Raw genomic sequence first — 66,111 nt, forward strand, 5'->3', positions numbered from 1 at the left:
ATTTGGTGCTTTCAGTGCATTCATACTGCATTGTGATTGTTTGCATTTCACAAAACCAGTACACATTCAACCATGAAAGCCTACATGTAGTCATTTTCCACTTGCTCCTGAAGTTACACACAGCAACAACAAAAACAACAACAACAACGGTATCATCAATTTACTGCTTAACAACCAGCATCCAACTCTACAGTAAATCACATCTGCAACTTTTACACACAGCAACAGCATTGGCTACTCTTTGTAGTTAAAGTGTAGCCTTCTCTGGAGGGTTTTCTCTTGGTTCTGATCAACAGAGGAACAGAATGAACTGCACTTGTCGCTGGTGCTCTCGAAAACTTGAAAAAGAAAATTCAGAAAATATAAACTGAAGGGAGGAAATCTTTATTCGCACCACTCTCTACTGCTGCTATTGTTCTTCTGATTCCAGTCCTAATGTAGATGTTTAACAGGAGGCTCTCTCTTTATTTGGAAATCTGGTCATAATATTCTTGTAAATGTAGGAGAGGTGTTAGCGATGTGATTGGATTTACCTATATTGCTATATCCTTTATTGTAAATATTTAAACTAAAATATTTTTAAATTGGTATGAAAGGCTCATACATTATTTACAAAAACAGAGAGGGGAGATACAGGATCTTCCGTTAAGTATACGTGTACCAGACTCCTCCAAAAAAAAATTAAAAAGAAGCCCCACATGTGAACACAGAGCCACTGGCAGCCTCCAGGTTACTGCCTATGTTTTTTTGGTGCAAGGAGTGAACAAACCCTCGGTCACAGACTCCAGAGTCAGGCCGTCTTACCCCGTCCCATCTTCAAACGCGGGAGTATGGTGTGCCAGACGCTGACTCTTTATCAGAGGCTGGGGGTGCCTTCCGCTTCACTCCTGTTTTATACATGGTTGTGGTATGACAGAGAAACCAATTGCACTTATTTTTCATTGTTGATGTTCTTTTTTTCCATGTGTGTTTTTTACTGCAGCAACCACTGCTGATTGGTCAGAGAGAATAATGTCTTGTTTATTTTAGCTGCCTTTTTCTTCTTCCATCGTAAACTGACTGTAGTTCCCCTTCAAATGTGTTATAAGAGCTCTTATAATTCATCCATGAGCCCCCCCTCGCATCCCCTCCCCCACTCTGCTGCATTCGTCTGCCCTTGCCCTCTCTCCTTCATCTCCCTCAATCCTGTTAGTATGTTTTACTTTCTTAACTAAACTCTAAAGTCTTTCTCTCACACTCATCTTTACATGATATTACTCTTCTGGCTACTTTTTCAATAATGATACAAAAAGGAAAAAAATCTTTTAATAAATAACACATTTTTGAAAGCTGAACTGTCTTGTATTTTGTCCTCATGTTGTGATTTTATTTTATATTGGCATATTTTTGTTTTAAGGTTTTTTTAAGCTATAATATGATGCAACGCCGTGTTTCGGAGAGCAGTTCTCACGAAACAGATGTGCGACTCGATGGGGTGCAGATTTAGAGACTGTACATTTCGGAGTGTGCGTGCGTGTGTGGGTGGGTGATGAAGGGAAGGAGGGGTGGCAGACTACAGCCTCAGTAATCTGACTGGCAATAGCAGGGGGGCTGGCTGATCCTCCAACCAGCTGCTACTACAGAGTGCAAACACTCACGTAGTCAGGGGCGGATTTAGTGATTTCGGGGCTTCAGGCGAACTCTGTCTTTGCTTTATTTTCACCCTTTCTCCAACTAGGACTGTTGGCAATGGCAGTGTTATAAGTACTCTAAACCTTTCTTTTTAAGTAAAACTATTAACACCACATGGTAAAAATACTGTTGAAGTCCAGACCTAAAATGTTCACTCAAAGGGGAAGAGTGAAAGAGAGGTATTACCAGCACAACATGCATAATGTACTTAAATTGAGCTTTTAATTCTTACATAATGCTAGAGTTTAAATCATATTTTATGTGTTATATTTTGTGAATAAAATCTGAATCTCCAACATAACCAGTAACATTTATTTGTCAGGTATATATTATATGGTGCAATGTTTTCCTCTGAAGTAAAAGTACACAGTAAGTAAGTAGTATACAGTTGAATGTTTTTTTTTAGTTTTTTGGGGGTACAATGGGTTAGAATGGTAACATTGTTCAATATTTTTCATATCTGAACATAATAAATCTGTACCTATTTCGGGGAGTTGCCTACCTTGAGTTCATGTGTAAATCTTAATACATGTGTGTGTGGGTTGATTGTTTATTTCTGGAGACCACAGTGAGTAAATACCTGTACAGCAGGTAGAGAAGAGTCTGTGTCGCCTTCCTGGTATCAAAACATGATTCAAACAAGGGATATCAGGATGATTTGAAGAAAATCAAAAATTATCTGATGCTGATCACTCACCACGCCTGCTTTAAGAAAACTACAAAACAGAACTGTGCTACCAGTGATGTAATAAAAATACAATAAATTATCTTATATCTTTGCAATATGGTTTGGAAAAAAACAAAAATTTGCTGATTACTAAAAACTCAAAAACACACTCAGCAAAGGCAGAGACAATACAATGTTGAGTAGTATTAGTGATAAAATAATTAATAACAGAGCTACAATAAAAACAAATTAAAAAAGAAAATGAGCAAACTATTCTGATAATCAAAAATCATTTTTTTTAAAGTAATAATTTCAATTTCTGGTTCCAGCTTCTCTATTGTGAGGATTTGTTTTTCCCTGTTTTCTATCATAATCTGAAAATCTTGGATTTAGGAATTATGGTCAGACAAAAGAAGATTTTTGTACATGTAATCCAGGGCTCAAATCTCACTAATTCTGACATTTTATAAACTAAAAGATTAAGGAATTTATCCTAAAGAAATTGTCAGACTAATCATTAATTATAACAATTTTTAGTTGCAGATGTAATTTCATATATTTAATTATAATTCAGCTCAAATTCAATGCTGAAACCATTTTCTCTCCACTCCAGCATCACATCCATGGATACTGCCTGCACATGGGCACGAGAGTGGCAAATTTTAAGAGGGTGTGGTTTGATTTCTCCCTGCTCAGACAGGATGAAATCAGCCATGCCACACACACACACACACACACACACACACACACACACACACACACACACACACACACACACACACACACACACACACACACACACACACACACACACACTCACTCACACACACAGTCACACACGCAAACTTAACCAGAGTCATAAACAGAGATACACATGCGTGTGCCACTCCCCCACCGCACGCTCTGACACACTGACTGGCTGATTTTGTGATGGGCCTGTCTCTGACACACTGACTGTGCTACATTTCAACAACAGAGACCGCCCTCCCTCCCTCCCTCCTCCCTGCTGCCTCCCTTCCCTTTCGGCCCCCCCTTGTATCCATGCAGTTTTAGCAGAGAAGCCCTTGCCCTCCAACCCCCCCCTCCTGCCGCTACTCCCCCCTTTATCCTCTGGAAGATGGAAAATAAGGGGCCAGAGGAAAAGGACGGGAAGAGGATGTGTGGAGGGCACACTGAGGAGACCTGACCTCACTTCAGTTTTGGGGACTATCGAGGACATTTGTTGTTTTTCCCACTTGTTTTTTATTATCATTTCTCCTCCCGTTCATTTTTTGTTTTTCATTTTACCTCTGGTTTTAAAAGTTTGACCCCCACACTACAATACAACCAATTCAGCATTCTGTATTTTGTAATCATTTTTCATTACAACAAATATCCAGCAGATGGTTGAAGAAAAACATTTAAGTGTTGAGTTGTTTTCACTTCTCTGATAATCAAACAAGCTTGTGTTGGATTAATAGAGCATGTGTGTCCGTGCATCAATAGGATTGCACATAATGAACTTACTGCCCCTCTTATCCCTTGTTGTGTAGGTTTAAATTGTGGTCCCACATCCCTTTATTGGTTTGAACAAGTTAATGATTCAAGGGTGTCTGTCCGTTTCTTCCGCATGTGAGACAGCATTATGCAGGGAATGACACAATGAGGTGCTTATTCACTTATTCTAAAATCCCCTCCCCCATAATTCATCCGCTGCACTCCAGTAAAACTCACGTGAGGTGAAGCCACTCTTGTGACTTTACAACTGCACACACACGCTTCCATGGACACACAAACATAAAGGCATGGTAGGAGCACACTCACACATGCTCTTACTCACCCAAAGTCCTCGGGGGTTTTTAGTGCCGACTAGTCCCAAAACAGCCTTGATGCTCATTAAAATTGCACAGGGGCCAGCCCTGCAATGGAAATCAGAGCTACTTCGCAGTCATTTCTGCCTTGCTGGAGCTTACAGAGATGACGGGCCTTGGTGAGTGTGTGTATGTGTGTGTGTATGTGAGGTTGAAGAAGCTGCTATGCCCACCATCTGTGGACCCCATCACCATGATGTCACCAATAGGGGACACAGTAAAGACAGGGATAGCAGGACTACATTTTCAAGGACGCACGTGTATCTCATGACATTGTGTGTGATATTTGGGGCACAGCCCAGCTACAGGCAAATAACATCCTCATCAGTTTCTTTGGCCTGGATGTGTTCTTGGGAGCCTCGCTCATGATGATGCCATCTTACACACCTTCTTAATTATTCAAGGTAGAGGCTGGACGAATAAATCAGGAGTGCACTAAGAATTAGAGTTAGGTTGAGGCTAAGGTTAGGGTTAGGGTCAGAGATAGGCCGTAAGGTTAGGGTTATGCGCACAAAAATAAAACACAACATGTACAAATCTCATGAGACTTTCACAGATCATCCCTCTGGCTGATCCAACCTTGCACCAATTATTATTCAAACACAGATAGAGAAAGGGAAACACCACATAGAATATTGTGAGAAAAGGAAAAAGAAAGGTGTGTAAAAAAGGCAGAGTTTGCAAACAAACAGGGATTATGAATGAGAAAAAAAAAGTAAGAGATAAAAGCTTACACTCTTACCAGACGACTTGTGATTTAAAACATGCACGTGCACCCGCACTGAGGTCCGAGCAACCCATGTGTGAAGTAAAGACAGCAGAGTCCCCTGAGATAGTATCTTGCAAGATGATTTACTGCCCCTGTCAGATACAATGAAATAAAACTGGGTCAGCATGATGAAATACACCATAAACACACGTTTGATGAATCAAAAAGATATGTGAAAGAACGTAGGGAATATCTTAACTAAAGTAATAAATTATACAGTTATGTAATATTTACAGCATACCAATAATGCACATTAATACACAACTGACAACATGTTGTGATTTATTATGTTAAGAACATTGTGGGAGATGAAAGGAAACATTTGTGGTAAATCCCAACAATGAGTACATTGCCAATATTGGACTAGGATTAGCTGCAGACTAAATACTTGGCATTCCAGTAATATAATAGAATAATTCATACAGCTCTCGCTCTGCACGACCCCATGATGCTGTATTACATTTGTTTAAGGCATCGTGTTTGCCAGTGTGAGGAAGAGCATATGTGTGTGACCATGTGAGCGTGCTTTTGTTTTGTTTTGTTTTTCTGTGTGTAGCTGTATCGAAATATCTGTGGTATTGTCATATTATGTGCTGAGGTGTCATTACATAATAGAGTTGGCTGGTGAGTGAGAAGGGGGTGGGGGTTGTGGGGGTTGCGGGGGTTGCGGGGGACAGACAGCACATGTGAGGTGCCAACGAGGAATTCAGGTTGATCACGGGTGATGATGGTGGTCGCTGGGTGAGCATGATAGAGTGAGAATTGTTTACTTGCAGACTGATCATTTCATTACAACCTTTACATTCTGTAAATGTCAGACAGACATTTAAGCAGATTGTTTGACTAAAATTTAGGGCAAAATCACAGTATGAATTACCTGAGTGACAGACCAGTTTTATGAGTCGATCTTGAAATTACTTTTACATACAGTGCTGAGATTAATCAATCAACTGAAAATAAATGTACACTAATTTTGATGATTGTTTTAATTGCTTTAATTAATCCAGCAAAAACGTCACTCTCAGATTCAACCCCCCTATTTTTTCCCTTTTGGATCATTTTAAATGGTACATATTTTTGTGTTTTGGACTATTGGTGAAACATAAAAATCTGAAGACATAACAAAGGCTGCGACAAGCAATTATTTTCTGTTTTTATCTATTAATTATTTTCTTGATTAAATGTTTAATTGTTTGCTCTACAGAATGTCAGCAGATAGCAAACAAATGCATTTTTACAAGTTCCCAGAGCACATGGTGAAGACCTAAAATGTCTCTGAGCAACAGTCCAAATCCCAAACACTTTCAGTTTACTATCATAGAAGACAAACAATAAAAGAAGAATAATACACATTTTGGAGGTTATGCCTAATAAAATCACTAAAACCATTAATTAATTATCAAAATAGCTCAAGACTAATTTTAGGTCAATCAACTAATCAATTAATGGACTATTTTCTTGTTACTAAGTTTGTAGTCCATTTTTTTATATAATGAAAATAGATCATGTAGGTGTGTGTTAGTGTGTGTGTGTGTGTGTGTGTGTGTGTGTGTGTGTGTGTGTGTGTGTGTGTGTGTGTGTGTGTGTGTGTGTGTGTGTGTGTGTGTGTGTGTGTGTGTGTGTGTGTGTGTGTGTGTGTGTGTGTGTGTGTGTGTAATGTTTGTTCTATTTTCTTGTGGTGTTTTGGTTCTGCACTCACACCAGAAAGGTCACTGAGTGAACTTTATTCAAAATACTGTTTCTACACACACCCTACAGACCCTTGTGGTGGTGGAAAAAGCTCACAATTCAGCTTTCAAAAAATCAACAAAACAAACGTAAGTCTCAAATTTCCTCCTATTATTTTGTGGTGTAAATGAGAGGTTTTGTGTTAGCTATGGACATCATTTTAGATACCAAACTCTCATCACACTAAGCTGATTAAACTGTCAGGGTATATGTTTGGTACTGCAAGCTTTAATTGACCTATGACCATACCATCCAGGGTACCCTAATATCCTGCAGCATATCCCAACCCTGTATGGTCATGCGCAAAGTTTACGCTGTGAGTAAAACCATTGTAAAGAGAGGAGGAGATCTGGCAGACTGGTGTAGCCTCAGGCTCACTACTGCATTCATGCTCACACTACTACAACTGAACTCAGTTGACCCACATCAAGCAAACACAGAGAAAAAAATGAGGGGGCGGGACTATAGTGGAAGGAAACTGAGATCACCTGCTAAAGTATTTACCAGGGCAATGAGTTCATGACTAGTTTCAGTGGTTAGTTAGGCAATAGTTAAACAATGTTTCACTCTAGACTGAGTACTGACAAAATGATATAAGGGATAAGTTGTAGTTTTAACATGTAAAGCAAGACCTCAGTCATTATTTTGGGGGGAAGCAACTGGAAAGAAAAAGTAATCAGACGTATCTTGCATCTTATCTTTTCTGGTTAATGAGCTGCTGAGGTTTTTAATCTGAACATAAATAATTAAATATATCATTTTGTAATACAGTCCAAACAACGACTGTTTACTGACAACTTTTAACACACACAAAAGATTAGTGTGATTAATTTGACATTATCATTAATTAGATGCAAATAATAAGAAAAAATCATTATTGATTCATATAAACTCATTATGCTGTGCCATAGAGGCATGACAATGCCACATTTGATAATACAACATGAACAGCTTTGGCTGTCTATGATCAAATTCATTAATTAATCAAAGCTGTGGACTAGGAGGTCCAGCAATGACCCTGAAAAATGGAAATATGATGCATCAAATGCCTTTCGTTGAGATTTCATATGGACCAATGTTGCCTCGGACAAACATTGCCCTTTTTTTCTATTTCAATCAAACGCATAGAAGACTTCAAATGTATATTTAACTGTATTTGTACAATTGAAATGACACCACTTATCTTTCAAGGAATGTGTAATGTGTTATTGTTTTTACACTTGAGCATGGAAGTACATTATTGACTTTGGATAGTTTTGTAAGTGTGATTAGTCTTCTGGGATTCTTTCCTCTCCTGCACAATTAATATAACTTTGTTCACTGTGTAACATTTGATCTTAACCTCTGTACAAATAAACTAAACTAAACAAGTTTATAAAAATGAACTTTTAAAAGCGATTTAAAGGAAGTCAGTGGGGTCACAAGACGAGTTTCAATAGGAAGTTTGTTCTGCATTTTTGGGGCCCTCACAGCAAAAGCAAAGTCTCCTTAAGTTTTAAGCTTATATACAGTCTATGGTTTTAAGTCTAGGTCAGGGGACTGTAAGCAGAGTTTTGTTGTAACATCTGAGGTTGCGTAAATAGGGGGACAAAAGCTCTAAAATGTATGCTGGAGCCAGTCCATGTTGTGCTTTAAAAGTAATGATTATAACCTTAATGTCAGTTCTGAAATGAGCTGGAAGCCGATTGCAAAAAGGTTAAAAAGTGGGTGATTTGATCTCTTTTGTTTTTATGCAGTTAACTATCTGCTAGCAGCATTCTGTACAACCTGAAGGCATGAGGGCACTTTACTGTTCAGGCATGTGAAAAGTGAATTATAGTATTAAATTCTTAAGAAAATGGAAACATGAATAAGTCAGAGAATGATAGAAATTATCAGATTTTTTATTAAAACAATTTCGATTTGATAAAAATAGGTCTGAACTACCCTATTGACATCATAATCAAGAGTTACATTGGAATCAAAGATAATTCCTACATTTCTGGTTCTAGGCCCAACAGAGGAGGACAGGTTAACACACATATAATTAAATAATTAAGACTATTTTTAATTTTTCGACACTGAGTTGGAGGAAGTTATTAGACATCAAACATATCTGCTGCACAGTTCTGACTGCTGGTGGAACCTGGTTTAACACACACATAAAGTATTGTGTCATTTGAATAGTAATGAAAAGAAATCTGAAGTTCACTTGTCAGGAAGGTGATAATTCTACTTTATGTTTATTATTGAGGTCATAGTGGGTCATGGTGGTGTACTAGGGTGCATTATATTGAATGGTGTTCCTAATATTTTGTCCACTCTATCATAATGAAGAGGCCAGTGAGTGTATACATTTTTTAATATAATGTATTTTGAAGGAGTTAGACATGTGTCCACTGTAGTAGACACCATGCATCAATGGTATAAAAAGTGATTCAGTGGAAATCAATATAGATTAATATCTTAGTAAAACAAGTTTTGTTTTTGGGGTTTTCTTAACATTTACTAAGATCAAATGCTATGAATACACATAGTAACGTTAAATAACTAAAGCAATAGAGAGGACATATGAAAAACATGTTATTCTATATTTCGAAACTCATTGTATTCACTTAACCCTTACATACTGTTCATATTCTGACTCCTGATAAGTCTCTACACCAGTCATTAATAAATGTTCAATTAATCTTATGGAAAAAAAGACATTCACAATCACAATTTTATGGCCCAGGAGAACATTTTACAGAATATGATACACACACCAACATGTTTGAATGCTGATTTTTAAAAATGTGTTTAATAAACACAGATTAAACTTGTACATTTGCATATGTAAAAATGTGTATTAGCCGCACAAAAAAAACATTTTATTTCCATTTTTGTATACTGTGGGTCACATTAGGAAAAGTCTGGTTAAAAGAAATGTTTTAAGGTGTTTTTACATCATACCTCCTTCCACCGTTGCAGTTCCTGTCTTTGCAGCCAGGGGGAAACAACGAGCAGAAACGTCTGACTGCAGAGAAGAAGCACAGAGTTTACTTCCTCTTCCGGTGCGCGGTGGAGAAACGTCGTGTGAACGGCGCGACTAGAAGAGAAAAGTTTCATAGAGGTAACACAAAACTAAGAGGTTTGAGTGTTTCATGCTTCTCTAACTTGGATTATTTCGGTGCGACTTCTGCAACGTAAGCGATCTGACATCGGATAAAAAGATAATCTGCAGGTTTGTAAGATTAAAGGAGCATTTATTCGCTGTTTTTGCTGCCTCACTTAGATGTGAGCTAACGACGGTTAGCATCCAACCCGGGAGTTTTGGCGGATGTGATTGCTTTTTTTTTTACCTTGTACGTTGACTCCTGTTAGCAAATGTGTTTATCGGTGTAACATAAAATCAGTCATTTGACAAACACCGGCAGGTTTTGGACTGACTGTGTGTGTGTGAGTGTGTGTGAGAGAGAGTAAGTAGCTGGTTTGTTTTTGTGCGGCTGAAGCTAACGGCTTGAATGACTGACAGGGTTGTTGTGCACATGTTGGTGATATCAGTCTGTCTAACTCTAATACAGCTGTGGTGCTTTGGGCAATAATGCTGGTTTTGTCCCATATCTGTCGGTTTTTGGGCATCAATTATGTTAAATTTTGAGGCTCTAGTGTTAAAAATGTTTTAAATCACTATTTAAAGCACTACTCAAAGTAGCTGGACTAAACTTTGGTTTTAGTTACCAATAAGGACATTCTTTATATGGATTAAACATTATGTCTTGCACTGGTGATAATAAATGTACACAGGGGAAACGCTGTGATAGTGATTATGTGGTTCATTAGACAGATTTATCTAACAACAATTAAAGTACATACCAGACTGTGGTCACTCAACACAATCAAGCTAAAGGCTTATTTTCATTTGCGGTTCTCTAAGGGGAAAGGTCAAGTCAAGCAAGACAAGGTTCAAGAACTTGCATTATCAGTACACCAACAGACAAACAAGGACAAAAAAATAATAATCACATACAAAGTACTAATGTGTTGATGAACATGTAATAAACTGAGTGCTTTTCCTGCAGATCGGAGGATGTCTCTTCCTAAGCGGGAAGTGGAGGAGTTGAGGCCATGGGTGGAGCGCACTGTGAAGAAGGTGCTGGGTTTCTCGGAACCCACTGTGGTTACCGCAGCTTTGCACTGTGTTGGAAAGGGACTTGACAAAAGGAAGACCATAGGTAACATTGTTTTGCAAAGTTGAACCATCGTGTGTTGTATCCATGCATCAAGATTTGATGTAAAAATGTATTGATTGTCTTGCCTTGCTTGTGAGTTGCTTTGTATAAAAGCGACTGCAAAATGGTAAAATGTAAGATTTAGACTAGCCTAGATTAACTCAGGAGAAAATGTTTTTCATATCAGAAGGTCGGTAGCTCACGTTGCCACCTGCAAATGTGTAACACTTACTTTTCCACATTTCATTTTATCAGCAGAAACACTGTGAAACAGAAATTATACATCATCTTCTCTAAAAGTTTGCAGTGACTATTTGTTTTCTAAATTTTAGCTATGATTTTAATGCTGTAGGCACACCACAGACTTGACTGAATAGATCTGGGACACTTATGTGTGTCAACACATAATATAATTTAATGATCCTTCTTACATGATTTTAGTTATCAGGTTAGATGTGACTGGGGGAAATATCTGCACAAGAGCAAAGGGCTCTTCATATTTTATTCATGCTGCAAGTAATAGAAGTAATAGGTGATGGTTTTTTGTCTTCTGTACATCTCTGAACACAAATGTCAGGCACTGATTTCCAAAATTACATCACTCATGTTATTGCAGATGTCAGGTTGGTGTGAAACATGTAAATCTTACTGACAGTGATCATGTTATTTCTGTTCATGTAAAAGCTCCCTGTAATGAGGTTAAAGGATTATTTTATTATGGTGGTGATCAATGGAGTATTGGAGTAACTGACACTCGTTTCCCTTCAGACCAGCTGCGTCCCTTCCTTGATGAGTCAGCTGGAGGTTTTGTGGAGCGCCTTTTTGAAGCACTGGAGGAGAGCCGCAGTGCCCGTGGCAACAAAGGAGCTGGAGAAAAGAACCGCAAGAGAGAACTTAAGGTAAACAACCACCTACACAACTTGACCTTTATTATGTGTTATCAATTTAGAGCTTATTCATTAATTGACCATGGATTACAGTGACTAAATATACACACACTCACACTAAAGTGTATCACGTAAAGCCAAGAATACAATGTCTTTTAATGCATGCATTTAATTACCCAGATTACTCTACAGAACAAGTTTACAAACTTTGAGGAGATTGACAAATGAAAATCATATTATATAATGATCATTTAATTATATTATACTAAGTCTAAATACACATGTTTGTCATAATAATGGTGTGTGATATTAATTAGTGTTTTCTGTTTTTGCTGGTTGGTCTCAGGATGTGTTCGGTGATGAGGCTGAAACAGTTGCAGTGCAAGAGGCTCTGGATCCAGGAGATGGGACAGCTCCAAAGCGGAAACGGGTCCCTCGATTTGAGGAGGTGGAGGAGCCTGAGGTCATACCTGGACCTCCAGAGAGCCCTGGCATGCTCACCAAAATGCAGGTACTAGATAAACACCTACTCATGAGTGCAGTACCCGTATACTGTGCATGTACTTCGTCAATAAGAATTAAGACTGCAACCAACTGGATTATTTTGAGGTGTTAACTATGCATTTACTAACCAGTTTTCTGTATTATTAGATCAAACAGATGATGGAAGCAGCCACAAAACAGATAGAAGAGAGGAAGAAACAGCTGAGCTTTTCTTCCCCAGTCCCTGCTGCACCAGTAATAATCATTTCTTTTTAAACTTTGGGATTGTTCATACTGAATACCGAATGATTTCAGACAATCCACTCAAATGACACCTCTCTTATTTCTTCCTGACTTTAGCGGTCACAGTCTCAGATGGAAGCCCCTCCAGTGTCACGGCTTCTTGGCACTACCGCTTCTGCAGCTGCAGGTGGTGGTTCATCTATCGCCCCCTCCCAGGCTGCCAGCTTCATGAATGATGCTATCGAGAAGGCTCGGAAAGCTGCTGAGCTACAGGCTCGCATCCAGTCTCAATTATCCATGAAACCGGGGATCCTCGGAGCCCTGGGGAACACTGGGCCTCACAACCTAGTGGCACTAGCTAACCTGCACGCCATGGGAATTGCTCCACCGTGAGTGATGTCTTTTTTAAACATACACAGGGGGAAAAAAGCATGAGGGTTATGCTGTTTGTTCATGTAGCAGTGTGAAACTGTATGGCTTTTTATGTTTGTGCCACTATAGGAAAGTGGAAATCAAGGAGGTGAATAAGCCTACGCCTCTTATTCTGGATGACAAGGGAAGAACTGTGGATGCTAGTGGCAAAGAAGTGGAACTCACACACCGCATGCCCACACTAAAAGGTATGTATTCGGTGGTCTAATACACGCACACACACACACACACACACACACTCTCTTATTTCCTTGTTTTTGTGTTAACCATTTTATTTTCCTCTCTCTGTACAGCTAACATTCGAGCAGTAAAGAGAGAGCAGTTCCGGCAGCAACTAAAGGAGAAGCCAGGGGAGGACTTGGAGTCCACTTCTTACTTTGACCAGCGGCTGTCTTTAGCAGCAGCTCAGCGGGCTCGCAAGAGCTTCAAGTTCCATGAACAGGGGCGATTTGAGAAGATTGCTCAAAGAATTAGAACTAAGGTTGGATATAATTTCAATGTGGTTGTTGGATGCTTCATAACTTTGATTCTGTCCCTCCTGCATTTAATTTAATTTTTTTTTTTACCTTAATCAGGCCCAGTTGGATAGGTTACAGTGTGAGATTGCCCAGGCAGCTAAGAAGACAGGAATCCAGGCATCCACCAAGCTGGCCCTGATTGCTCCCAAGAAGGAGATTGGAGAAGGGGAGGTGCCCAGCATTGAGTGGTGGGATTCCTACATCCTGCCCACCAATGTAGACATGTGAGAAACTACACTTAACGCAGGACCTTAAACATTTGAGTAGTGTGTTGTGTTCAATAATCCGAACATCAGATCCTTTGTCTGGTTCTCACTGCTACGTTAAGATGTATAATACATAAGTCTTCATGTCACAACCGCTATATAAAAATGTGTTGGATTTTTTGGTTTTCTGATTGTACTTTGGTACAGTAAACTTACTGTTGTTATCTAACATGTTTTTTTTCTTATCCCATGAAGAAACCCAGAAACAAAATTTGAAGATTTGGTGCTCTTTGGCGTGACCAACCTGGTAGAACATCCTGCTCAGATTAGCCCTCCAGGTAAGTGTATATAAGGTCAAATACATAATATGTGAATTGTTAAAATTACTTTAGAAGTAGGTGTGTTGTAAAAAATAACATTTATATTTCTCTCCCAAAAGTATTTTTATTGGAGAATATAGGTAGACTTACAGAAAGCTACCATTACACAGAGAAACAGCCTACAGAAATGAAATATGGCCTTTAAATAAAGTGCACAGGTAGCCTCAGTTCATGTTGTTGTGTTTGATCCCAGCTGTGCATGCTTTATTAATCAGAATCAGATTTATTGGCAAAGTATGCTAACACACAGTAGGACTTTGGTTCCGCCTGTTGGTGTTTTTCAAGCATTACAGACAATATACATATTATTTACAGACATTACACAAGAAATATACAGACTATATAAAAGACTAACCATATACATTCAGTGCAAGTGTGTGTGGTATTGCAAACAACAATGTCCATAATGTATTTTGTACAATACAGGATTTGTAGATGTGAAGTAGAGTGTAATATCTATCTGAAGAAACAAGAGTAGCTATGGCATAGCAGGTCATACTGGTCTGCTATTTATGAAGGTGATGGCACAAGGAAAGAAACTGCTCCTGTGTCGGGTTATTTTTGGTATACATGGCTCTGTAGTGCCTGCTGGTGGTGAGGCGTTAATAAAGGTTTTGTCCAGGGTGTGAAGAATCTGCATTGATTTTCCCTGCCTGTTTTCTGGTTGTTGAAGAGTACAGATCCTGGAAGGTGGGCAGAGAAGCACCAATGATTTTTTCTGCTGTCCTTACTGATGGCTGTAGTCTGTTTCTATCCTGTTTTGTGGCTGCTCTGAACCAAACTGATCGATGTGTACATGACAGAGTTTATGACTGCTTTGTAGAACTGGCTCAGCAGCTCCTTTGGTAGAAAGTACTACCCCAGTTACTGCAGAAAGTACATCCTCCGCAGGGCCTTTTTGAAAATGTAGTTGATGTTGGTCTTCTACTTCAAATCTTAGGAAATGGTAGTTCCCAGAAACATTAAGGTCTCCACGGTTGACACAGGGCTATTGGATATTGAGAGCAGTGCTGAGGGGTTTCTCCTAAGTCCACAGTCATCTCAACAGTCTTGAGCTACAATTTGTTCTGTGTGCACCAGAACACCAGCTGTTCAACCTCACACCGATATGCAGACTTGTCACCATCTTGGATGAGTCTGGTGACTATAGTGTCATCTGCAAACCTCTGGGGTTTAACAGCTGGGTCCTTGGAAGTTCAGTTGTTGGTGCACCTCCAAGGTACTAGTGGGAGAGGACACATCACTGGGGAGCACCAGTGCTGACTGTATACCAGAAGTGACTTCTCTCCCAGCCACACCTGATGCTTCCAGGAAAGCTGATGATCCGCAAACAGATGGCGGGGGTTACAGTGAGCTGGAAGAGTTTGAAGTAGGGGATTTCTGGAATGTTAGTGTTGAGCACTGAGCTAACGTCCACAAATGGGAGCCTTGCATGTCATGGTGTTGCAGGATGTAGTGCAGTCCCATGTTGACTGTGTCACCCATTGACTTGTTTGCCCTGTAGGCAAACTGCACGGGTTCCAGCAGGTGTCCTGTGACGTTCTTCTGGTTGGCCAACACCAGTTATTCATTCATTCATGACCACAGATCTCAGAGCGACATCAACAGACGTCTGTTGGCATTCAGAGCTGTGATGGAGGGTTTCTTGGTGACCAGGATGATGATTGAGCATTTGAAGCAGGAGGGGACTTCACACAGCTCCAGGGATGTGTTGGAAGATCTGAGTGAGGATTTGCGCCTATTAGTCAGCAAAGCTTCTAAAACTGTATTCAGACCAAATATGCATTGCAGCGCACGTCGGCAGGGTTGTGTGCTATAGGGCGGTCAAGGCAGCTGGAAAATGAGTGATAGGGGCGTGATGAATCAGGGAAGGATATGTTGTCATAAGACGACTCAATAAGGAAGCAAACATGGGTGTCTGTGTCACTGTTTTCAGAAGTCTCTGTTTCAGCCCATCCTGACTAAAATGCAGTTCTGAGTTTTCACACTAAAAGTAGTCAGCAGCATTTTCAAAAGTCTCCATTTTAGAGGTTGAAAAACGCTGCAGTAGTGTGAACACGTTTGTGTACACCTAACAAACCTCATGGGTTTTAAAACAAAAACGTATTTGTGGTGTGATTAGGGCTTAAGTCCCTCTCAAACCTGCAGTAGAAGACACTCAGGTTGTCAGCCAGGTCTTTGTTTACCTCAACGGGGGGGGGGGGGAATTAAAAAGATGAGTAACAAAATCTGTCTTTGAAACTGAACAAATGTGTTGAGACAACAATCTCTGATTAGTAGCTCTTCCAGAGCTTTTAATTGTCTCCCAGTCTTTCTTAGCAGATAGAGATGCCTCATTTTTATGCAACTCTAGGTGTTCAAATTACTGTTGAAATCTGTCTTGCTTGTTCAAATTGTGTCTATAAAGTAACAAATATGGAATTTCATTTATTACTGCCATTTCATGGAATGGTCACTATGTTTGTGTTTTTTACCCTCAGTTGACACAGATAAGCCAGTAACACTGGGTGTATACCTAACAAAGAAAGAACAGAAGAAACTGAGACGACAGACACGCAGGGAAGGCCAAAAAGAAGTGCAAGAAAAGGTCCGTCTTGGACTGATGCCTCCACCAGAACCCAAAGGTAGTCACACACACACAAATTACTGTTATTCCAAATTATTGTATTGCAAGATTAAACAGAATGTAGCTAAAGTTTGCTTGAATTTTCTCAGTACGCATCTCCAACCTGATGAGAGTATTGGGGACGGAGGCAGTTCAGGACCCTACAAAAGTAGAGGCCCACGTCAGAGCACAGATGGCCAAGAGACAGAAGTAAGTAACATATTTAACTTCTACACTGATTGCACCATTCTGAATTTTCCCATTCAACATATTGAATAATAATCCATGGAAAAATAAAGCTTTCTTAATAGTCTTTCTAATTGTGTCCCCTTCCTGCAGGGCTCACGAGGAAGCCAATGCAGCTCGCAAGCTCACAGCAGAGCAGAGGAAAGAGAAGAAAGTCAAGAAGTTAAAAGAAGACCTCACTAATGGTGTTTCTATCGCAGTATATAGGTGTGTATTTGTAGGGAGCAGGCACATACTTCAGTTCAAATATACTGTTGTATGTTTGTATAGCAACTTTTGTGTCTAATTTAAGCCCAATACTCTCCCCTTACAGGATCCGTAACCTGCAAAATCCTGCTAAGAAGTTTAAAGTGGAGGCTAACGCCAACCAGCTGTACCTGACTGGCACAGTAGTTCTTCACAAAGACGTCAACCTTGTTGTGGTGGAGGGAGGTAAGGATAAAACTGTTAAATGATTCTCACACTTCCTGTAGCTTCTGTTGCCAATTGTAGCTTGTTAGTTCTTGCAATAAAATATAATATTTTTAGCTTTCATATACCACAGTTGATACCCTTTTTAATGATTTGAGTTGTGATAAGCATTTGCTGTTTGAAGAAAAATGTCTGTGGTCTGAAGATTGAAATGACAGTTAATAATTGGTTTTCGTTGCTTTACTGAGATTTTGATAAAAAACTAGAATTACCTAACACTAGAATCATTTTCAGCAGTGTTGTCCCAATGAGCTCAATCCCATTCTCCAAAATGTTTCACCAAACACTGTTCAACATGCTTTTATTAAATTATTTCGATGCATTTATACACCTTTCTCACCCATTATACCAAATAAAGGTGCACAAAATGGACTAATTTATACATAAACTGTATAAATTAGAAATTAGTTTTAAACCATCATCACAGTTGATGACCTAACTGATGTGAAGACTTGAAAATGTGCATTTGCTGAAGAAAGAAGGCAACTGTGCGCAATTTACAGCATATAGAGCACATTTTAGGGCCCATTCCTTCTGGACAAAAATCAAAGTGTCCCTTAAATATTAATAGCTGCTTTTTCTCTTTTTACGCCCAGGTTTAACCTGCTGGTCTGGGGAATTAAACTCCTTCACTGCCCCTTATAATTATATGGTCATCTATTTAATACTTAGTAGTTGCACCTTTACAAGCCTTGGTATTTTTATAAGGACCAGTGTGTAAGATTTAGTGGCATCTAGCGGTGAGGTTGCAGATTGCAACCAAATGAATACACTTGCCCTCCCCCTCCCTTTCGAAGCATGTAGGAGAACCTACAGTGGCTGCAAATGTGAAAGGCTCTCTTTAGAACCACTGTTGGGTTTGTCCTTTCTAGGCTACTGTAGAAACATGGCGGGCTCTCCGGAAGAGGACCTGCTACCTATGTAGATATAAAGGGCTTATTCTAAAGTTTAAAAAAAACACAACAATTCTGATTTTCAGGTGACTTTTCACTCATTAAAAATAAACATATGCATGTTATATTCCATTTTTGCCAAGTCCGTTCTGCTAGATGCCACTAAATTCTACACACTGGTCTTTTTTTTGGCTTCTCTCTTAGCCTATGATAAAATTATGGTTGGATAATCAAAGTCTGTTAAAAAGTATTTTGTATCTGAATTTCTTTCTCTCATTTTAGGCCCCAAATCCCAGAAAAAGTTCAAGAGGCTGATGATGCACAGAGTCAAATGGGAGGAACATAACTCTAAAAGAGATGGTAAGAGTGACTTGACACTTGTCTTTTGTGCTAATTTATCTTGGTGCTTATTTCATGCATACTAAACTCCTTTATAATTGTCAATTAGATCCAGATGGTGATGATGATACAAAGAGGAACAACAAGTGTTGGTTGATTTGGGAGGTGAGTATCTGCATGCTCATGTTGTTACTTGAATATATTAACATGTAGTTGAATTTTCATTTTTTTTTTGGTTTTGTCTGTGATCTCATTCAAGTCTAATAATTCCTCTCGGTTCACCAGGGCACAGCTAAGGAACGTAGCTTTGGGGAAATGAAGTTTAAGCAGTGCCCCACTGAGAGCATGGCCAGGGAACACTTCAAGAAACACGGCACAGAACACTACTGGGATCTCGCTCTCAGTCAGAGTGTGTTGGATAGCACAGACGACTGAAACCTGCCAGTAGAGCACCTACTTTCAATCAGTTCCCCCCTTCCTACATGCCCCCAGACCCACAGCTTCATAGCAGACCGGTCCTCACTGCTGACTGGCTCGCTTCAGCGGGGGACGGACAGACTTAATAAAGAGACTTGAACATAGAAAAGGAGGAACAATAAACCTGTGTGTATGAGAATGTGTGACAGACGAGGGTGTGTATGTGTTATGTGTAGGGCTGTGGTGTGTGTGTGAGTGTGTGTATGCCTGCATCAGTGTTCATCTTTCTGGTGGGAGGGTATTCTGTCAGATGTTTGATCTATTATTGAAAACAACCTGACAGATTGCACTGTGTGATGTAAATCACTTACCCATGGCTTTATGTAATGATGAAAAATAGCGTCAGATTATGATGTGACTCAAGTTTTGTAATGATATCCCTCATGTACATGAATATAACACCCAAGCAGTTAATAAAAGCCCATCCCATCAGTGAATGGCTGCACTCGAATTGTGCTAACACATTTACAGTCAACCTGAAAAGATACCTGACAAGTTACTGTGTTCATATGGAGAGCCCCCAAATCCATTATTTTTTGTTTTTGGATGAACGACAAATGTTTGACTCACTTGTAGTATACTTGTATTTCTCTGTAACGTTTAAGTCACAGCCTTAAATAAAAAGAAGTAAATTTAACAGATTTGTGTCCTTCTCTCAATTGGACTAAATGTTTTTTTTCTTGACACCTCAGTTGGCTTTACTCTGCAGAATGATTTTTGTGACGAGTTTGACATAGGTCTGTTTTCATGTTTATCTGAAGAAAGTGGAACGTTTTTTTGTTCTCATTACAAATCAGATTTTAAAGGCCGTACCTACGAGCATGACGTATCACATCACAAATAGTTTCAAGCCAATCCTGGTCCAATATTCAATTTAGACAAATGTGAAGTGGAAACTTGAAGCGTCCAGTGCACAAACACAGAGAATTAAAGTGTTGGTTTACAGAAATGAGCATGGTCTCCAAGTTAACACCAGTTTATGGAAACTACAGAGAATTATAAACTATTTATTATTACTGTGTTCTAATATTATTGCTTTTAAAGCCTGGACTGAAGAATGGTTCAGTAGATTTACGTTTTTTAAATTTGAATATATTTTGGTTTGTGTACTCTTCTGTGACAAAAAAACTGAATATCGGACTGTTGATCTTGACATTTGAGGTTGCATCTTGGGCAGTTGGAAAGATTTTTCAGACATTTTTTAGACCAAACTACTAATTGATTCTTAGAGAAAATAATTGTTAGTATCCACATATGATCTCTGTCCATTTATGTTGGTGAATGGAGGATTAAGGAAAAGGGATGTTGATAGTGTTTGATGAAGAAATTATTTGTAATTCGAGTTTTTGTATTGTTTTTGGTAGAGTGTGAAATTTGCAGCATTCACAAACCAAACGTTTTGGTTCATGACTTGTGGGAATATTCAGTTTTTTGGATGACGACTTTGTTCCTCCCTCCAGGATTTTGTTTTTTATTCTTCTGTTGAGAATAATTTTGTTTTCATTGCTTAGCCCATGAGTCATTTACATGGAAATATTTTTGTCTCACTGTGGCAGGTGTTGGAAAAGCTGAGTTTCTCATCTCTTTTTGGAAGGAAATTGTTAATTTGGTTTATATCAGAATCAGAAACAGGCGTATTGCCAAACAGGTTTGCACATACAAGGAATTTTCCTCTGTGTTGCTGATCATATATAAAAATAGAGATTTACAAACAAACAAAAAGAATATGTTGTAATTTAGTTAGTGTAAGGATTGATGGCCATGATCATGGGATGAGCCTTAATGTTTGTAATGTGGACATTTGAAGCCTCAAGTTCACAAATACTGAGAAAAATAAACTTTACAGTGAAGTAGGAGATATCTTGTAACTTTAGAAATGAACAATAATTGCATATTTATGTACTCTCTGCATGTTTTTTTGAATGAGGAAGAAGCAGTAGATGACATTTTAGGTATATCACTTAAGTTAACACATTATTGTTCCAAGCAGAATATCTTAACATGTTTTAATACAGGTCTGGACTTCAACAACAACTTTAGCCTCATTCATGGGGGGCGTGTTTCCCCACCGGAGTCGTCCTCATGACGTGAAGCTTCTTCATCTTCATCTTCATCTTCATCACCAGCCTGCGAAAAGACAACAGGGAAAGATGGCGGCCGGCTCTGGAGCCCGCAGCTCCGGCTCTGCTCTGGAGGCGTCTTTGGACCGGAGGTTTCAAGGAATATCCAACACTATGGAGTCGATACAGGGACTTTCGGGCTGGTGCATTGAAAACAAAAAGCACCACGGCCTCATCGTTCGCTACTGGATGAAGTGGCTGAAGAAATGTGAGTAGCTTTGCTAACTTGCAGGAGCTAACGCGCAAGCTAGCTCACTTTTTAGGCTGATTCAAATGCAGTTGATCGCGATCAGCTTCCTGGTGAAGTGCAAGGCAATTCCGTGCATCTCTAAACAATGTTGACTTATTCGTGAGCTGAATTTCAATCTTTAATCGGTTAAATTATTTGGAAAAGTAACGCTGGCGTTGTTACCAGTACTTAAAATGAGCCGCCACCGTCTCAGTGCTGCTAGTGAGTGTTTACAGTCGGGCCTCCCTCAACCTCACATTACTCTGGATGGACTGAATCTTTTTTAACCAATAATTGCCGTGCACCACACCTCAAATCTCAATTAATTAACTCTTTAGATAGGTGCTTTACATCGTGTTTAGTTAGAGTTAGTTAAAGCTTAATATCTGCTTTTAGTTGCTGCTTTTTGTGTGCAAGTGCTGCTCTGGATGACAACTAGTCGCCTAACATGCATGGTTGTGTTTGTTATGCAGTGGTTAAAATTTCTGCAGAGCACGTAGTTGAACAAGCTAAATGGAAAGTTGCCCCTAACAGAAATCATTTATTTTATTTTATTTTATTTTATTCGATTTTCAAGAGAGGCCTTTGCACAGGGATAAACATGCATATATAATTTAAGTATGGACAGACGCTCAAATACACACACACACACACACTCACACACACACACACACACACACACACACACACACACACACACACACACACACACACACACACACACACACACACACAAATGTCACATTAAGAAACGCTCATAAAAAAATGCATTAACTACAACCTTTTTAAAATGTTAAAGTGAAATTAGAGAATGTAACTTAACATTTTTGCAGCTCATTCAATTATATACGCTGCATAGTATTTAAATCCACTGTTTTCCCACGTTGAGTGTGAACAGCAGGTTCATCTAATGTTAAAACGTCCTGTGACCAGACACTGTAAGTACTCTGTTTAAATGTTAGCAGAGAGCAGAGGTGATTAGGCAGTTTTTGCACTTGGGCCTTATCAATAAACAACATACAAAGCTGCTCTCCTCTGATGGCAAAGGGCGACCACCACACCTTTTTGTATAAGATGTAATGGTGAGTGAGGAATTGATCACCTGTGATGAAGCTCAGTGTGATACAAGTGGAGGGAAAATATGCTTACTGTATATACAATATCAGCACAGCCAAATGCAAACGGATTTGTAGATTATTTAATGGTCTGTCAGTAGCAGAAGATAAACATGACATGTTTCTATACAAAAATCCAATTTACACCTTCAGTTTACTTGATAGGTGTCCCACATGGGTCTTAAAGTGAGCCTGGTATCCAGAGTCTAGGATATGTTTTTTCCCCCTCATTCATCATGATTATTTTTTTTTCCTAATTTAAGAGATACTGAGCTGCAATTTAATGCCACATTGTTGATGCACTTTACAGTTGCACTCTTAAAATATTTTGCTTTTTGCTTTTTCATTCAAATTGACTTGAACTCATAAAGGTTTCTTAAAACCAGAGAGTATAAATATCAGCAAAATATCAAACTGGGTGAAGATACACTTTTAAGTAAATGTGATTTTAATGTTACAATTGGATTTTTTGTCCAAGCAGAAGAAAATGGTTGAAAATGTTGATCATCTTTTTGCCTTAGCCCAAGATGAAGGCTTCAAATGGTTTATTTTGTCCCAAACAACAGTCCACAACCAGGAGATATTCAGTTTACTGTCATACAAGTCTAAAGAAACCAGAAAATATTCACATGTGAGAAACTTGAATCAGAAAAGTTGGAGTTGTTTTTGTCTTAAAAAATTACACAAAAAAATTAATTGATCATCAAAATATTTGGTGATCAGTTGGCAACTAATTAATCAATTAACTGATTGTTGCAGCTTTACTGCTGATAACTAAAAATCAAATTTGCTGTGGATAAAAAATGTTCTTGTCATAAAAGTACTTTATTTTATGATGAGAATCTCTGAAAACTTGTCATGCAAACTGAATTTGTACCAAGGCAATTTAGATGTTACAGAATTGCACATAAACACTGGGTCCCAGCCAGTGTCAACAGATTTTCTCTACATAGCTCTTGTCTATTTGAATCTTGCATGCTGCGAAATTCTGTAAATGATGATTAAAGGTTAATTTCCACTCTTTGGACTAGACATAATCAGAGGTTGGAGCAAGGTTGACAATATTTGATAAAAGCCTAACTTGCTGGAATTGAGTCACTGTGTTGTAGTGGTGTATGATCATGATCTTAAAAAAGTGGCCCTGAGTAGGTTTGAATGTTATTTTTTGAAAACTTCCCAACTATATACACATCTGCTCAGCTATCTTAACTAATTAATGATTAACATGAAAGACTGTAGTTGACCAATATGTTTTTTTTAGAAGAGTTAAATTCAAGGTAATGTAGGTGGACTCACTGATGTAACCTGAGCTGGTTTATTATCAGTTTAGTGGACAAACTTTATCTTCACGTGGTTGTTTTGTGAAATTTAAGTTAATTCATCTCGTCTGTTGCTTTGGCCTCCGTCCACTGCAAGATTCCACCTCCTCAATATGCTGCTATTATATACATCTAAAGGATTCCTTTAGTGTCCTATAGTGTAGATTTGCAGAAATGAGCATAGTCTCCAAGTAAACACCAGTTTGTGGAAACTGAGAAGGATTATAAACATGTTTAGAGGAATTATCATGTTATAAAATTACTGGTTTTAAAGCCTGGACTGAAGAATGGTTAAAAGATTTACATAGTTCATCGAGATCTCAACTGAGTTCGGGAGAAAAGAGGAGTATCCACATATTTTGTGCTCTGGCCATTTATGTTGGTGAAAGGAGGATTAAATAAAATGGATGTTGATGGTGTTTGATGAAGACATAGTTTGTAATTAGAGTTTCAGTGTTGTTTTTGGTAGAGTGAGAAATTGGAAGCATCACAAACTAAAAGTTGGAATATTACATATTTTGGTCGATGACTTTGTTCATCCCTCCAGGATTTAGTTTTTAATGATTCTCTGGAGAATAATTTTGTTTTTAACTGCTTAGTCCAGGACTTGCTTACATGGAAATATTTTTGTATTTACTCGTTAATGCAGCAGGTGTTGGAAAAGTTGAGTCAGAAACAGGTTTATTGCTTAGTAACAATCAAAAATATACACAAAAAAACAATTAATGTTAAATAATAGGAAATAGAAAATTGCATTCAAATATATATAAAATATTAGAGCCTGATGTATATATCAGTCAGCTGATATTGGCCTATCACAGATATATCGATTATATTGATTTCTTTTTTTATTATATGGATAGCATTTTATGTAGACTATATTTGATAATTTTTCTTAATTCAAGTTTAATATATACAAATTTTTTTGTTCTGTTTTCTTTATTTATAGTTATAATGATTAAATTCCCAGTTAAGTTTACTGTAATTTTATACAATGAATGTTAAACTATAAAATATCATGCTTCCATTATGTTGTCACAAGTGTTTGATAATCACATTTGAGGGATCATTGAATGTGTGAAAAAACTGTGTGTTTATGTATGTATATATATATAAGATTATTGGCTGATATATTTATGTTTTTATTTATTTACCCTTAATATTAATATCGGCATCAGCTCCAAAAACTCCAGTATCAGTTGTGCCCTATAAAACATATTCTAGTTTATTTGTTTGGATTGATGGCCGTGATCAACAAGTATATAACTAGACTGACTGAAACTGTTTATATACCATCTTAGAAATGAGGATAGAATAGCCAGTGTTTATGATAAATAATTATAATAAATGGGGGTAGTGATGTAGGTAAATATAAGATTTATTGGATTGTATTTGCTTGAGTTTTTGTTGTTGTTGTTACATAATGTTAATATTTATGTAAAACAATTAATACTATTGCTATTAAAATGAACATAAATACTAAATAGTGAAATGAACCCAAAGATTATCACATGGTCAGTTTTACAGCATTGAAATGTTAATTAGTTTATTGGTCTTATCCTAAGTTAAACAAAATTAGTAAAAAATGTTGAAAGCCAAATAAATAATCCACATTATGAAATCATCTCTGGAGGAAAATTATAGTTTTTGTAAATGTGGAGTTTCCAGGACGGTGTTTTGCAGATTTAGCTGCACAGGCAATAGTAGAAAATATATTTAATGAATCATTTGTGGTTGATTTTTTTTTTGTGTGTGTGCGAACTTGGACATTTTTGCACTGCAGATCAGTCAGGTCTTCTTTAGGCTTCATTATCGTTAAATTATGGTAGTTATAATTATCCATTAGGGATTCCCTACTTGAATCATCAGTGTCTCAAATCATCATGTAGGCATTTTTTTTTGAAATCCCTGCATCACTGCCCAGTGCCCACAGATCAACACATGATAAAGCTTGTGCTGACAAAACACGACGGACTATAAAACTGCTGTGTGCCGGCTAAACCACTGTTGTCTGATGGTGAGCTGTGCCAACTCACCAGGAGACAAGTCATCCATGCGTGTGGCCGTACGCTACAACGTAGTTAGTCTTGTCTTAAATAATAATGTAAATGTCTAAAAAGGTCTTGAACATCCTAAAATGATCCATACCAACTAGTTTTCAAAGAGGACAATTGTTTTTTGCCTTCATTTTAATACATCATGTGATGTTACCATTTATTTTGATTCAAAGTTTGGCTTTGTTATTTGTGCATGGTAATGCAGCGGAGAAAAAAAGCTTAATCTAACATTTCAGACGAGTGTCAGAAATGATCTAAAAGCCCAATGACGACATCATTCTGAGATATGTGTAGCAGAAGTTTTGTTTATGTATTTAAGTCGCTTGGGTGAGATCGTCTTATCAATGCTTAAATAATGTACAGCAGTGACATTCAGTAATAAACGCTGTGACTTTGAAAATATGACTCATGTGGAGACAATTCACTTTCAATTAGGATGATAAAAATGCAGCCTGGTAGGATGCATTATAGTTTTTTGAGTGCTTCTGTTTTAGGACAGGATAAACATGAATTTATTTCACATGTATACTGACATGTGGAAAAATGATCTCTTAAATTAGTACTCAAATGAATACTTCAGAAGATCCATTTACTGTAGTTTGTGGTTTCTGATCATAATAAAGTGTATAAAGTATATCAAATTCTTTTGAAATGTGGAAATAGTGCTCTGTTTGAGGTCTCTTCATTCATTGTACTGCTTTTATAAGTTTTGAATATAGGATACACGTTAAATTAAACTTGACTGAATCATGTATTGATTTAGTATTATGAATTCTATCCAGAGAAATCCCTTTGAAAAACCAAAAGGCAACATAGACAATACATTATTTTAGTTATTGATATCTAAACCAAAGTAGAACCATATTAAATGTATTGAATATTTTTGTTACATCAGTAGTGTAAACATACATTAAAAATAATCTCACAATCTTTATTTATTTAATCTACATAAAATAAAGCCTTCCCTAGTTTTCTCCCCCTGGCATTGCTTTGTAACATTTTCAATGACAAAACCAGATTTTAAAAAAAAACAAAAAAACATCAAAGTTGTATTTTTCAATAAAAGAAGCAATATGTTTTTTAATATATGAGAGAGGCTTGTACACAGCTGTCACAAACTAAGAACTTGATTTCAGCAAATGAGATGTGAAGCTTTGATTCTTTTAAATATTTAAATATATAAGTATATATAAATGTTTTCTCCATCAAAAGAGTCATTCAGGTTACAAACATTTTGAATTATTTCAGCGTTGCTTTACATGTGTCTAATGTCATTTAGAGGCTGAGCTCCTCGTGCTGGATGGTAGGATGGGATTATATTTCAGACGTAGTTTCTGTTCAGATATGTTTCTTATTTGAAATCTTGATTTGCAGTCAAGGTGTCATAAATGTGTTTTGTTTTTTTTGGAAGAGATTAATGCAGGTGGTTTTGTTTGTGCACGCGAGTGTGTGTGTGTTGACTTCGAATAGGGGATTGATATCTGTTATCATTCCTGGCTACTCAAAGGTTTGTAAGTACAACGTAGTTCGTACTTATTTTATTTCAAACATAATTGTCAAACTGTTTCGTAAATAATTTAGTAGAAGTGAAAAAAGTCATCCCAGGTACGACTGGATGCCGCTTGCTGCGGGTTTAACTAAATGTTGAGGAAAAAACATGGTTTTTTTTATGCTTGTTTACTTCAAAAGATGGAATACTTACTTTTTGGGCTTGATACCTATACCGATATTTGAAGGTAAAAGAACTCAGTAATAATATTCAAAAACAATTGTGTTGTAAAGGGTGGAGTGCTTATTTGTATGTTGTCTATAGATGCACAGATATTCTTAATCTGTGATAAACTTGTATTTGCCTGAACTCCCTTAGTTGTAGGTCTCTAGTTTTTACTAGACAAACTCTTGATTATCTGCTTCAACTGTTTCATGTAATAGCACATCACCACAGATTGAATTGTATTTTCACAAAGCTGCTTTTTAAAAAACCTTTGTCTCCTCCTTTTTATCTTGTGGAGTCACATATCAGATTAAACAGGAAGTTAACATGCAACTCCTTTTGTTTGACTATAGAAATGATTTGCTGCTATTACTTAAGTATAAATCTGTTTGTTTTTTAGACCAGCTGACAGACAACATCTGCTGAAATCTAACAAAGTGTGTCTTAATTGAAGGGATTTAGATCTTTATAACAGGGCAGTCATTTCTTTCTGAAAGTCATTGTAAGAAGAAGCGTTCTGCTCTCTGGCTGTAATCAAACTCTGCCTGCTGAAATCGCGATACTGAATAATCTATTTTAGGAAGCACTGCAGCACAAATCATTGTGCTCTTTTCAGTGTTGTATTACTGTTTGAAATGCACGTATGACTAAATGTTAAAGTTGGGTGACTATGGAAAGAGAAATGTACTGCTTGCCAATAAAAGTTTCATTCTTAGCTGATTTTTCCTTATGACAGTTGTTTTTGTATCTGTGTAGCTTGTAATTTTAAAGCAGTGTCTATTAATATATATATTAATTATTACCAATATTAATGTTTAAATTGTTTCTAAGTTGTGCTTATGTTTATTATAGTGAGTATTGAAGTGTGGAGGTCATCTGTCAGATTATATATAATATAATTCTCAAATATCTGCATTGCCGTCATGATTTCAGTTCTAGACAGCTGTGTGTTCTTTGTATGATCTTAAAAAACTTAACTTTAATTGTTTAAGTTTGAGTCCAAAACCATTTTTTATATTTGTGTACCCTTAATCTTATCCTATCCTCTGCTTGTTTCCCCCCCTCCCCCAGCTGACAACAATCATTGCTTGAATCTTTTCTACCTTGCCAACGATGTGATACAGAACTGCAAAAGAAAGAATGCCATTGTCTTTCGTTCATCCTTCGCAGAGGTCCTGCCGAATGCTGCTCAGCTCATCAAGTGAGTACAGAGTTTGTATAAACGTGTAGCGTTGGCCTGACATTGCTTCTGTATGTAGGTCGTTATTCAAATAAAAAAATGCTCTGTTTTCTGCTGCTATCAAGATATTGAGACGTTATTGTCATTTTGCCTTGTCAGAGACGGGAAGGTCCGTAAGTCAGTGGAAAGGATCTTTACGATTTGGCAGGAGCGCAGTGTGTATCCTGAAGAGGTCATCGCCCAGTTTAAAACCAACCTGAACAAAAAGGAAAAGGAGCGAGAGAAGCAGAAGGAAAAAGAGAAAGAAAAGGAGAGGGAGAGGGAGAAGGAGAGGGAGAGAGAGAGAGAAAAGGAGAAAGAGAAGGAAAAAGAAAAAGAGACTCCTCCTGCTAAAGGTCAGTTTGTTGCTTCACTGTTTTCATGTGAATCTGAAAGTACAATCCTGGAGTTAATCATATACATTAGATCATTTTCAGATGCAGTTGTGAGTTGTTGTTGTTTTTTTTTTTTAAGTTGATGTTTCATTTAAATCTCCAGCCCCGACCAACACCAGAGCTGCCCTCAAGTCCAAGATTGTAGCTGAGTTCACAGTACGTCTTATTTAATGTGCTTTATATTAATTTTGATTTAAAATGTATCATTGTAAAACATAACCCATGCATCTCTTTTCTCTTCGTTTCCAGCCCAATTCCCTCATCGAACAGTTGTCGAGATACAAGCGAGCAGTTGCAGAGGAGGAGTTCAGGGAGAAGCAGCTGGCAACTCTCAGAGTTGATGTCTGCAGTACAGAGGCCCTCAAGAGGCTCAAAGGTCAGATGTCATCGCACGCATGTATTATCCTATGTCATTTATGTTTTAAAGTTAACACATAGCCGTCACTTCAATATTTTTCCCCTTTTTTATGCTATTTTGAAACACAGGCTAGAAAACCGCATTAGTGGAGACAGAGCATTTTTACACACCTGTTACATGTGTTTGTGGTCAGCTTAAGGGCTAAAACGATTAGTCAATTAATATAGTAGCCAAAAATAATCTGCAACTGATTATCAGGTAAAATTATTTTTCAGAAATAAATACCAATCATTCCCTGGTTCTAGATATTTAATTACAATTATAATATAAAACAATGTGCTGCTTCTTCAGACTTTAGAAGGTTGATCAGACAAAACAAGCAATTTGATGACTTCACCTTGTCATTTTTTACTTTTCTTACATTTTATAGACCAAACAATGGTGAAAATAATTAATTAATAATAAGGATTTTTTATAATTGAGGTAATTGTTAGTTGCATTTCTTATTATCTTTGCATCGTATTGTATCTTACACAATTACTTTAGTTGAAAAATGTAGTTGACCTTGTTTCTATTTGTGAATCTGTATTGTCTTTCTGACATTGACTGCGTCTTTTACTGAAAACCTTGTATTTATGTGCTGCTCTCTGTGTTCATCGCCTCTTGTTCCAGACAAGGCTGGAGGGAACAAGTTTGCTAAGGACTTTGAGGATGGCAGTCTGAAGCTGCAGGAGTTTGTCAGCTTCCTGGAGAAGGAGTTGAAAACAGGGCCTCCTCTGCTGGAAGCTTTGGGAAACGCAGACATTTTCTATGAGATGCAGTACAAGGAGGTTAAGATCGTGGCTAATGTAAGTGTTGGATCAAATGATTTCTTCTTATTTGTGGACAGTGCTTTGGTAATGTAAGATCAGTAGATTTAGTTTTTGTGCAAAGGTTTGGAAAGGGGTTTAGCAGTTATTTCCTAATTATGGACTCATGTTATTTATTTGTCTGAAAAATAGAGACCGGCATTTAAAAACATTGTTCTATTATTTCGTTGTAACAATGACAACAGATAAGTGTCATATTTACTTCTTTTTCTCTCTCTGATTATCAGGCGTACAACGCTTTTGCCAACCGTGTGGCCAGTCTTAAAAGAAAACTGGATTCCCTCAAGTCCACTCTACCTGGACCTGAAGATTCTCCTGTCCCTTCGCCCTCTGAAGATGCCCCCTCCCCCACCGGCTCTGACTCACCCTTCCTCGGCCTGGGGGCCAGCAGAGCCCAGGTGGATCCGGAGCTGGATGGCAAGGCCATGGATGAAGGAGAAATTCCCTCTGACAACAGAGACATGGAAGACATGGACGTGTCTGATGAAGAAGACACAGTCTTAGCAGGCGGTTAGTGGTTACAACAGTTGTGTCTAGTTGGATTTGAAGGTTTCACTGTGTCTTAAATATTCCAGTTTCATTGTTGTCAATCATATTTGAAAAATGTATGACCCATTTTGAATTGTCTTCACGATCAGATGACAAGAAAGACAAGGCGTCCCCTGCCGTTGCCAAGACTACAAAGTTGGATGCTGTGTCAAAGCCTCCGACCACACCTACAAAAGCTTCTAAGTCTAATGCCGCTGCCGCTGCCACAGCCACCCCAGTGACTCCCACCTCTACCACTGCCCCGAATACATCAACCAACCCTCTGGGAGTCAATCTGGCGAAGGTGGACCTGGGAAAGATCAGCTCTATTCTCAGTTCACTCACATCTGCCATGAAGAGTACAGGTGCGTTTGGAAATTAAGGGAACATGGTGAAATGCTGATGAGGACCAGTAGTTAAAAGCAGGGATTAAAAAATGTGAAAAACATATTTTAAGTCCCAGTGAGACAAAACCTGGCCATGTTCTGACTGAATGAATAAATGATCACAGATGGTATTTTCACTTTGTAGGAGCCAGAATGAACAACGGTTGTTTTCTCATCAGTGTAGCACTAGAGTTTTGGAAAGGCCCAAACGCACAGAAAGAGTCTGAGAATGTGCACCAGACGTGTGATGAGGTGCGTCAAATTGTCTTGATGCTGCTACTCTGACCTAGTTTCGATTTTTGGAGCATCAGATAAGGACACAGCAACCAAAGCTGATTTTCTGCAGCCGAAAAAGAGAGATTGCACCAGAGAACTGAGAGCATAAGCGAGACCCAGAGAGAGAAACAGAGAAAGGACAGCGTGGCGTCGGTCGAGCAAGGAGAGTGAGCGGCAGCGAGAGTCATTCATCGCTTTCAGTGCGTTTGGGTCTTAATTTTGGCCTAATTATGTGAAATTACAACTATTACTGCTGGCATGTCTCAACATAAATCATACATGGAAGGCATATCTTTTAATTATGTGACTCTTTTTAGCTTGAAATTACTTATAAAATTAAAGTAATTAATTCCATCTATATTTATATCCTGGGCAACATACTATTTACATGCATACTTTAAATGCCACAGTTGCTTTATTGTGTTAAACATGAGCCATTTTTTATTCCTTTAATGTGTTGCAGCTCTTCTTTGGAGTTTTATATCATGAATTTTTACCATTTTATACTATTTTTGTATTGTTTTATACCAATTATAGCATGTATTGATGTATTGCTCTTAAAATGGCTCTTAAAATGGCTAACAGGTTATTTGGACAAAATCAAAAATATGAAAAGATAAGTTTCTCATTTGGAGTATTGATTGAAGACATTTTAGATCAGTCGCTTACATAAATCTCTGAGACCTGTGTTTTGTCTACAGTACAGAAAAATGCAGCTTTGACTTTTTACATGAATTTGTTGCATTTTAGTAATTTCTGAAAATTGTGCTACAGCTTTTATTCGTCGCTTTGATTTCATCCCTTTATTCTTGCCTCCGTCCCAGCAGCTAGTCCGTCACCTCGGCCATCTCCGGGGACACCCACCACCCCGTCTGCCCAATCAGTAGCTTCCAAAGCGACCCCTCCAAGTCCTGCACTGGCCAGCATCCTGTCACGTGTTGACATCACACCTGAAGGCATCCTCAATGCTTTGTCTAAAACAAACACATCCGGTAAGACACACATACACTTTGCTCGTACTCTACATTAAAAAAAGTTTTACTGATCATCTAATTTAATTGTCTCGTATGTTGTCGTCTCTTCTTCTCTGCCCCCCATCTATTTCTATCTCGTTGCAGGGTTGTCCTCTCTCCTGCAAAGTGTGACAAACACTGCCTCCGCTCCTCCCACCCGCACCTCCCCAGAGTCATCAACACTTAAAACTCCGCTCACCCCGACCACCCCAAAAACAAAACCCACACTAGGGAACAGCCTCAGACGAGACACACCTGAGAGAACCAGAGACTGGGAGAAAGACAGACAACTGTCCCCTCCTCCTCCACCTCCACCTCCTCGTCCCTCAGCTCTTTCTACTTCTCCCCCCAGCCTAGAATCCAAAATCAACAGTTTCTTGCAGGGTAATCCAGGTTTTAGTCTGGCTCTAGGTGATGTCAGTCCGGACGGCGTAGATGGGACCCCGGTGAGAGATGAGGCTGCTGGCACCCCCACCCAGGATGAGATCATGGACACACCTGGCAGTGTGCCAGAATCCCTAGGGTCATCCGGCGGTCATAACCTCTCACCTACAGCATACCGTAGTGAGCCTTGGGATGCTGTGATCACCCCGTCAGGAAGCAACAGCGACGGTGACTTTTCGAGCTCCTCCTTCAACCGGTACGGAACTGGGAAAAGGAGTGGCACAAAGTTAAAAGATGAGGAAGCGATGACTGTGAGGAAGCAGGCTGCTGTTGCCTCCTCCGCCAGTAATGAGCTGATGAAGGGTAAGAAAGATGGAATGAAGATGATGGGAAACACCAGAATGATGGGAGAAAGGAGACTCTCTGCAAGCTCTCGTAAGGCCAGCACCGGCTCAGATGATGGAGGTCTCAGCGGGAAAAGAGACGACAAGGGGAAAAGTCGCCAGTCTCCGGGTCGGGATGGGAAGGACGGCCAGTATCATCGTATTGAGACACTAGTGTCGCCCTGCACTGAAGGGGCTCCCATCCAAACTCTGGGTTACTCAAACCGGCCACTCGCAGGAGAGCGCATCAAGACGGTAGAGAGCATCCGCGTGATTGGCCGAGGCTCTCGGCGAGGGGGAGGGGCCGGCAGTCGGTCAGGCGGTGCGATGTGGTACGAAGAGGAGTACATGGAACCTCAGCCTCCCTCACCGCATTCTGGCCCCCCTCCTCTTAACCCAGAGGACATGACCCCCTCTATGCCTCCTCCTCTCCCTCATCTTCTCCTTCCACATCTTCACCCTCCTCCGTCCCATCCTCACTCACACCCGCCTCCCCAGTTACCGTTCCAAATGCCTTACCACACAGACAACATGCAGACTCCTCCTCCATCACACCTCCACCAGCATCCTCCTCCTACATCCCCTTTCTTCGGTGGCCCTCCGCCGATCCCTCGACCCCCTCCGCCTCCCGTATCGCAGCGCCCTTCCCCTCCACCTACACACTCCCCTGTGCCCTCAGCAGTCATGGTTGGGGGAGTACTGGTCCCTGTTGATCGCCCCCTATCTCTCCCTCCCCCAATCAGACCTGAAGGCGCAGAGCGAGGGGGAATGGGGCCCAGAGGAAACAAAGTGACCCCTCCTCCCCTCATGTCGTCGTTATTAGGCGAACCTCCTAAGCTCCCCCGTCCCGGCACAGTTAAAGAGCCTTTCGTCCCCCGCCATGCACCCCCCCTCCACCGCCCAGGCACCCCCGGTGTTCCTCCACCCTTACTGGGCAGAGTGAAGGAGCCTCTGAATCTACCTCTTCCATCCCCATCTCCCACATCCTCCACCCCCTCCCCTTCCACTCCTAACTCCCCTGCAGCCGACATCATGCCTGCTCGCACGCTCGCTCAGCCTGGTGCCCCTTCTCTCCAGAAACCCCCTGCCAGTCCGCCAGCTCAGCACCGCAACCAAACCTCTAACCCCGTCCCTCTCCTGAACCTGCAAAGCCCTCGCCCCCCCATCCTGTCAGTCCCCATCCCGCAGAGACCTCTGCTGCGAGGCCGAACCCCCTCTCAGCAGTTTAACAAAGATCTCCCCGTAGGGGGGTTTCGTGGCAACAAGCGGCCCGGTCCTCCATTCACAGGTGGTCCCTTCCATGCACAGAAGAGACCCTTCCTACCCCCGCGCTACTGAAGTGGTCATCTACGACATACTGAATGAGAAGCGCAAGCCACACATTTAGCTAAACCCAGCGCAGTGTGTGTGTTAGCCCTGCTGGTATGAGCCTAGATATCTTTTACTATGTTAATTAGCTTGAATTAAAACTACCTTCAGTTGTGTGTAAATAGCTGATTAAATCATGCTACAAGCCAGCCAGTCATCTTACACTGTACAGTACAGTAAGAGGTCACCAGTCACATAGTGCAGAGTTTCATGTAACCCTACATCTAACCATATTTTTCCAGCCCTCCATACAAAGGAGATAAGTTTCATTAGGAGTAACATAACACAGAATAGAAACTTCACATCTGGTCATCCTGTTTTAAACCTTCACAGTTTTCCTACTTGTGTGATTCTTGGGTTACATTTCCTGGGAGAGAGAGAGAGAGAGAGAGAGAGAGTATGGGTCTCCTGGGGTACAGAGGAAAGAAAATGTGTGCGTGTGCGTGTGTGCTGTGTGTCCTGAAAAAGCTAATTCTCATTTGAAGTGATGAGATTTGTGTTGCAGCTGAGGTTAACACTTGTTCTTCTTTCCAGATTACCTGTTGTAAATAATATTCCTCTCTTGCTAGACCTTTTCTCTCACCCATCTGTCCCTCCCACTGTATATTTCTAAGCTTGTAAATATAAAGACTTGACTGACAGCTTTTTCTCTTCAAGCTCTTCTTTCTGTAAAATGAGGACAATGACGTCTTTACTGTGATTGAGGCCTTGGATAAGCTTTAGCTCCAGAAGAATTTCGCTGCAGTATCTATTTGCAACTTTTCTGTCTTCCGTTTTGAAAAACCACCAGACAGAAGAGGAGAGTGAAGACAATTATGTATTTTTATTTCAAACATAAATGTCTGCCTGTGCGCGCTTCAAGTTAGACTGAGTAATGAAGACTCTCAGTAGTGGATAGTGGGTAAGGGAGGGTGGGGGAGTTTGAACCACGCTCATGCTAGGCTTCAACATGTACTGACTTGAATAAAATCCAGAGTTTCAATTCAACTTGGGGGGGAGGTATTTTATTTTAGTCAATATTTTTCTCTTGAATTGCGCTGTTTAGTTTATGTGCGCTGTTCAGCTAAATTTTTCTGCCATGTTTTCAGAGAAATTGTTTTCATTTACCTCCACAGCTGCTGCCATTTTCATAACGCCTTTGTTTTTTCTTTTTTTTCTGCTCTTTTTTTGTTTGCGCTGTATTTTTCTACTAGACATAATTGGCGTATTTTGCATTTGCAGCAGCACCCACAGATGGCATCAGAGGGTGAAAAGATTTGAGCTAATTAGGATTGTTTTTTTTAAATGGTTAATTTTAAAAATACTCCAGTTGTTTGCCCCTTCCTCTCCTTTTTTGTTTCTTTTGCTAATTTCATGCTTTTGCCCCTGAGCCCCTGTGCTTACCTTGGTTTTGTCCAAAAACACTTCTGCACATCTTACTCGTGGGGTTACAAAAAAGTCGGCACAACGGCAATAATCCTCATTCTTCTGCAGGGATTGCAGAGGTTTTAGTTAAATAACTTGTCCCCACGTAACGAGAGGTGCATGTCAGGTGTTGCTGCTCAAAGCCTCTTCTGTTTATCTGATCATGGAGTGTGTGTTTGTCTTCTTTGTTCATTTACAAGTTAACTTAAAAAAAAAAAAAAAAAAAGCAGTTAAAGACACAATGAGCACTTACATTGTAAAAATGTAACAACCAATATCACATTTTTCACTACAGTGTTACGATGTGTTACTGAATGTTTTACAAGTCTGTTACCACCTTCTGTAAACTGTCCATCATCTCGGCAATCACTCACTGGATCACACTGTCTGACAGAGAAAAGTTGAATTAATTGTTATACGCAGCTAACTTATCACCTGCCAAGTTAAACGTAGGTTTTCTCTTGACCTCACGACAACTTTTGTTTGACGAATTGAGTTTTGAAAATGACTGAAGATGTGACAAAGCTGATGGTCTGTGTGTATCTGATAAGTTTAACTGCTCTTGCTGTTCTCATCAATGATGCTATATCACTGGTCTTTGAGTGTCCAATCCTTTCTGGTGTGATGAACATGCACACATCCTGCAGCAAATATTTGTCACAGTGAATATATGCATACTTTTAAGATGTGGATTCTTTTTTTTTCTACATAGAGTATATCACAGTAACATGAGGAAGACTTTTTCTTTTCTTTTTTTTTAAAGAAATCACTTGAGTCTCAGTGCTTTCATGGAAATACTTGTATCCAATTTTCACACATATTCACTATTTCTGTCATTTTGTTTGTGGTTGCACCGTTGACTGTAAGCAGCAGGTGCTTTGTGTTAGTTTAACAACAGAGGCTATTTGCTGTTTTCTATAACATTTTCTTCTATAACCTTTCGCTCATTACCTCTTTGAGAAGACTGATTTTTGTTTCTTTTTCTTACTTTCAACACCTGAACACTAAAATGCACACTGTTGTTGCAGAGCCACATTCTTGACATGTAATTTAAAACTTTGTAACACCAGTGTTTCAGTTTTACACCTCGCTATTCAACATTACATGGACCACACGTGCACATTGTGACAGTGACTGGTTGATAACCCAGTTTAGCAATAATTCAGTCATGACATTTACTGGAATGCCACTATTGGAAATTATCTTAAAAGGAGCCTAATTGTACCACATAATCACAATAATGATGCAAGAAGTTGTTGCGACAACCTTTCAGAGACAATGGACATTCACAGGGAAAAGTTTAATGGTGGCCTGTGTGCTATTAATCTCTAGTTAACAGTAAATAATTCAGATTTGATATTAGCGGAACTGTTTATTCTTAAAATACCAGCTCTCCTTATTATTATTTTAGAAAGACATCTTGCTATTAAACATTTAACTTGTGTACATACCAAACTTCTAACCACTAAATCACACATTTAGTCTGCTTTTAACCATATTCACCATGGACATGTGACAATGGTGTGTGAGCACATACTGGGCGCAGCCCCATGTTTTAAAACCCACAAAGAGTGCAGTAAAGTGCTGATAATCCCACCATAGTGAACCACAGTGAATTGGTCCTGATGTTGCTAGTTTGGAGTGATGTCACCAACTCAGTGATGGAAACTCTTCTCTGTTAAAATGCAGAAGTGTTTCAGCTCCCCCATGTGGTCATTCAGTGGTACCTCATCTTTAGTTTTTATTTTTAGTTACACATACCAGTCTAAACCAATCCCTCTGGAAATGGTCAAAACCAAAACATCACGCCCCGTATTCCGTATTATTAGTTTATTAACTTACGAAGGCCTCCTAATGCTATACTAGTCTACCTGCGCTCAGTTTTTAAGTTCAACATTTTATAACTTTTTTTCATTGCGTCTTTGTTGAAATAGTTTCCACAAAATAATCTTTAAAATATTTGATCAGTTAAAATAGTTTTCGTCGAGGTTGAGATATAATTTGCATTTAGTTTGATTTTCTCTATTTAGTTACTGATGTGGCAGCAGATAGTGGATGGCTCATAAAGCAAAGTGCGCAATTTTCCCCACATGGAGCTCATGATGCAGCAGGTCGGTGGCGCTCAGTGTTGAAAACCACGCAGTTTAGCTGATCTCATATCATTATGGATGGGTTTGTGTTGTGCTTCGCTTTCCAAAGTGAAAACGAGTTGTTCGTTAACATTTCAGTATATTTTTAATCCAGTGAAATGCCCGACTGTGCATGGCTTCAGGTGTTGAATCGGGTTATTATTCCACAGCCCTGTCGAAATAGCTGCAGATGTGTCCCCATTTATCCGTGTGTGTAGCTGCGCTGTGGACGCGCGCTCTGGTGTATCCGCTCAGGAGCGCGCACGCAGCGTCACAGTGTTCCATTCACCTACTACGTCACCGCCGCTGTCCTTAATCCGTGCTTCCGCCGTTATGGCCGCTCGCAGGGAAGAGTGTAGGTGAATGAGGCGTGTTTGTTGGGAAATGAGCGCATGTGTGTGTGTAGACGTGTGTGTTTGGGATGGCAGTGACACAGCTGCTCCGGCAGGTTATCTGTCGGTCGACACTTGGCGTGCACAGGAAGTACAGCAAGGTGCGAGAGTGTTTTTACTGTGACTGCAGCTAACTAACATTAGCCTTCAGTGTGGGATGTGTTGAGAGCTGCAGCTGCTGGGGGCATAGATGTGTTATTGTCTCATAGGTTAATTATTTGTACTCTTATTGATGATTTTCTGTTTGTCTTAGGTGTTTTGATAAAAGCCTGGTGCTTGAGTTTTGGACAGACAGCTTTAATTACTTATGTATGGGATGAAGAATACAAATATATAAATTTAAAGGAGTGTACTACAGTATATACAGTATTTGATATGAGTGAAATGGGCCCAATCATATCCTCCACTTCCTCTCACTGCTCTCTCTCTCGCTCTCATTTGTTTATGAGACTCTAAAAAGTTATCACATTAATACTGTATGTAATATTCTGACTTTTGATATATGGCACTACTTTATAGAGCTGCAATGATCAGTTGATTGACCTTGAAAATTGATCTGTAACTCTAAAAAGACAAGAAAAATGCCAAAATTCTCTGGTTCCAGCTACCTAAATGTGAATATTTCTGTTTGAATGTTTTATCCTCTATGCCAGTTAAACTAAATATTTTTGGGTTGTGGATTATCTGTTGGGACAACAGGACATTTGACATTGCATCGTGGGCTTAATGAAACAGTAATCAACATTTTTCAACATTTTCTGATACTTCATAGACAAAACAACTTATTGCTTGATCAAGAAATAATGAAAGATGAATTGATAATAAATATAATTGTTGCATCCCTACATTACATTACTATTCTATGGTAATACTATTAAATGAGTGATATAGTTAGAGGAAAATCCATTAAGCTGAGGAAAAGATAACCTTGAAACTTTTATCACATTGCTGATAATCATATGATGTAGTATCAATACAGTGTTGATATTGGTGTATCAATACACACCGGTTTATTAGGTACACTTAGTTAAAACTAATGTTCAGTTTTTGTTTAATCTGTTTTAAACAGCTTTATGGTCTTTTTTGAGGATGTAGTTTGTGATGCTGTTGAATTGTACTGTGTTGCACTGAGAGATGTTTCAAATATTTTGTCCACCATTGCTGATATAAATGGGGAGGACAAAATATAAATGCTGCTTCATATAATGCATGATAATTCAACAGCATCACAAATTGAAGCCTCCAAATTGACCATAAAGTTTAATCAACAGTTCAAACAAAAACTGAAGCTTATCATGTTCATGAAGGTCAGATTTTTAGTTGAGTTTAGGTGCAACAGTTATAAATACTGAAGGGTGATTTTCTAATATTTTTATTCACCCTATTTATACCAATGAAGGTACTCTTCACTTTAAACTAGGGCTGGGGATACAGTTTATGATGGAAAAAATGAATGTAGAAAAGATGTTAAAACAGGCTGAGGCATTTATAATTTGTGAAGGCACTCAACAAGAACGGATAAAGTTAAGAATATGGCAGAATGGTGACACATTTCAGAGTTTAAACTGAGAAGAAGATGAAATTCAAATTCGTATGACATTGTTATAACAAAAATTACAACACTACAATAGAAAAACTACAATTTTATATTATCTCTCTCTCTTCTATTGGCCCCAACCCCTCACTTCACATTTCACTTCTGTCACCTGCTCATCTTTTCATTACCTGCATCTTTCCTGTCCAGCTGCAGGTTTCGCCTGCTTTATCGGAGCGGCTGCGAGTCTTTGAGTCTCTCAGGGGGAAACAAGACCAGAAGAAAAGAGCTAAAGCTACAGAGAAGAAGCCTCTCAGTATCCAATTGTCTGATGGCCGAACAGTAAAGGGAACAGCTGGCGTCACCACACCTGTCTCTGTTGCTCAGAGTATCCGGTAAATACACAATACATACAGATATGTATCCTACAATCGTTTTTGTTGTAGCTTCATTGTTATAACTGTTACTGCATGTGTTGTTGCAGTGTGAAAGGAGCGTTGGTCAGTAAGGTGAATGGAGAGCTGTGGGAGCTCGGACAGGCTTTAGAGACGGACTGTGAACTACAACTTCTTGGGTTTGACACACTTGAGGGAAGACAGGTAATTACATTTCTTTAATGCTGCCTTTACCTTGTGTTTACACATTACCTTTAAAGGTAGATCTTAATATTCTAAGATATAATTATCATATCAATTTTCTTTTCCCAATCACCCTTTCATGACTTGAGTGGAAGACATCTTAAAAGTGAAGGAAGGACAGGTGGATAATTGGGATGAAACATTAGAGGGCATTAAATGACAACAGTGTTGCTAATAGATAACATGACATTTCGAGACCAGCTTTCATTGATAGATCTTTCCAACCCATATAGAAACCTTTCAAATGAAGAATGACAGCACCTACACCTCCTAGATTTCTACATCTGAACTTCTCTGCACCTCTGTCTTCTTGACAGGCAGCATGGAGGACAGGAGCGTGTGTCCTGGGCGCGGTGTTGGAAGGCGTATTTGGTGCCGAGGTGTGCAGAGAAGGAGCGTCGGAGCTCGGGCTGTACTGTGACCATCTGCTGGAGAACAGGTGAGACACACTGATAAAGGAACAGAGGTCACGTCATCACTGAGTGCATTGTCAATTCACACATCAAATTTCAAGTTGATGATGATTTCAAGATACTTCAGTAAATCAGAAAGTTCTTTGTGGTTGTATTGAGTTAAAAGTTGCTTTTTACCATTGAAATGGTTTCCATGAAGGGAAATGAACAGAATCAAACATGTCATTGTGGAAAATAGCCTCAGCTAGTCAAAATGCTTGAACTCAAATATTTTGAACACTTGTTTTCATTAAAACTGAACTAAATAGAAAAGTGTTGAAAATAATGCAGTGCAAACATCGCTGCCTTTTTGCTGAGGATTTGAAGATTGTGAACATTGATGCATCTTTTCTTTTAGGCTTTAAAGTTAACAACAGTGACTTAAGTATAAAAAAATGATGTTGTTTTTATAGATGAGAAAACTGTATTAATGTTAGGCCACTGAGAATTTCAACTGAAAAATTAATGCTAACAATTACACTTAAAGTCCCTTATTTAGCGTTTATATATATTATACAAACAGTAAATAAATGTTTATATGTTTACAACACATTATAATGAGTTATTAGAGATATAAGTTCTATTTCATGTATTTGGCAACAGCTATAAGTCCTGTTATGGGAATTCATAACTAGATGGTGTAAGCCAACAATGAATGTCAATGTTGTAAATCACATAGTAGTTATATAGTAATGTTTCCATATTTGCTTAAAACCTCATTATAGTGTGTATAGTAGTGTATTAAGTGTTTGTATGTTGTTATATATGCTGCTTGGATTGGGAATGCTAAACAAAGTTCTGTTGTATTTTAGGTGCAATGACAATAGATTATCTATCTATCTATTGCTTATAAAAGCTAAATATCGGGACTTAAAATATAGTGTTACAAAAGTGATAATTTAATGATATTTGGTTTTGTTTTCTAAGCTTCTGTTCATCTAAGCCGATGTTTCTACCACACAACCTGGCTCTGTCACAGCTTTTTCAGCTTTTGATGTTTCTTTTTTTTTTTCCTGAATCTGTGCTCACCCAAAGCATCCTGTCTATGAGCGATGTGGAGGAGAGATGTAAAGCAGCTGCAGCCCTCAAACTTCCTCTGTCCAGGCTGGAGCTCAATACAGAAGAGATCCAGGAGCTTTTCCAGGTTAGAAACTCACTCCCTCTGTGTTGAAACAGAGATGACAAATAGATCATTTTTTCCATAGAAAACACTTTTGACTTGCCATAGCAAGTAAAGCACAGGTGTAACTAATAATATTAATAACTGCTCATTTTCTTTTATAGTATCCCAGCATGAGCCAGCATGCACAATACCAAGTCTCTGAAACTGGCTCACAAAAATGAACTGCAGTCGTTATCAAATGTCGTTAATGACACCTGTGCTTCTCCTGCAGACGTGTCAGTGTGTCTGCCTTGAAGATATAGTGTTTTGAAGATATAGTTTGTTGTTTAAAAGATGTAGAATGTTTGATTAGTGTTTTTTCCCCCACTTAAATCTTTTTAACAACATATTGTTACTTTACATAATGGCAATAACTAAAATATAACAAGACTAACACCCGCACACAGAAAAACAAACAAACAAAAAATAACAGAAACCATCTGTTTGGGATGGTAATTCACATTTTTCCATCATTCATGGAGCTTATAAGCGTTTTATGTTTTCACTTTGCTAATTCTGCCCTTCTGGTGTTGATTTGTTATTTCTTAATGGATCATAAATCCCATTAAGATTAAGAATTAACAGAACAATATAATAATATAAATAGTATAACAGTGACCTGCTGTCATTCTTCCGTACTAACTCACACTGTACCTGCAGCAGCTTGTGTCACTGAGCGTTTATATATGTTGACTTCTGCTAATGTGCTGTTCTCAGTGATAATTCTCACTGTGTGGGAGTGGCTCGTATTTATGAATACAAATGATACAGTCTGCTGTCCTAGTATTTGCTTATAAAGGTCAGGCTTCTTCTTATTGTCCTGTTGTCTATATTTAACTCATAAATATGAATGATCTGTGTGTTTTGTGGGTGTTGTTACAGAACAGTAAGCTGAGACTGCAGCTTCTTGAAGAGCAGATGAATGACGGCCCCACTGTCTCAGTTTACAGGCACGTATAAGTACCCACACCTGATGTTGACTTACTCGCTAGTGTCTTGTAAACCCTCACTAAAAGACTTTTATGTGTGATGCAGGTGTGGAGACAGCATAGCAGTCTGTAATGGCCCCCTCCTCCCACACACTGGCCTCCTCAAGGTCTTTAAGATGCTCCAGGTATGTGTGTGTGTTGTGTGTGTGTGTGTGTGTGTGTAATCATCTGTCCTCTGCATGGCCCTGTGTGGTTTTGTCTCCTGTTTCTGTTTTCTTGTCGTTGAATTTTAATTTCACAACTGCTCCGGAATGTCATTATTTCTTAAATTTAGTGAATTAGCAACTTTATTAAATTGCAGCTTGTGGATCGATGGGTAGTGCCCTGAAAGCCAAACACTGTTTTATCTATTATAATTCTATTATTTTATTATAATTTGATACTTTGAACCTATTTTAAAGTAAAAACAGCAAACGAAAAATGACATTTAGAATTTATGTGGCAGACGATGGTCAAAGATGCTGGATGAACCTTGTGTAATCGTTAAAAATATGTTTGGAATATTTTGGAAACATTTGTCACCATCCGTCTTGTTGGACACATGCTGGGTAAATGGAATTTTCCTCGTTTTTATTGATCCAGCGAACAGGAGGTGTTTTCCATACTGGGCTGTCACTGGGCAGACTGGGATTCCATGGCAGCAAATCTGGAAATATCAACAGCAGGATGTTGTGTTTTTCAGAGGCCAGTTTCCTGTTCTGGTCTCTTACAAACACACTGCCATCCATCACACATGCTGTCACCCTCATCGGTCCAGCCTTCCTCTTCTGGCTGACCCTCACTCTCCCTTTCTTTTCCCTCTATTTACTCATTATTTCTTCTCTCCCTTTTCACATCCACTGCTCCACACTGTCCTCGTCTGCCCTCTCACATCCCAGCTGTCGACCGTGACCCTGGCCAATCAGACAGAGTCCGCAAGTTTGATGCGTCTGTTAGGTGTGGCCTTTCCAGGGGAGAAGGATAAGGAGGAGTGGGAGAAGGAGCAGGATGAGGCACGGAGGAGGGACCACAGACGCATTGGGACGGTAAAATAGAAATTCACATTAGAAGAGTTGATTAGATTCAACTATTAAGTAAAAAATGAATAGTGAAAAAAGTGATTCCTGGTCATAAATGTCATTTATCTGTGCTTTCACAGGACCAGGAGCTGTTCTTCTTCAACGACGTCAGTCCAGGCAGCTGCTTCTTCCTTCCTAAAGGAGCCCACATCTACAGCACTCTCACTGACTTTATTAAGGTGACCATACACGCTGTGTACTTTATTCTATATAGAAGAGCATTTTGATCAGCTGTAGGTTTTACTTTAAAAGAGTTTCCACCAATTTAGCATTGCTCCCATACAACGTGGTTGGACTCATGATGGACAGTTTGGATGAAGCAGAACCAGAGATATTATATTATATTATATATTTTTTAATATATACATATATATATATATAGATATTTATATCTATATATATATATATCTATATATAGATATTTATATCTATAAATATATCTATATATATCTATATATATATATATATATATCTATACATATATATATCTATCTATCTATCTATCTTCCTTGTCAAAACCTAGCAACTATATTTCCCACAATGCAACTTTACCACTTATGGTTCCCTCACAGATTCAGATGTGTCATGCTAGTAGCAGCAACTGTAGCCTCAAGCTGCTGACCTCAAGTAGAGATGAGGAGCAGGCTGCGAAGGTCTGGTGACCTCACTTCTTTCTAGCTCCACACCCCCAGATTATTTTCATTTTCAAATTCATAGTATTTGGCCGAGCTGAGGCAGTTTGAGATTTTTTGCAGCTCCATCTGGACCCATAAAAGGCTCTATACAACTTTTTTCCACATAATGCAGATGTACTCCCTAAATAGCAATACTTTTCTAGGTTTACAGAACACTTACATTATTATCCCTTATTATTATTATTATTATTATTATTATTATTATTATTTGGGACATGCTGGGATACTTATTATTATTCCCCTGATTTGGGACCTTGTCTTTACAAAGTAGAAAATGATCATAGAGCTGAAAAATATGAAAACTGCTACAAAACACCACTCAGATAGCCACACAGACACAAGTTAATTTGTACTCTGAACCCTTAAAAGAGATTACATATAAATGAGGAAACAGTGAACGAAATATGAAACCAAAGATTCTGTTTCTTGTCAGTGTTAATGGGTCAATATGCGTCACCTGACCTGCTCTTAACCAGTATTAGACACCAGTCTGTACAGTAATTCAGAATTGTGTAGTTATTATAAAATCATTACGCAATTACTTTAAACCCTGTAGTCTATGTTTGGCTTTCTCAGACGTCAGTCACTCTCTTTTTTGACAGCAAAGATAGTAAAATATTGAATAAAAAATAACCACTTCACCTCTGCCCTAAATGAACTGAAACTTGATCACCGTGTTGAGTTCTGTAAATGCAACTAAAAGTGAAATACCTCACGTGTCTTAATCGATAATGCTAACTTCAACTATGACTATAGTTCTGTCTGTAATTACAAAATGCAGCTGATTCAGTGTTTCCTTCATTTGGTTAATATAGGATGTTATTCGTGTATGATTTAGACTATTTTTCAGTAAAAATGTTAAAACTCCTGAAAACCTAAGCCAAGTTCCCATGTCTTGCTTGCCTTCCAGTCCACCACCCCCCTCAAAAAAACTGCATTGGTCACCGTGCCTAACAACTTTCTTGCGGAAGCCCTGAACACACATGTCCATACATTAACATAACAGTAAATGCAATAAATGAACTGTGTTAATTGCACCCTCGGGATGCACATGTTCATATCAGCCATCAGGATATTGCTTTTGTTAGCCTTCAATTATTACAATGTTGTGACAGTCTGACCGTGTCTTGAACTCATTGTCTCAATGTCTCACACTTCCTTCCTTACTGACTTCTTGCAGAGTGAATACCGAAGGCGAGGTTTCACCGAGGTCGTGACCCCGACTCTGTACAGCACTGCATTATGGGAGCGCTCAGGCCACTGGGAACACTACAGCGAGAACATGTTCACTGTGACATCAAAGGGCTCTCAGATCTACGCACTCAAACCCATGAACTGCCCCGCACACTGGTGGGCACACACCACATACATACACACACTCACATTTACACACTCCTGTACTCCAGTGCTCTGACTCTCCTGTCCTGTGCTCAGCCTCATTTTTGAGCAGCGTGTGCGTTCGTGGCGGGAGCTTCCTCTGCGATGGGCCGACTTTGGGGCGCTACATCGTAATGAGCTCTCTGGAGCTCTAGGAGGTCTCACTCGTGTTCGCAGATTCTGCCAAGATGATGCTCACATCTTCTGCACACCTGAGCAGGTACACCCTTAGCACATAAATATACTGATTTTCTATTTATTTTTTGTATTTTTTATAGCAATTTCAATTTTGTAGACCACAGCATACTTCTTAAAGGATACATTTACAACTTTTTAGGTCTTGTCAGGTGCTGATATGAATATTGAAACAGGTTTTGCTTGCTGTAATCATTACTGTAATTCCTCCTGTTCATACTGACCATTAGAAGATCCCTATAAAAGTGCTTAATATGTAAGTGATGAGGTACAAAATCCAGTTGTCGTTTTCAAGGTCCAGTGTAGGGTTTATTGATCATCGGTATCCAACTTTGAGGTTGCAGATCGCAACCAGCTGAATAACCCCCCCAAGGTAACGACAACACAAAGATTCTTATTTTCAGATTATACACTAATTTACACTGAGGAATGTTATATTTTAAATTCTACACACTGCATCTTTAAGCAAAAATGTATTTGAAGATATGAGGCTTCAGCTGCCTCTTTGTGAGTGAAGTCACATATTATCTTTAAATTAACTTTTAAATACACTTTTGGACTGCAGATTTTGTCGCCCATCATTTGCATTGACTGTGCATTATGAAGGGATCTCTTAATGGTCACTATATAAACAGGAGGAATGATTACTGCAAGAAAAATGTGTCAGTGTTTGTTTGAGTACCTGAATATTGTTTAAGGACCCTTGAAAAATGTATGAACTTATTTGTTAAGGTATAGAAACTGCAAATGGGACACATGTGGAACCATATTACGATGATTAGATGGGTTGTACAAATAACTCCTGAGACATTCCAGGTGGCCGCTGCCTGAATGAATGAAGGTCTTTGTCCTGTTCAAACATTACACCTCCATATGTGCATCTCAGTGGCTGTACAGTCTGTGTAATCCCGATCCCCTATATAGTTCCCTGGAATGTTCCCATGATACTGATTGTGCTCCTCCAGCATCTCTGTTGACATCCTGTCGAGTCACAGAGATCATAGTCACATGATAAGAATCACTACTTCAGCATTGAAATACTAATTTAATCTCTGGAGCACTCAGAGCTTTACAGTAAATACAGTGGAAGATTTTTTTTCTTTTTTCTTCCCAACTTGGTTTGAATTGAACCCCTTGAACTTTTGCTCTAAGCGTAGTCTCTAAGCTCATTGTTAGCCTTGTCCTTTTCCCATTTTTCTTTCCAGCTGGAAGAAGAGATTGTTGCTTGTTTGGACTTTGTGAGGAGTGTTTATCAAGTGTTTGGGTTTTCCTTCCACTGCCTCTTGTCTACACGTCCCACACCGTGCCTCGGAGAGCCTGAACAGTGGGACAATGCTGAACAGGTACACACACATTTTAATCATATTTTGTTTTGCTGAATATAAAGTAAAGGGCCAAAACATACTTAGTCCTCGACAGGACCAGCTGTTCAAATGTGTATGTCCTATAAATCACAGCTACAGTAAAAAGTCTTTTAACAAGATGACACAGTATAATGATATCCACTTAAGCAATCATTTATGCGGGTGGTACTTTCCAGTAGAGGGCTGCTCTGTGTCGAGCTGCTGGTTAGATGTAAATCTCTAAATCTCCCCATGGATGCCTTTTTAAATAGGCACAGCAGCAATTTAAGCTGATTCAATTGAGTGTAATTGAACATTATGGTTCCTTGGTCCCACAGCTCCTTTATACACACACACACACATCGTAATGTGCATTAATGTACTTACCCTTTTTACTATGCCTACTTACTGTGTGTGTGTGTGTGTGTGTGTGTGTGTGTGTGTGTGTGTGTGTGTGTGTGTGTGTGTGTGTGTGTGTGTGTGTGTGTGTGTGTGTGTGTGTGTGTGTGTGTGTGTGTGTGTGTGTGTGTGTGTGTGTGTGTGTGTGTGTGTGTGTGTGTGTGTGTGTGTGTGTGTGTGAGAGCAGCAGTTGGAGAGAAGTCTGCAGCAGTTTGGTGAGCGGTGGGAGTTGAACCCAGGAGACGGAGCGTTCTACGGACCAAAGGTCAGTGGGAAGGGCAACATACAGTGAAGGAAACTGATTTCTACACACAAGTGCAAATATTGTTTATCGCAGAATCTGTTGCAATTAGCCAAAAGACTGTTGGTCCCCTACTCACTGTATTCTTTGGCAGAGTTCTCCGTCATGGTAAAAGCTACTTCTAATTAGTTTATTCAACCTCAGAGCTGCAACATTTAGTCAATTATAATCAATGTTGATCTTGGGAATCAGCGTATTTCCCAAAATGTTGCACCTTTTCTTCAAAGGCAGTGCTTAGATGGCATCACAGTCTCACTTTTATGTTTAACTCATTTTAGTATTTCTATTTGATTCTTTTTGCTTCTGGCTTCGCAGAGACATTCTGAGCACTAAATGATGACAGTCATCACTGTCACTGTCTGAGGCCACAGAAACACAAATAAATATTCGGTGTTGTTCACAGAATATTTATAGTTATGGTGTTTTTGTATGAAAATAGAAAGAGGCGTAACTTGGTTTTCTTTGAGGCGATTTCATATTTACACTACTCGTCCAAGAAGGCAGTAAACATCAAGAGGAAGTCAGCGTCAGGCGGGCTCATGTGGAGGCACAGAGAGTTGAGGTAGGTCAAGACAGGGTGGGGTTAGACACACAAACACACTCGATGAAACAGACATTCCTCATAACCATGTAGCTAGGGTGTGTGTGCCACAGTTAGCTAGTGGAGCATCTCTCAGCAACTCGTTTTTATTACTGTTCACAAAAATCTAATCTGTCTCCAGCAGCGTCTCTGAGGTCAGAGCTCTAAATACAGATGTGTATATTTTGGCTTGAATAGAGAAATGAATCCTGATATTAACACACGCCTAAATGTTTCATCACAGATCGACATCCAGATCAAAGATGCCATTGGAAGACAACACCAGTGTGCCACAATCCAGTTGGACTTCCAGCTGCCTATCAGATTTGATCTCCAGTATGTTGGGTGAGTTGGTCATGATGATTTGGCCTTCTGTCCTTTTTACACCTGTATTGATTTAAACCTGCACGTTGGCACTTGAGTAGCATGTGCTTGTTTGTTTGATAAACCCACATGCTTGCTGTCTATGATGTCCTGTAATTGCTCAAGTTTAAATTGCACAAATCTAACTTCATAGGGGTCTAATTTGATCAATAAAGATTAGCCCTTTATTGAATTTATGAGTTCAGGCCAACACTATCTGTTTCTGCCTTTAACCTTGTTATGCCTGTTATCAGTCTGCCCTACTTCCCTCATGGTCTCTGACACTCCATGTGCAGTCGGAGTGACCAAAAAGGATTAAATCATTTATCACTGTATATGTGAGTTTTATATTGTTACACTGGTTTGTCATGAGACAGCACATTTTCCATAAATGCAACTGAGCCTTTGCTCACTATAATCATCCCTCCTGTTAACACTGACCATGAGAAGATTACTTGACTATAATTAATAGTCAGGTGAAAGGGGTGTATGTTTATTAGCGGCCATTTTCACCACCGTTCAAGTAGCTACTGTACATTTAGAAATCCCCAGCCTTCAGCAGAGCTCTTTGAATGCCTGGTATTGCAAGACTAGTAAACTAACTAATTAAATACTCTACAGATTAAGATGCTTATTCACATTAATGTACAATACAACACAGAATTCCCAACACAGTCTTACTGATGGATTTGCACACAATATCCCAATAAACCCACATATATTATAGGAAAGATGCCACGATATACAGATTAAAAACTCTTGGATTATTGACAAATGAATGTTGCCTGTATATATTGTCATATCACCCAACCCCCTTACCATTTTTACCTTTCTCTCAGGCAAGATGGGCAGTTACACAGACCAGTAATGATCCACAGAGCAGTGCTGGGATCGCTGGAGAGAATGTTTGCTATACTGGCTGAAAACTTTGGGGGAAAATGGTGAGAAGACAATAATAATCATAATAATGATTATAATAAAAATAATGATAATACAGAGTCGGACACATTTTATTAGGCTGTTATGAAACTATCTGTACCTGAACCTTCAGTCTCTCTCTCTTTTCCCTCAATGAGGCCACTGTGGTTGTCGCCAGCGCAAGTCATGGTTATTCCTGTGGGGGGCAACAGCGAGTCATACGCCAAGCAGGTCAGTCCATGATGAAGATTTCCTTGTGGTACAGCAGTAAACCATTTTTCTTCCTGGCTGTCATTATTAATTAGTTAATGTAAGAAGCACATGACAGATACAGTCTTCATTGACGTACTTCTCTGTTCTCATAAGGTGGCCCAGCAGTTCCGTGAAGCCGGCTTCATGGTTGATTTGAGTGAAGATCAGGGAGCGACCTTAAATAAGAAGATTCGTTCTGCTCAGCTGGCTCAGTACAACTACATATTTGGTAAAGATGAATAATAGGATGAAAACTGTAGCTACTTAAAATACCAAAGTCTGTCGCTGATGTTCTTTTCTTTTCTTTTTTTTTTGGCATTTTTGCCTTTATTGGGTGGTGGGCAGTGAAGAAACAAGGGGAGAGAAATGGGTATGACATGCATTACGGGTCCCTGGCTGAAGTCGAGCCAGGGACATTATAATTATGTGGCATGTACAGTAATCATTCGGCTGCCGGGGCAGTCCATCACTGATGTTCTTAAAGTTAACTTCACTAAATCAATCATTGCAATTAATATTTCTACACATGATACAGTTGAGCATTTTTAAAATGTTTCTTTGTATTTTTCTCCAGTTGTGGGAGATAAGGAGAGTGAGAGTGGAAGCGTGAATGTGCGGAGCAGAGGGGGAAAACAGTTGGGGAAGAGGCCAACAGAGGAGGTGCTGACTTCTCTCAAACATCTACGAGACACAAGGAGCAACCAAGATGAGTTTTGACAAAAAGTCATAGAAATAATGTTATAAATATATGTTTAATGTTCAAGCTGTTGTACTTAAGCTTTGTCGGAAGTGGCTGCCAAAATTTGTAATAAAGTATATAAAAAAATAGTTTTCATTCTTTGTTGATTTATCCATTAATGGCATTCGCTGATAAATTGGTGTCCTAAAAAGTACATAGTCTAGATAAAATGCTATTTTAAGATAGCTATCAGTCTAATATCAGCATTACTCAGCTACAGTTGCAATTTTGTTCACCAAAAGCCATTAAATATGCAAACCTCCTGCTTTCGTAAGGCTGTGTCATGATATCAGAATAGAAAACCAGGCATACCTTTAAAAGTCTGGAAGAAAGGGAGGATGCAGAGGGGGATTTGACTAAAATAGGAGAGGGAGCAGCAGTGTCAGGGCTGTGTGTTTTCATGTATTTAGTGGAAACAGCCAGAGTCAAGGTAAAGGTCAAAAGGATTGGAAGTTTTTCCCTTTTAATTGAGAGAGGGCAACAGGATGGAAAAGACATCAGTCACAACAGTGACATGGAAGGAGAGGGAGAGAGGGAGGTGTTGGCTACGAAAGAATAAACTGAGCCGACTGGACAAAAGCAACCGCTTCAGCAGAGCTGGTTGTGAAAAAGGTGGAGTGGATTGTGTGTTTAGTTCTTCTGTAGCTCTGTTAGTGGGATAGAGAGGAAAGGTGAGGCAGGTTCATGATGTTGATGTGCTGTCAGCCCGACACATCAGCAGATCTGACTGACGCTAATAGTAGTAGTAGTAGTAGTATATATTGTAGTATGGGACACACTTTGAGTCAATGGCAACTGAGTAGTTGAGCAGATATTACCTGCCAATAAATGTAAGCGGGTACTCAAAGCAGGCCTTCAACAGACTGTTAAAGGATTGATTCACCCAAGTTACAAAAGCATTTTTTTCTTCTGGCTTTATTGGTATTTATCCTTATGGATATTTTATGTAGTGATTATCTTTTTTTGTCTTGTATGTTAATTAGTGTTTTTTCTCCCATGTCCATTTTCATATATTTTTTAATTTATTATCATCTTTTGTTTTGTTCCATTGCTCTCTGAAGCACTTTGTAACTGTTGTTTTAAAAAGTGCCATACAAATAACATTACTATTGGTTTTATGTATCATGGTTTTCAGATGTACATCTAAGAATGTACATCTGGCGCACAGGTGGTCGAGTGGTTAAGAGCGCATGCCATGTATGCAGCGGACCCGGGTCCCGGCCGGCGGACCTTTCTGCATGTTACACCCGCCTCTCTCTTCTGTTATTTCCTGTCTCTCTCCTTTCAAAAAAATAAAGGTGTCTATGCCAGAGAAAATCTTTTTTTTTTAAATTAAAAAAATGTACATCTAAGAATTTTCAATAGCAGCATCTCTTTACAGATAGCAGCGTCTCTTTACAGATAGAAGAAGGATAGAAGTTTTCCAATGCTATAAACACTGCAAACAAAATCCAAGTGTGTTTTGGTGGTGGTAGAAATTTTACGGATTAACTGGCTCAAAACATAAAAAATAAATTAAACCAAAAATATCTAGATGTTAAAAATATATATGCTTTATTGTTATTTGGTTGAACTGACTCTTTAATAAGATACCTTGCTTGAGAAGGAGGTTAGTCTATTTTTTCCTGGTTTTGCTGTTGATATCATATATGTCTGTGTTACTAGTTCTCCTTGTTTTGAGCCTGTGATCTCAGTCTTCTGAAGTCAAAATGTGGAGATAAAATTGGGCTCAGACGTGGGATGCCAGCATTGCATAGTAGTGATGACATAGACCATTAGCTCCAGTAAACACTCCCGAAATCTTTACTTCAAAGATAACAATATCAAGTTCCCTCCCCGCTGCTCCCACCCTCAGTCCCGACTATCGTTTCACTACGTACACACATACACATAAAACGCACAAAGCAATCCTTCATCCAAATAGTGGAGTCGCACAGAGTTCATAGGAAATTATTTTTAGCTTATGGGGGTTTACCGAAAAAGATAAAGAGAATTAATTCAGGGAGGCATAGATGGATATCTACTACAATCTAATATAAGAGCAAGGACAAAGACCTCATGGGAAAACCATTAAGAACTGTCAATTTATGTAAGCTTAATTGTGCTTTACAGTGACAAACACGATAGAAGCAGCAGAGTATTGGCTTGAGAAAGTATTTAGTAATGAAGAAGCTCAACACTGGTTGTATAGTGACAGATTTTAGGATCACTGTTGTCCTAGAAGTCCTGCTTTCCTGGAAGGAGGCAGGGTGACGGTGACCCCAGCCGGGCAGGCAGAGGAGGAGGAGGAGGAAGATAAACAGGCTGCGCTGTATTGTTCTCCTGGTATCACTGAGAACCTGTCAGCCTGACTGATTGAAGGCTCAACCTCCCAAAATAGGCCCTGTGAGGCCGGGCTGCCTTTCCCTTCCATCCTGTTATAAATAACCCCTCTGTGTGTGTGTATGTGTGTGTGTGTGTGTGTGTGTTTTTTATAGTAGGGGCATAAAGAAAGAAAGTATGAGCAGAGAGAGAGATGTGACCACTGCCAAGCAGCCTTAGAAAGTGAAGCCACTGAAAACAATAACAGGAGGTCTGTGAGAGTCAGAGCCAACGGTGACAGGGACCCAGTAGTCAAGACCCTCTTCTCAACCCCCCCAAAAGCACACACTCACAGATTTAGACTCTTTAATGTGCTTGCAGTAATACTACACTCCCTCTCTCTTGAATCTCCAGGCTTAATGATTCAAAGTCATCTGCTCAAACAGCCGTGCCTTTGCTTTTGCTTTTGCTTTTGTGTGTCTGTGTGTGTTTGTGTGTGTGTATGTTTAAGTGGTGATGTTTGGATAGAGGCTTGTAAATTACCACCTGAGGGAATATCACTGGATTACTTTGCACTGTTTACTCTATTCAACAGGTTTGCCTGGCGTTAATGTTTTTCTTGTAAATACATGGCAGCACAAGCACACGCATAAAAACATATAATAAGAGTCTAAGCAGATAGGTGGGGACTCTTTGGCTTGTGTACTGTGCCGAGCAACAATCAAACACATTCCTCCTTCTCAATGTGAGACGCCGGAATAAAGTTGTCAGAAAGTTTTCTACTTTGACGATACCCCAAAACCTCAGCCCACCCGCACTGCCAGGCCTGACAGCCTCAGTCCCATTCCCCCTCGCCAACTCCCTCTCTGTCTCTCTTCTGACTCTTTTGGGTCCAGTAACTCTCGGTTCAGTCCCAGCTCTCAGTTTATACAAGGAGAGTTTCTGCATATGTTGCTCCTTATTTGATCTGGCTGCTCTCTCAACCCGTCAGACGGACTCCACTCTAATCCACCGGTGTGAAGCTCACCCCTTTGATTTAGGCGTCTGCTTGCACTTTGGCTTGAGCTTAATTTAAAGGCTAAATGGATGCTCCTGCATGAAAACGCTCACACTGAGATGGTGACTGTGCCAGGCCAGCAAAGACACACAGATAACTCATAACTCTGCACAGTAGTGTACAGTCTCAATCTGGCCTCAGTCTGCTCCCAAGTATGTCTGCTATGCTCAATACGCTGCTGACCTGATTTCCTATCCTGCTCTCATCCGAGCGGGATACCTAGAGAGAGAGCAGACAGAGGCCAGAGAAAGAAGGTCTTTCTATAATCAAGCGCTTCTGTGTTGACGAAGCACTAGGTTTATTGTTCTAGGGAACCTGTTGAATCGTTCTCAGGAGGGAGAGAGTTTATGGGTTCAGGGGAAGGTCTAAGGTCATGTTGACTCTCAGGCAAGTTTAGTAAGCAAGGCGAATAAACTGACCCCTAATATTTGCTGTTGCCATTCTCCTCTCGCAGCAGCTCACTGTAAATTCTTACATATTTTATGAGGAGTAAAAAGGGGTGAGAAAGAAAGGCTTGAGAGGCTAGCATCAGTTTCGAATTTGCCTGCATGAGTTTTTGCCAACCCATGTGGAAGACGCCCATGCTCTGATATCCTGTACTGCTTGTGTTGTTCACATCTTACAAGACGCAAAAGAACAAGGCAGACATATGAAATCAGACGGAAAACATTTAGGTTTGGATACAAATCTACACACAAAGTCTTCTCAGATGCAAGTTAACTATTCCCAACTGGCAACTGATATTTGAAGGATTCATTTTTGCGTGTGTAACAAAAATGCAATGTTTTGGATGTGAAAAACATCAAAATAATGTTTTCAACAAGATAATTGCTAATTTCATACAAAAAATTCTGAAGATACTCAGCCTTGACAAACACTTTTCTGTTTAAGTAATGTGATATTTAGTAGTTGCAGGCATGGTCATATATCACTGCCCAATTTTGGAATAAATATTATTTATCAGCTATAATTGAACATACTGTTCACTTTAGAGATGTAATTCAAGAAAATATTCGTGATCAAAGTCTACAATGGATGAAATAATTGTTAAAAAGTTTTCTAACCATGCTGTAGCTGTTTTGAAACCACAATCTAAAACTAGTTTGTACCAGACTGTATTCGTTCAGACAGTCCAGTGCAGCCAGTTGATATACTGTGTGTGTATTATTTCAATCGCACGTTGAATAAACTTTCACTCCCTCGCCTCATTTCGGTGCACTCTGTAGAAACTGGTGAAGCCTTGGGGAGTAAGAGGAGGAGAGGCTGACCTAAGAGTTTGACCTCAGGTTGTTTTTAAGATTCCAGCTTTCAGAGGGTAACTTAAACCAGCCTGAGAGAAGAAGAGACGGACCGGTCAGTTCATACAAGGCTCCAGGAGGGGAGGGTGCTGCAGTGCATGGTCAAATTCTTGAAGTAGATACGGCTCAAGGCATGTCCGATATGTTGCAGTGTTTTTTGGGGTGGGGATAACTAATATGTTTCCCTGTACGATTTAAGGTATAATTACTTATTTTCACTATCTATTTGTAGTTACATGACGATTGGCCTGAAAACCAGTTGTTTGTGTGTGTGTTTGTGCGAGAGTGATTGCATGCAGTAACAGAAAGAAAATATGAAATCTGTAACCCACCACCTAAAAGATAGAGTTGTAAGCTATTGCATTTCCTGTTCATGGCAGTTTACAATAAGCAGATTCTTCTTGTGGTGAAGTCAACTCAGAGTGTATCTCTGGTCATAGAAAATGAAGAGAAAAATGAGAGAAAATAGTGATTATATAACTGATTATGATCCAGAATCCAAACAAAAAAATGGTTGAATACACACAATAAAACAAAAAAATATATTGTTTACCTAACAGATACATTATAGGTAAATAAATAAGAAGATAACTTATCTTAGAGATAATGCAGTCCTATAAATCAAACCAAATAAATCAAACTATTTGTCTGGAAAATGCAAGGATTTAATTACAAAGTGTGACAGCCAGTTTCACAGAGTTTTGAGCAGGACTGTTTCTGTTGGGTTTGGATTACAATCCAGGCGAGGCAGACCAATGCCCCAGGGCCCCAAATACCCAGGGGCCCTGTATTCCCCTAAAATAACCTTATATGAATTGTTTCATGGTAATTTGATTAAATGGTCATTTGTGTAAGAATATCCACCATTCAGACAAAGTACTAACTGAAGTGATAGGGGCCTCTTGCTGAGCTCTGCATTTTCATCCAGTTTTGCATTTCTCTTCTCTGGAAATCTGGGCCTCCGCTACACACCAGTGGGTTGGGGCTCATAGTGCATTTTTGCCCCATGTGTGCCCCAGTGGACTAATCTGATCAGGGTTTATGTACATACTGTACGTAAATAGAAAGAAAAGCTTTTGGTTTACCTTCGAGACTAATGAATATTTACAAAACAGAGATTAAAAAAAAAAAAATTCTCATGATAAGAACAGATCAGCCCAGTTTTTCAGCCTTCTCCCAATCTGAAATTATCCTACTTACTTATTATTTCTATTAGTAGCAGTAGTTTTAGTATGTTAGTAGTATATGATTTTGCAGCACATCTTTACAGAACATCAGTCAAATTCCTTTAAATCATACTACAAAGAAATAACAATGTGACAAAAGCTTGTTGGTCTCTTTTGTTGGGATAAATTAAGTCAATTTTAGGCGTTTGAATGAACTTGTATGTCCCAAATAAAGCACAGTCATCCAAAAGTAACCACAATGCATTACTGATGGTGACTGCTGTGACCAAGATCTGTCATCTCTGACCAAGATCTTCGTGAATGAACAGTACAGGAATGCATCATCATCAGCAGCAGTTAATTGAAACGCAGGCTACGACACAACACACAGTAGTCTCTAACCAATCGACCATAAACATACCGAAGCACTTATTATCCACCTGCGTCGTTCCGCTCTATCTCTCACTGGGCCAGTGCGTCTGTCTGAGCTGTGCCAAGCCATACCATGCATACCCGTTCACACAGACTTAAATCCTGTTGTTTGTTGTTGTTATGTGTACATATGTGGCCCAGTGGCTTCTATGAATAGGCAACAATTGCTCTTTGTGCGAATAATTGGAACAAGGTTATTTCAGCAGTTTCGTCAGCCAATTAGGGTCTAACTGAACTGACCTCTCTCTCTCTCTCTCCCTCTCCCTTTTATGTCCTTGTCTCGCCACTCCTCATTAGAGCGCTCCATCCATCGATCTCCTTTTCTACTTCTTCTACCCATTTTGAGCAAGTTTAGTTTCACTTGTATCTTCTTTGACAATAATTTTCCACCTGATTTTCCATCAGAGGCTCCGATTTATCTTTGAACCTTTGCTTACGACTTCTCAGAGTTGGAGCTAAAAAGTTATTAGTGATAAAGAATTACTGTTGTTGCTCTAAGCTACATCCAGACAAGACTGTAAAGATGTCAGCCGTTTTCTCCTCTGGCTCTCTGCGCCCTTTTCAGAGCACACACGCCCTGCTTTGATCCAGACCCTGGCACAGGATTGGTGGAATGGAGCAAATATTGACTCCATCTGAGTCAGACAAATCACTCCTCCTTCCTGCGTTCTTTCTCTTTCACTCTCCTTTACACTTGCTCAGTTCCCGTCTAATCTGCCATTACCTCTTTCTCTCACATTCCCTTTCATCCACTTTTCTGCTGCTGCCTTTCTTTTCGCCCCCCTTTGTGTCCCTGTCCGTCATTCTCTCCCTCTCTTCGCCACTCCAGGCTTCTCAGGCTGTCAGTACTGTTAGGTCAGGCCTCTCCTCCTCTTCTCAGCTGAATTAGGCGCCTTCTCAGAGATCAATCCATGGCTCAGTGTGCAGCTAGTTTGAATTTCACACTGCCCAAATGAATCTCTGTTTCTTGCATTTGCTATCTGTTGGGCTGCATGCTACTGCCTTCATCCTGGGACATAGTTTTGCCTTTGTCTGCAGACATGCACAGACAAACTGCGAATACAGCCATAAAGACATGTGCCAACATACTCTCATGTGATGCTCATATGTGCTGCAGCTGGCTACCACATTCACAAAATTTCAGTTTCATGTTGATGCCACCCTAGTGCTACTGGACAGCCAGCCAGGGTGGGTTTAAAATACTGGACTGAAGATACAGATTATGTTTAATTGGGATTTTGCTTCTGCAAAGAAACATGTAATTGTGTCTGCAAATCTACGCAGAGGAGGGTGTTCTGTAGGTCACAGGGAAGCCTCCCAAGTCTCAACAAGTCTTTGTTCGGACCTGTACTTTAAACTAGTTGATTCGTTAATCTAATTCCAAAGTCTGGAAACAAAGAAGAAAAAATTTCAATGTTACACAAGTTGTATTCACTCAACCTGACTCATTTGAGTACGAAAGAAACAGCTTTGTGATTGGCTTTGACTGACCCCCATTTCCTGTAAGTCCTCAGCCCAGAGTAGCATGCTAAGAGTCTACAGTTCAGGCTAGTTCAGACTCTGAAAGGCTGTGACATTCTTTGTAAAGAAAATCAAACTGTTGGAAAGTTAAACCAGATGATGTCACTAGATGAAAAGTCAGGGAGCCGTGAATGTCTGTGCAAAGTTTGTGCCAATCCCACTAGTAGATGTTGAGATATTTCTCTGGATAAGTAAAAACTTTGACCTGCTGGTAGCGCTAGATGGACCACCAAAGTCAGAGGGAGTCATCCTCTAGGATTCATGATTGTCTGTACAAAATTTTGTGGCAATCCATCCAATATCTGTTGAAATACTTCAGTCTGGACCAAAGTGGTGGACCATTATTGCCATCTTCTAATGGCACTAACAGCTTCTCCTCCCACCTACACAGACAGTATCATGCATCTTTGCCGAAGCATATTTCAGCCCTGACTCTTCTCTCTGAGTTTGCACATAACAGGAAGAGCGCTACATGAACAGGGATTACTGGGATCTGTGGTCTGAAAATGTTTAATGATAACCATCAGACAGGTCGTCATACTAGTCCCCTCAGTTTGACCTAGTTAAGCCAATCTGTCTCACTCCCGACTTCACAGGATGCAGCATGCAGTGGTCCAACCCCGAGCCCCTGACCCTTTCTTAGACTGAAGAAGCCTGGAGGCCTCATTAACTTTAACAGTAAAAGGGTCGTGGTCCTACTGTGTTGGCTTGGGGCGAGGGTGTGTGCGCGTGTGTGTTTTCTGGAGGAAGGGTGTGTGTACATATAAAAGAAGTTTTTTGAGTGATTTATCACCCCCACAGGGCCCCGCTGCTCTAATCTATGGTGCTATTACTCAGATCAGTCATCCGAAACAAATAACATCTTGCTGTTACATACTGACCTCCCCAGACACACACACACTCATCAACACACCACATCTGTATGTTGTGGTGACTAGTTGATACAGACATGTTGCTAATCAGGGCTCTGCGGTTGGTAGTACGTGTCTACCCTTAACTTATTGCTTCTCAGGGATTCAGAGAATGAGAGATAGGAGAAGAAGGGGAAAAAAACATAGGGAGGGAGCATGGGGCTATAAGTGGTCACGGTCCACTGGTGGTCATGGCAATGACCTCTGGCTAATTGTAGTTACTGATAGACATGCTGCTTAGAAGTACAGAGATATCCATTACACTAATCACACACACACCCTCAGCTACTACATATGTGTCTATGTATGTGCGTTGACCTCTGGAATCTACCCTCATCATTCCTTGTACGCCTCTAACATTAACTCTCTTATTTTGACAGATCAAATCTTAAGCCCACTCTGTAGTGTGGTTACGTCCTCAGTTGTTGGCTCACAGCAGGGCTTTTGAAGTAGCTAATCTCTGTCACCATCGCTGCGTCCATATTGTAAAATGCCTGTCCAAGAAAAGCAGCAGCCTGGTCCTGGGACATCTCTAACCCTGGGTGTGTTAATATGTGTTAGACCATAACTCACTGCATACCCACCCTGCCTTCCACTCATCGGCCTCTTTCACATTTCCACCCTCTCGCCTCTTGAATTCAAATATGGAGACATGACCTCCACATTCAAGACCAAGATCAGAAATGTACTTGAACAAGATGTTGATTTATCTGCCAGCACTTGTTTTTAAAAGATGGCAAGTAAACATGGAGATGTTTTCAGTATCAGTTTTACGATCTCTCCTCTTTCCATCTTTTTCTCCTGTCTCTTCTCATAACATCACATCATCTCATCTCTCAACTCGCCATTTTTTTCATAATAATAACGACGATGTTTTTTATTACTGAGTCATGCATGCAGCTCTGCCCAACCCTCATTGGCTTAAGAGACACCACAAATTAATATAAACCAGATCCAGAAAGCAGCTCATACATTTTTAAGCAATACTACAAAGAGTAACACAATTCACAATTTTTAAAACTTACATTTTCTGACCTTTGTGTCAACTAAACAATTCACAAATGACTTTCTTATTCTGCCTTTTTCTTGCCTAGTTTTTGTGTTTTTGATCATCTGTGCACCAGAATATCGTCTTGAATTGTCAGCACAGAAGACAACTGGACATCTTTTTCTGTTCCTTCAAATTCACAGTTAACAAATTCTTAGTTTTTAGTTTATTTTTTCAGTTTAATACGTATATTTGTTGAGGATCATGCACAAACAATATTCATTTCACACAGAGAGAAAAGATGCATTGTACCAAAGCTCATTTCTATCTGCAGTTATAGGTAGAAAAATCTATTTTCCTCCCGAGTTTCCTTCTAGTTACCTCAGTTACTTCCAAGTAAATAGAGAAGGAATTTGTGCAACTGCAGACCTTAGTAAGTGAGATTTTACTTTTTTGCTAATATGCACACTTTATTTTTGCTTTTGACAAAACACAAAAGGTTTTTTCCCTGGTCTTGGATAAAACATACTTCTAAAAGTGTTAACATCATGCCAGAAGTCATATCAGCCACCTTAAAAACTGAATGAAGTTCTTTATTATATCTTAACCCCGCTCGTCCCCTGTGGGTTGTTTGACCAGCATGTTCTGTTTTAGAAAGCTGTTCTGACGGCCTGGGAAGGTCGTGAATTACAAGCATGTAAATATTGTGTAAACAAGTTGGAATCAGGCACTTTGCACATCTGCTTCAGACCACAAGTGAGAGCAGTTCACAGCCCACACACACACACAAACACGCACGCACATACACACACACACACACACACATACACAGACATAGCTAATAATTCCTGCTCAGAAGTCTATTGGGCGTACCTATCTGAGTTCCAAAATTGGTGAAGCATGTCTGGCTTCTAGTGCTTAGCTGTGATTAAACAGTTATGAGGAAACACAGCCATGTTTATATTGTTTTAAAAAAGAAAAAAACACCAGCATTTTATCCATGAAAGGATCATTTTCCACTTTCATTTTCCACTTTGTTATAGAATCAACAGTGTTTGCATTGGCACAGTTGTGAGCCCATAATGCTTTGTACTTTCCCAACAAAGTGTCCCTGCTGCAGATGCTGCCAGCTCAGGGGGAGCAGATCATTACTACTGATCAGTGTGACCTAGTACAATGGAGCATTCTTATGTTGGATTGTGCAACTAAGAAAGCGGCTCTGAGAGTTATTACAGCTTAGTCAGGGCCCATAGTGATGTGTATGTGTATGTGTATGTGAAAGAGAAAGAGAGGGAGAGAGAGGAGAGAGAGAGAGAGAGAGAGAGAGAGAGAGAGAGAGAGAGAGAGAGAGAGAGAGAGAGAGAGAGAGAGAGAGAGAGAGAGAGAGAGTGTTGTGTAATCTGTCCATTTTGTGTCTCCTGTCTCCCCTCTCTCTGCCCTGGCCCCCTGGCTGCCAGGCGTCACACCAGTTTATAATAAGGACCCAAAAAAAGTTGTCGAGTGAACGGATTGAAAGAGGGGAAAAAACGGAACCCTTCCCACTTTCCAAAAAGCACGGGGAGTGACTGTGACAGGAGAGAAAGGGGACAGAGAGAGAAAGAGAGAGAGGAGGAGAAGAAGAAGTAGGAGACCTCGCAGAACTTCATCACATTTCTTTTACAAGTGCGCGGACTGGAACGGATCATTAAACTGGACTGATCAATCGATATCGGTAATCGACAGTGGAGTGAGAAGCGTAGCGGGAGACTCTTTGGAGGAGCATGCGGCTCGGTTTACTATTCAGGTAAAACTTTTGACTTCCACAGCGACAACCTGCTGCCTCTCTCAGCCCGCTTGTACACAACATCACATGGGTGGGGGGGATTGCATCCTCCTTTGAGCGGGCAGCGTGTTTATGTTGTGGGTTTTTGGGAGATTTTTTTTAAGAACCTGATTTGTGGCGAAGTTTCGGCTTTTACGCACGATGCCTGCTAGTTGCGCACTGGGCGCTGTGCATGATATATGATAGGAATTTACCAGAAGGCATATAGGTTTGTGTTAGAGTTCCCTCTTTCTTTTCAGGGCAGATTTGTTTTAGTTTTCACCCTGTTGCACATCTCTCTCTCTCCCTCTCTCCCTCTCTGTCTGCCTGTCCCTGCTGCTCTGAGTTTATTCTACAATGTGCCACTGTAGCGGCCAGGGAAACGTGGACCCGGGTAGGGGGTCGTTACTTCGGCCTGAGCAGCTCTGTTGTGTCGGGCTGTGCGGGACCTTTGTCTGTGTTTTTCAGGGTAATTGTGTAGTCTGGTGTAGGGAAGCTTCCAGAGACCACGGCGGTGCACCACACTGGGAAGAAGGGACCAATTACTCTGACTACATGTGGCTTGTGGACTGGTGATTGCGGTGATGGTTTGGTTCTCATAGTCAGCGCTGTAATGTCCATCTTAGCAAAGGCTTTTAGTCTCATGTTCAGGCTATTTTCTTGGCAGATGGAGGGGTGGTATTACACTTGTTTCCAATACACTTGTCCCGGCAGTTCTGTGGAGACGGATGTGATAAACTACAAGTAGCCTTTAACAGAACAACTGATTTAAGAAAATGATCTGCTTTTGAAACAAGTGCATTTATCTGATTTTGTTTTTTCAGATATTCAGAGAAAACATATTTCAAAGGACCAGTATTAGATTCAATTACCTTTTCAGATGTACAGCTTTTGCTCTGAAGGTTCCCTAGTGGGTCAACATGCTTCCTAAAGCAGTTTCATGTCAACTTTAAGTACAGAAAACCATAATTAAAGGAGACATTCAACACAATCCCAAACCATAAACCACTCCTTTGAACAGCTAACCTCAAATAAAAAGTACCTTACACTACAAGATGATTTTGGATGTTGTGACTGAGCGTGTGTGTGTGTGTGTGTGTGTGTGTCTCTGTGTGTGTGTGTGTGTGTGTGTGTGTGTGTGTGTGTGTGTGTGTGTGTGTGTGTGTGTGTGTGTGTGTGTGTGTGTGTGTGTGTGTGTGTGTGTGTGTGTGTGTGTGTTAAAACCACATCCACAGGGTGTGTACAGTCCCGGAGAGAGGCATGCAGAGGGAAAACATGCTTGCTGTTTAAACCCATTAGTTTGTTAGCGCCTCCCGGGCTTTCCCAGATTGATTGAGATGTTTGCATGTGAACCTTGAAGGGAAAAAGAAACTTTTGTTCACCCCCTCCACACACCCCCTTCGGGTCCTCACGTCACCTGTAGTGGCAAATAAAGTGGCTAATTAGTTGCTGAAATATAGTTAGGTCACTGGAACATTTGATAGCGTGTTAACTCAACACGTTTAACACAGTTTTTTCATAATTGTACATTGACGAAAAAGGTTCAAGAAAGTTGACAGAGAATAATAAGAGTCTGTGATGGTTTGCACAGTACATACTAATTTCACATGTAGGTCATGGAACTATTATGTCCGTTATAAAAGACCTTATTCATCCTGCTGATGTTTTAAATCACGTATATCTGTCTGTCCTCTCACCCTCTGTTCTTCCTCCCTCCAGGCTCTATGTGCTGTGGGGCTTTGTGGTGGTCACGACCTCCGTGACCAAGGTTGCTAAGAGGAAGGTGAGTCATTAGCTCGTCATAAGTCAGATTCACAGACGACTGCATCACTATAGGGAGCTTAAAGTTGATGACATTTAGAGGACAGGCTCAGTTTTTTCAAGTCTGTCTTAAAGCTGTGCTCTTGTGCCCTTATGCATATTAGAAAATGATTGGCTTCAAAGACAATTCCCCAGTTTGCGCCAAAGTGTCATCTTTTTAGTATAAAATTCTTTCTGAGTACCTCTCAACTGCATTTCAACTCGAGAACACTTTCCAAGGAAAGACTTTGGTAATAACATGACTAACTTTAACAGATATCCATGATTCATCATACTAATGCTGCTAAAGCCTCATTTTAGCTTTGGCCAACAAGCACTGAGGATTTTTTTCTTTCTCTTCTCCTGAAAGCAGGTAAAAATAATGTATGTACATATGGGCCTGTGAGAAATGTATTGAAGGATATGTATAGTAATTTTCTGTATTTTTCGTACTATCAACAAATCTCTTGTGGTGAGTCAAACCAATGATTGAAATACATTGTACATTGTAAATAAATGTAATCTAATATATGAAGTCAAGAGGTTGTTATATGCAGCACAATGAGCTAGCAAAGCACTGTAAACAACCACATCCTACATATGTGCAGTGATGTCTGCTTTACACACAACTACACTCTTGTGATGAAAACATTATTATTAGTCTTTGGAGCCGTTTCTACAACAGTGTGGCTCAGAGGAATAAGATCTATCTTTGGATTCACACTTGTAAGTACGATGAGTTCATCGTTGGTTTGGCTCTGCACTTGAGATTTGTCAATAATAAGAAAAATATAGAAAATTGTCAGCCATGCAGACTTGAAAAAATGTTAAGCTATAGCTATCCTTTAAATTGAGAAACAAAGGACCCAGAATAGCTACACCTGAATCTGGTGTGGGTCTGGTAGCACAGTGTCACAGGAGTTTAACCAGTAGCTCCAGAGGTCAGCAGTGGCTGCTGCAGGGTCACTGCACGGAGCTCATTAATGGTCCCAGTTATGTGGCAGCTGTGTATTTGATGTCACTCATTACGACAGACCACACCTCCCCTCCAGAAACACGCACACACACACACACACACACACACACACACAGACACACACACACACACACACACACACACACACACAC

The 66,111-nt window shown here is 39.6% G+C and overlaps 4 protein-coding genes across 7 annotated transcripts in view; all 4 read left to right on the top strand.

The window, feature by feature from the left end:
* The first annotated feature begins 9,735 nt into the window (after window positions 1-9,735).
* prpf3 (PRP3 pre-mRNA processing factor 3 homolog (yeast)) lies at window positions 9,736-19,692 on the top strand. Of its 2 annotated transcripts, none has more exons than XM_062422347.1 (17): window positions 9,736-9,776; window positions 10,726-10,878; window positions 11,644-11,774; window positions 12,109-12,273; window positions 12,414-12,500; window positions 12,606-12,877; window positions 12,990-13,108; window positions 13,214-13,401; window positions 13,496-13,662; window positions 13,900-13,982; window positions 16,505-16,648; window positions 16,740-16,839; window positions 16,969-17,082; window positions 17,189-17,307; window positions 18,522-18,599; window positions 18,688-18,743; window positions 18,864-19,692. In XM_062422347.1, exons 2-17 carry the CDS (start codon window positions 10,734-10,736, stop codon window positions 19,011-19,013), a joined length of 2,118 nt encoding a protein of 705 aa, XP_062278331.1. In that variant the 5' UTR covers window positions 9,736-9,776; window positions 10,726-10,733; the 3' UTR covers window positions 19,014-19,692. The 2 variants fall into 2 exon arrangements, with proteins under 2 accessions (XP_062278331.1, XP_062278330.1); XM_062422346.1 differs by having other exon boundaries at window positions 9,737-9,887.
* Window positions 19,693-21,196: 1,504 nt separating this feature from the next.
* On the top strand, window positions 21,197-35,675 carry rprd2b (regulation of nuclear pre-mRNA domain containing 2b). Of its 2 annotated transcripts, none has more exons than XM_062421915.1 (10): window positions 21,197-21,383; window positions 28,681-28,810; window positions 28,949-29,184; window positions 29,303-29,379; window positions 29,473-29,599; window positions 30,254-30,429; window positions 30,678-30,960; window positions 31,089-31,343; window positions 32,468-32,632; window positions 32,759-35,675. In XM_062421915.1, the coding sequence occupies exons 1-10, from the start codon at window positions 21,206-21,208 to the stop codon at window positions 34,756-34,758; spliced, it is 3,627 nt and encodes a 1,208-aa protein (XP_062277899.1). In that variant the 5' UTR covers window positions 21,197-21,205; the 3' UTR covers window positions 34,759-35,675. The 2 variants fall into 2 exon arrangements, with proteins under 2 accessions (XP_062277899.1, XP_062277900.1); XM_062421916.1 differs by having other exon boundaries at window positions 29,327-29,379.
* A 2,627-nt stretch (window positions 35,676-38,302) lies between these two features.
* tars2 (threonyl-tRNA synthetase 2, mitochondrial) lies at window positions 38,303-51,797 on the top strand. 2 transcript variants are annotated; one of them, XM_062421917.1, is made up of 18 exons: window positions 38,303-38,814; window positions 40,458-40,642; window positions 40,732-40,846; window positions 41,203-41,324; window positions 42,373-42,481; window positions 43,382-43,449; window positions 43,535-43,613; window positions 44,367-44,513; window positions 44,627-44,725; window positions 46,422-46,591; window positions 46,676-46,838; window positions 48,019-48,156; window positions 48,743-48,820; window positions 49,681-49,781; window positions 50,639-50,740; window positions 50,876-50,948; window positions 51,084-51,198; window positions 51,544-51,797. In XM_062421917.1, the coding sequence occupies exons 1-18, from the start codon at window positions 38,743-38,745 to the stop codon at window positions 51,684-51,686; spliced, it is 2,079 nt and encodes a 692-aa protein (XP_062277901.1). In that variant the 5' UTR covers window positions 38,303-38,742; the 3' UTR covers window positions 51,687-51,797. The 2 variants fall into 2 exon arrangements, with proteins under 2 accessions (XP_062277901.1, XP_062277902.1); XM_062421918.1 differs by having other exon boundaries at window positions 38,304-38,814; window positions 40,464-40,642.
* An 11,028-nt stretch (window positions 51,798-62,825) lies between these two features.
* adamtsl4 (ADAMTS-like 4) overlaps window positions 62,826-66,111 on the top strand; it is a 36,801-nt gene continuing 33,515 nt past the window's right edge. The window contains exons 1-2 of the mRNA XM_062422313.1: window positions 62,826-63,165; window positions 64,903-64,966. Of these exons, the coding sequence (XP_062278297.1) occupies window positions 63,143-63,165; window positions 64,903-64,966 (87 nt within the window). The 5' untranslated portion in view covers window positions 62,826-63,142. The remainder of the gene's footprint in view (window positions 63,166-64,902; window positions 64,967-66,111) is intronic.

This window comes from Scomber scombrus, chromosome 7 (genome assembly GCF_963691925.1).
Source record: "Scomber scombrus chromosome 7, fScoSco1.1, whole genome shotgun sequence".
Taxonomy (NCBI): Eukaryota; Metazoa; Chordata; class Actinopteri; order Scombriformes; family Scombridae; genus Scomber; species Scomber scombrus.

Excerpts from the sequence above, each read along its gene's own strand:
- rprd2b (XM_062421915.1), top strand. The coding sequence starts at position 21,206 with ATGGCGGCCGGCTCTGGAGCCCGCAGCTCCGGCTCTGCTCTGGAGGCG. Across the intron at positions 21,384-28,680 it reads GATGAAGTGGCTGAAGAAAT|CTGACAACAATCATTGCTTG; the intron begins GTGAGTAGCTTT and ends CCCCTCCCCCAG. Across the intron at positions 29,185-29,302 it reads AGAGACTCCTCCTGCTAAAG|TTGATGTTTCATTTAAATCT; the intron begins GTCAGTTTGTTG and ends TTTTTTTTTAAG.
- tars2 (XM_062421917.1), top strand. The coding sequence starts at position 38,743 with ATGGCAGTGACACAGCTGCTCCGGCAGGTTATCTGTCGGTCGACACTT. Across the intron at positions 42,482-43,381 it reads AGATCCAGGAGCTTTTCCAG|AACAGTAAGCTGAGACTGCA; the intron begins GTTAGAAACTCA and ends GTGTTGTTACAG. Across the intron at positions 51,199-51,543 it reads TCAGTACAACTACATATTTG|TTGTGGGAGATAAGGAGAGT; the intron begins GTAAAGATGAAT and ends ATTTTTCTCCAG.
- prpf3 (XM_062422347.1), top strand. The coding sequence starts at position 10,734 with ATGTCTCTTCCTAAGCGGGAAGTGGAGGAGTTGAGGCCATGGGTGGAG. Across the intron at positions 13,663-13,899 it reads CTGCCCACCAATGTAGACAT|AAACCCAGAAACAAAATTTG; the intron begins GTGAGAAACTAC and ends TATCCCATGAAG. Across the intron at positions 13,983-16,504 it reads TGCTCAGATTAGCCCTCCAG|TTGACACAGATAAGCCAGTA; the intron begins GTAAGTGTATAT and ends TTTTACCCTCAG.